The 71,894-nt window shown below is 42.8% G+C and overlaps 2 protein-coding genes and 1 long non-coding RNA gene across 11 annotated transcripts in view; all 3 read right to left on the minus strand.

Annotated features, from left to right (window-relative positions):
• Nucleotides 1-5,523: 5,523 nt before the first annotated feature.
• On the minus strand, nt 5,524-41,945 carry Bms1 (BMS1, ribosome biogenesis factor). 3 transcript variants are annotated; one of them, XR_377435.4, is made up of 23 exons: nt 41,431-41,945; nt 40,552-40,760; nt 39,531-39,721; nt 38,606-38,685; nt 35,874-36,062; nt 35,222-35,364; nt 34,098-34,219; nt 33,625-33,818; nt 30,154-30,293; nt 26,723-27,483; nt 26,399-26,500; nt 25,232-25,389; nt 20,217-20,298; nt 18,906-18,979; nt 18,270-18,449; nt 14,946-15,134; nt 14,687-14,797; nt 14,461-14,519; nt 13,301-13,423; nt 11,382-11,529; nt 10,899-11,074; nt 6,382-6,543; nt 5,524-6,018 (listed from the first exon to the last, which is right to left on the minus strand). XR_377435.4 is itself a non-coding variant. In NM_194339.1 (23 exons), exons 2-23 carry the CDS (start codon nt 40,725-40,727, stop codon nt 5,794-5,796), a joined length of 3,855 nt encoding a protein of 1,284 aa, NP_919320.1. In that variant the 5' UTR covers nt 40,728-40,760; nt 41,431-41,560; the 3' UTR covers nt 5,524-5,793. The 3 variants fall into 3 exon arrangements, 2 of the variants coding, with proteins under 2 accessions (NP_919320.1, XP_017176986.1); NM_194339.1 differs by having other exon boundaries at nt 14,687-14,867; nt 41,431-41,560; XM_017321497.2 differs by having other exon boundaries at nt 14,687-15,134.
• A 7,516-nt stretch (nt 41,946-49,461) lies between these two features.
• Zfp248 (zinc finger protein 248) overlaps nt 49,462-71,894 on the minus strand; it is a 28,381-nt gene continuing 5,948 nt past the window's right edge. For 2 of the 7 annotated variants that reach the window (NM_001361900.1, NM_028335.2), the window contains 3 exons: nt 55,448-55,574; nt 55,000-55,089; nt 49,462-52,537 (listed from right to left, as the gene is read on the minus strand). In NM_001361900.1, coding sequence (NP_001348829.1) covers nt 51,039-52,466 — 1,428 coding nt within the window. In that variant the 5' untranslated portion in view covers nt 52,467-52,537; nt 55,000-55,089; nt 55,448-55,574 and the 3' untranslated portion in view covers nt 49,462-51,038. Of the gene's footprint in view, nt 52,538-54,999; nt 55,090-55,447; nt 55,662-71,894 lie in introns of all 7 variants that reach the window. The other 5 variants (XM_006506676.3, XM_030255604.1, NM_001361901.1 and 2 more) reach the window with 4 other exon arrangements.
• Gm38885 lies at nt 63,228-68,389 on the minus strand. The gene is made up of 2 exons (XR_869400.3): nt 67,553-68,389; nt 63,228-67,440 (listed from the first exon to the last, which is right to left on the minus strand). It is a non-coding gene; the product is annotated as a predicted gene, 38885 (long non-coding RNA).

Here is a 71,894-nt window from a genome sequence, read left to right on the forward strand (position 1 = left end):
ACATCTCCCTTCCCCAAACCAATATGGTAAGTGACTCTGTGTCCAGGGCTGGGTTCCAGTTGCTGTCTCACCTGAGCATTCCCTTTCTTGGTTCAGGACCTCACCTCAGCCTCCTTGGGACAGGAATTAGGACGCCCTCCCCGAGCCCAGCATGTTTTCAGACCCTAAGTCAGCAGCAGGGTGACTTTCTGTGTCCATTTCTCGTCCCCAGCTTCCCTTGACTGACCCAAGTTAGCTACCTTAAAAAAAAATGCAGTCAGAATTGACTCCAGGGCCTGACATAGGCTGTACCACTGAGCTATGATCGTCATTTATTTATGTACTTATTTATCTTGCTTAAACTTTTAATCCCCCTGGAGTTTATTTTAAGACATAGCACAGAGAAGAAACTTTGTGTCTCTCCAGTGGTTGCTGAACACCAACATTTCCCATCTGAGGGATGCCTTGGGCCAGAACATGGTCAAGTGTCTGACCTACCCTGGTCGATCCTGCCTTCCTTCCAGGGCAAATTCCTGCAATGGCCTCTTCCCAAAAGAAGGACCTTCATCCAGCTACCCAGCTGCCCTCTCTGTGCCTAAGCCTTTTTCTGTGCCTCTGGTTCCTGTTTGGCCCTCTTCCTTCATCTTAGCTGTGCCTTCCTCTTTGTTCCCCAAAGCATGGGATGAAATTTAGTGACATGTCCATCCCCCGACAGAGAGCCCTCTCTTCTTAACTACAAATGGATTTCCCCACCTTACACCGGCAAAAATGATCCTTAAGATTTTTTTAAGTGGTGGCTTCTCTCCTTGGCAACAAATGTATGTTTTCTACCAACTTCAGCTTATTTCCTCTCAACTCTTCAACCTTCCCCCCCTCCCTCCCTCCCTCCTCCCTCACCCCCCTCTCTTCCTCCCTCCCTTATAGCATTTACCTATACTGCAACCACACAGAGAATTCTATTGCTGTGATAAAACACCGTGACCGAAAGCAACTTGAGGAGGAAAAACTTTATGTTGCTCACACTTCCACATCTGAGTTCACCACAGAAGCCAGGGAAGGACCTCAAGCAGGGCGGGGAGATGGAAACAGGAGCTGAAGCCGGAGCCATGGTGGAACACTGCTGACTGGCTTCCTCCTCATGGCTTTCTCAGCCTGCTTTCTTAAGCCACACAGGACCAAACTCAAGAGCAGAGCTGCCCCCAGCGAGCTTGGCCAGCCCACACCAACTGCTAATCAAGAACATGCCCTACAGTCTTGTCTACAGGCAGATCTTATGGGGGCATTTTCTCAATTGAGTGTCCCTTTTCCCAAATGACTCTAGCTTATGTAAGGTGGATATATAACTAATCAGGACAGTCATACTCAGATGCACACATGTGCCGAGATACAAACACACACGCATTTCCATAGGTGTAGTGCACATTATACCCATGCATACTCATCCACATGTATTCTAAAAATTGATTATATCACACACACACTTTTTTTTCCCCAAAGATATATCCAAAGCCACATAGCTACTGACTGGCAAAATTAAACTCTTTTGTACTTTGAGCTCAACCCTGGATGTTTTAAATGATACATTTTTTTCTTTCTTACACAAACAAACATGCAAAGCTCCAGATAAAATGAGTGAGCTCACGCTCTGCAGTCAGCCCTGGGAATATAAGCACAAAATAATCGTAAGAGTTCTGTCTAGCAGTTATTCTGTGCTCAGTGCTCACTGTATGCCTGGGTCAGCATCCGGGGCTGGCTGCAACCATCAGCGTTCAGTTGAAGGGGGCGTCTGGCTCTGAAGCCCCCGTTAGGCTGGCCTTCCTCTTGCAGCCCTTGCCCTATGGCGCCATCTCGTGGTTGCTGCTGTAACTCCCAATGAAGAGACCCTTATGGGGGTTCCTTAGACTGCTCCATAGAGCAGCATGCAGTCTTTCTGACCACTGCAGCTGCTAATAATCTCACACGGAGGTGCGGAGAACGGGGCTCACATCCCTAATCCCCTAGGATCTAGGGAAAGAAAGTCCTCTGAGTGCGCTAACCAGATGTGAGCTCATGTGTGTTTGTTTGCAGCCATACACGACAGTCTCCCTGAGTGCATTCAGATGCGCACACTTGCAGATGCTCACATGCAGCTGTACACACACTTGACTCCTTCCCTCCCACCCACACCTCTCACTGTGGAGGTACAGTGGCTCACAAGCGGAATCGATGCTGCTTCTGGTCCCAAAGGCAGACCTCAGAGCCACGGCATATCCCTGGTTCTGTTTATTATACAGGTAAGGAAACCGAGGCTCCTCTGTGTGCACGCCTAGCTTCCAATGCCCTGCACGTTCTGCATAAAGGGCCTCGGGCCAGCTCCGGGCCTGGAAAGACAACCCAAGGGAACAGCTACCAGCTTGGCTCTCAGTCATTTCAGCAGAGCTTCAGAAAGTACCCTACATAGGTCAGCCTTCCAGTCTTGTGATCTTTCAGCTAACAGATGCAAATAACATTAGAAGAGATGGAATGGAACCCCTGGGGACAGACTCAGGAGCCAGGGCCAAGGCACAGAATTCCCAAGTAGGGGTGAATCTAAAACAGTTTCTGGGCAAGTGGGGCACAGAACAAAGAGACAGGGCTAAGGCTGCAGAGGAAGGGAGGGGTAGCTGTCTAGATGCCTCTGGAAGATGGTAAGACCTTAGATTGAGTTCTGGGGACAAAGCTGACTTACTTCCTACAGGAAATCTCACTGTACTGACCAGTTTTATGTCAACTTAGCACAAGGTATCTAAGAAGAGAGAACTCCAATGGAGAAAATGCCTTATCAGCTTGATCTGAAGGCAAGTCTGTTTTTACTAAGGATGGGTGTGGGAAGACTGGCCTTGTGGAGGGTGGTACCACCCCTAGGCAGGTAGTCCTGAGCTGTCTGAGAAATGGGACTGGGCAAGCCATTGTGTAAACAGCACTCCTCCATGGCCTCTCTATCAGTTCCTGTCTCCAGGTTCCTGCCCTGCCGTGACTTCCCTTGATGGCAGACCACAAGCTGTAAGATAACAAACAACTCTCCTTTCCTACCCAAGTTGCCTTTGCTCTGAAACCCTAACCAAGAGTATCAATGCTGTTACAGTAAAAACGTGTAAAGGGAGTGATTAAATGCTAGGCATAAACTGCAAGGTGGGAAACACTGAAGAAGGTAACTAGTATGGCATCCGATGGGTATGACCAGACAAGGACAGGGCAGGGGCGGAAACAGCCAGTCTGGGTCTTTGCAGACCCTGGCTGGCATAAATGAAGCTCTGTCCCTTCCCCATCACATCAAGGCATGCAGCCTTTTTGTATGTTCTTATAATGTATTCAATCAACAGATTAAAGTGTTAGCAAGAACAGCTTCTAAAAAATTCTTCAGCCCGTCCTAGTAAGGCAATCACCCCAGATCCTCATAGACAAGGAGTTAGAGATGATTCGGGCGAGGGAGACTGAAACTGTTAGAAATTAAGTTCAGGGTTGTATAAATGACTGGCCACTATTCCAACATAGGTGTCTGGACAAGGCAAAGTTTACTCTTGGCCAGGAGGGTGTGCCCCAGAGAGCCAACCCAGAAACAGGAAGTACACTTAGTTTTATTCAAAGGAAGGTGCTGTGGTGATCTGAGTAAAAATGGTGTCCACGGGTCCATAGGGAGTGTAGATATTGGGAGGTGTGACCTGGTTGGAGTAAGTGTGGCCTTACTTGGGGTGGGCTTTGAGGTCTCAGATGCTCAAGCCACGCCCAGGGTGAGTTTTTTTCCTGCTGCCTGTGAACCCAGATGTAGAACTTTCTGGCTCCTTCTCCAGCACATATGACTGCACAGCGCCATGTTTCCTGCCATGATGATAATGGACTAAACCTCTGAAATCATAGGCGAGCCCAGATTAAATGTTTTTCTTTATAAGAGTTGCCATGGTCATGGTGTCTCTTCACAGCAACTCTAAGACAGGTGGTGACTGTTGCCCATTGGAATTTGAACTCATATTCAAGGGGCCAGTTGTCTAAAAACAGGCACACAGAAACAAAGAGCTCCAAAGAGCTCAGGAGGGGTCCACTATTTAACCAGATAATGTAGCAGCCGTTGTGTAAAGTCTTGTGTGAAGTGTGTTATACATTTGTATGGGAGTCTTAGAAGGTGGGGAAATAAAGTTTAATCCCTTGTCCTAAGCTCTGCCACCATCTTCCCTGTGGTGACGGACTGTACCCTCCAGGCATGAGTGGAATCCTTCAAGCTGCTTATTGTCAGAGCTGTTACAAGGAGAAAAACAACACAAGCCAATGTGGAACTCTCCAGGTTCCCAGCTGTTGTCTATTCTAATTTCACATCTGGATCTAGGACAATAACCAGCACACAGGCTTCCTTGCGGAGAGCCAAATCTAAACTCAAGTCCATCGATTGCTTAACCTTCGTGAACCCTGACTTTGACTGGTAGGCTACAGTAACATTGTGGGTCTTTTGAATGAGTGCTAGTTCAGTGTGCAGTAGTCCACAAAAAGTCTGATTGTTTCTTTTTCCAGGGCACACTGTTCCTGGTAAAAGGCCACAGGCCCCTCTGGGAACTTGCCTTCTGTGATCTGAATGTTGGTATCCCCTTAGAATCCATATATTAAACCCTAGCCTCATTGTAATTACATGGGCAGGACTCAGAGTAATGGAGTTATGATGGCCCCAGGAGGGCGCTTTCCTCCTTCAGGATGGGAGGGTGCAACGAGTGACGTCATCTGTTAAGCCAAGGGCAAGCTTTCTTCAGACCAAATGTGCGTAGAAACTGCAGACCCAAGAGAAGGACATTTCCAGTCCTTGTTACCCAGTCTCAAATCACTGACCATACCACATGAGGGACAGACTGAGATCCCTGTATTCTCCGTGTATAACGTTGCTCTGGCTCGACAACTTCTGGCTTTAATATCAGGTTGTATTTTCCCTTGTTCAACAGAATTTGCATTAAAAAAAAAATCTGCTTTGATGGAGTAATAATTTGGTAGGCTTCTTACCAACGTCACATGTTGGGACGAGATACCATGACCAACACTATACGTCTCCCTGGGTCTAAGCCTAACATTCCTACAGCATCAGGGTACTCTCCTGAACCAAGAACCACTCCCAAGAAGGCAGGCTCACCTTAAACCATGCTAATGAATAGACTGAGTAATTAATTCCTTGTACTAGGGGCCGAGTCAGGCTTAGAGAGTCAAAGATGACACAGAGTAGATTTTCCAGCTCCAAAATGGAAGACTGCATAGAAAGATTAGGTCACAGAAAGACCAAAGCTCTGCAAGGCTAACAACCTTGTAGCTCCATCTCTGTCATACTGGGGCTCTTGGTGCTATCATCTGGGTTCCAACAGGATTGGGTGGCCCCACTTACCCAACTCTGTAACTTTTGCCACCTGTGGCCTCTCTACTCAGTCAATACCAATACAATCCAAAAGCTTCATTTAATATTTATCCTCCTGGGAACCTCATAAAGATGGTAGAGTAAGCAGTCATTTATAAGCAAACTGTCATGTATTCATCCCCAAATAAATCACTAGGCCAAAATTAATGGGAAAATAGTTTAATATTTTTATAGCACAAAATAAACCAAGTCAGGAAGAACCAATGAGTGAATTCACAAAGCCCCAAGTTTCCCAGCCTTGAACTGTGACTTGCTGGATGCCGTGAATGAGCACGGATGCCACCAGCAGGCTTTCTACAGTTCCTCCAGGCACGGCGGGACCACACATCCCAGAGTCTCCACAAGCTCTCGTCATGACTTGTCACAAGCACTGAAGCCATCACGGCTGCAGCTCTGGAAGACCCCCCCTCCATTCAGGTATCCTCAGCTCCTCTCAGACTAGACTTCTGACTTCGTTTTTCCTTCTGACCCTGCATCCGGAAGAGCTTCTTCCTCAGGTCCTTCTGCCGCCTCAGCTTGTCCTCTTCCTCCTTCTGCTTCATCTTCACATGCTCCTTGTTGTGCAGGCGTCTCTGCTCTTTGGCCTTTTTCATTTTCTGACTGTGTATTGTGCTCAGAGCATCTAGCAGAGCCAGGACCTGACAAGACAAAAATGGTGAGCACAAGCCAGTCTAAGCCTGCCTGTCGCCTAGTCAGGACTTCACTACACTGGCTTGATGGTATCAAATAGATTCAATCTCAAGTGGAAATTAATTTAGTGAAAATTCATCACAATTTGCATGTAGGTATGTATGCATTTACCTTATGAAAAAACCACCTATATTTATCCTATATGGAACCATATACAACTAGCTAAGCGGTCCACCAGACAGGGGTCGTTACTCCTTATGCAAATATAGGTGAACTATGACTAAGTATGCCACACAGCCTCTGGTTGTTCCCCCAACTTCCACTATCTCTATAACTAAATGCAAAGACAAGTAAGTCACTGTGGACAGTACCTTCCTCTCATGAGGTTCACGTATGACGGCCGGTCTCTGCCTGTCCCTCGGCACTTTGCCTGCCTTTGCTTGAGTCTTGGGTTTGTTCTTAAATGGCAGAGCCTTCTGCAAGGCTTTGGGAATGTGCAGTGAATTAAAATGTTTCTTTTGTCTCAGGATTGGCTGAAAAGGAAAAAATTTAAACAGACATGACATATTTAAAGAATAACCTGTATGTACTTAAAACTATAAAAAAAAAAAAAAAACCCTTCTCACGGATTGACTTTTCTACAAACTCAGTCACACTAGCATCTACTGACGGCCAGAAATGGGGATTCAATCACCATCCAATGTGGACAGCCTCAGTGGGCATCTACACAGATAAGCAAAACAAAGAGCTCACACATTACATTTGCAGGGCTTCTGAAAACCAACTGAGCCTACTTGAAACAGGAAAGCTATGGGTCTCCAGTGAAACACAAGAACAGATTCAGAGTTCATCTCAGTGGAGAACTTGGGTTATCTCTGGGATCTGGGGTGGTTCACTTCTAGGGGAACAAGGACAGACTAGCTTTTCATTCTATCAATCGCTCTTCCTCAGCAGCCAAAGGCTGACTGATTCTGATGGAGGCAGAGTAAGTAAGGCAGGCAGAGTAAGAGTTAATCAGCACACAGAGCACAATCTACACACTGAATTCTACGCTCAAGTTAAATAGTATCACCTCGGTATTTACCCACTCCAGGAATGACTGATAAACAACAATTCAGCAGGAGACAAGCCAGGAGTCAGAACCAGTATGTAGAGAACAACTCTCTTGTGCTTCTATTTTCTCTCTCTAAAGACATCATCCACAGTGACTTTCAAAATCTTGGTTAAAAAGAACTCAGAGGGGGAAAAATAGTTCTGCAAAAAGGAGCTAGAGCCTTACTGAAGAAGGTAGGTCCCTGGAGAGAGGTCTCAAAGGCTGCTAGCCTGGGCCCACTTTCCATCCCTAGTGTTCCCAAGTATGTCTGCAATGTGGCCAGCCATCTTTTGGTCTTGCTACCATGATGGACTCTTACACTGTGAGCAAAACCCAAGCCTTCCTCCGCAAGCTGGTTCTTATCAAGCTCCTGGTGCCAGCAATGAGTTAAGTCAAGAATGGACCCTGCTGCTAACTTCAGAGCACACTGCTCAGTACACGACACTGAAACCAAGTACTGTGGAACCTGGAGCACACTCGCACCCTATACCTATATCTGTCTGACTCTAGAACATTCCAGGTGCCCAGAAAAGGAAAGAAACGTGAATTTTTTTAAGGTGGGGGGGGGGGGAGATTAAAAGGCAATTATCAAAATGGCAGAAATAAGTTTTTACCTAATGCACACAGAATAACTAAGTAAGTTTTTAAGATCAGATCCTATTACATGCTGCCTAGCAGAGATACAGTTTGGAGTTAAGTACACTAAATAATCCTAAGTAAGAGGTGAGGGAGAGAAGATCTCTAGCGCCACAGTAACACGGCATTATATTATAACTAATGAAACCCATAATCTCCACATGCTCTGGACCTACTATCCACAGCTACTCAACGAACAAGCCATCTGAACAATAGGAAACAATAAAAACTCTCCCACTTACATCATCCCCCCCCCCCCATCACTGGCAGCCAGCCTCACACTGCATACCATACTTCTTACAGAAGTCCACTCAAAGACCTGATTACTGAAGCCATTAGTACATCCTGGGCCAACACCTGAGCCATTCCAATTGCACTAATTGCTGCTTCCCTAACAGCTGTCCTCAGCTCCCATATTCTTTCATTTGCTTATTCCAGAGAAAGCAGAGAATCTAAACTGCTACAAAAGGGGCTGGGGAGATGGTTCATTCGATAACAGCTTTTGCTGCTCTTCCCAATACCACAACCATCTATAACTCCAACTCCAGGAGAACAATGCCCTCTTCTGGCCTCTGCAGGCACCAGGCACAGAGATGGTAAGGAAAACATCATCCTTATAAAAATAATAAAAGAACCCAGCAAAGCGCTCCTGAACTCTGGAGCAGCTGAGGGATGCAGGTGACCTTCAACACTGGCTCAGGCATCACTCAGCACACAAGACCAGTAACCGACAAATGGAACCTTATGGAATTTAAAGGAAAGTGAAAAGACAGACTTCCATGAAAGAAAATCTTTGCCAGCTATACACCTGGCAGATGACTAATAAGGAACTCAAAAAAAAGGGGCAGACAACCCCTCCCACATGAAAAGAACCTGAATACAGACTTCCTAAAAGAAGAAATACAATGGCTAATAAATTATTTTTTTAAAATGTTCAATATCCTTAACCATTGGGGAAATGCAAATTAAAACTCCCAGATTCCATGTCATCCCTCAGCATGCTATCATCAAGATGACAAATGACCACAAATGACAGAGCATGTGTACAAAGAAGACTAAACTGTTCACCCATTACGGAATCCAGTGTGGAATTTTCTCAGAAAGGCCTTCCATAAGACAGGACTTCAAATGAGGGGGAGGGGCATCCCACAGTCACAACTCTGACCCATAATTGTTCCTGTCTGAAAGAATTACAGGGATGGAAATGGAGAGAGGAGCCTGAGGAAAAGAAGGTCCAGTGACAGGCCCAAAGTGGGATCCAACTCAAGGGGAGGTCCCAAGGCCTGACACTGTTACTGAGGCTATGGTGCGCTCACAAAAAAGGGATCTATCAGGACCCAACTCCGAAAGACCCAACAAGCAGCTAAAAGAGTCAGATGCAGATATTTGTACCCAACCAATGGACAGAAGCAGCTGACCCATTGTTAAATTAGGGAAAGCTGAAAGAAGCTGAGGAGAAGGGTGATCCTGTAGGAGGGCCAGCAGTCTTAATTAATCTGGACCACTGAGATCTCTTCAAACACTGGACCACCAAACAGACAGCATACACCAGCTGATATGAGGCCTCCAACACACATACAGTGGAGGGCTTCTGGTTCTGTGTTCATTCAGAGTTGATGCACCTAACCCTCGAGAGACTGGAGACCCCAGGGAGTTTAGAGGTCAGGTGGGGTGGCGGGTGGGGACGTCCATGTGGAGACGGGGGGGGGGGGGTGGAGAGGAGATATGGGATATGGAACAATCAGAGGGTGAAGTGGGGGTGAATAAAATATGGAGTATAAATTAATTAATTATTTTTTTTAAAAAAGGCCTTCCATATATATGACCCAGTTATACCACTCATGGACATATACTCAGCTCTCCACCAAACTATAGAGGTGTTCATGTTTACTGCAGATCTCTTCACAACAGCAAGAAAAGAAATCCAAGGACAACGTGCATGAGGAAAGCCATAGGACAACATCTATGATGTACAATGATGTCACCTCTCAAAAATATCAGATGAAATGGAATGTTCTATGACTCCATGTAGGACTTATCCCTAGACTGCAGGGAAAAGCAAAGAGATGGCTTCGCTCACTGTCACTGGGATTAAGAAAAGGAAGCGCACACGGACAGAGGGCTCTTTGGCTCACCATTACTGTGGGGACGGATGACAAGGTGGGAGCAACTTAAAGAGCCACTACCTAGTCAAAAGCCGAGCAAAGGAATAAATACAGTGTTCAGCTGGCTTTTTCACAGTTCCGGAATGTGCCATGGGATGGTGACCTCAACCAACAGTGGGCAGGTCTTCCAACCTCAATCAGCAAAACCAAGACAAGCCCTCAGGCCAACCTGACCTGAAAAGCACCTCGATTTTTTGGCTATCAACCAAAAGAACCAAAACCAAGAGAACTCACAGTAAAGTAACAAGCTCCTGCACTACACACCAAACAATCGGCAACGGCAACGTTAAACATGAACAAGATTTGCGAGCTGCCTACCTGTAAAGGAGGTTAGAAACCAAACCTTAAAAAGAATTCTCAAATCACACATAAACCAGGTACTGGGGTGGGGAGCCAGTTCAACCTGACTCCACTGTGTCAGTGTGTGAAGCCCGGCCAGGCCCATGAGCCTCTCCACAACAGCCTGTCAGGACAATGGGCAAAGCCCTGAGCCAGCGCTTCTGCAAAGAAAATCAAGTGGGCGACGGGGGCCAGAGGACAAGGGATGGCAGAAATGCAGGCTGAGTGAGACTACCCAGAGAAGAGACCGGATATACACAAGAAGCATGGTTTATATCAATCTTTTGAGTTTAGGATTTCTGTAAAGTACATTACTGAGCACGAGGGGGTGACATGGCAGAATGCTCACCGGCTTCACTCAGTATGCAACCACCACATGTCATTAGAAATCCTCACACACAACAAGTTTTCATTTCACTTCTAATTCTGAAAAAAACACTGCCACCATTTTTTTTCCTTCCCCCAACCAGCAAAAACTATACAGTTGTTCAAATTAAATTTAGCACTAGACTTTATACTTGAAAATTCAAGTCATAAAAAGGAGTCATTCCAAACTGGTGGGCTGGCTCAGAGCAAAGCACCATAAAAACCAAAATTTCACACGTAAAGCACCTGTAGGACGCTGTCTAGAAACACAGACACTCGTGACCTTTACCTTATACAAGGAATCCTTGTTTGCCTTTAACTTGATTCCATGGGCAAGCCTCAGCTGATGTGTTGTCCGCATCCCTGACCAGGTATCCTTCTCACCCACTGGTTTCAACAAAGATGTTACTGGATTGTAGAAGGCCGGAATGGAGACAGGGTACCAAGTTCGCATGAAAACAATATCTAGAAGAAAAGGTTCACAAGCTTTGTATCTCAAGCAATGCACACATTCCAAATCACCCCGACACCTCTACCTGATTAAACAGTATCAACACTTAACAGACTGTGATACTGACTATGATTAAATATCACAAAGATCTGGGTGTGAGCCCAGCCAGCACAAACAATGTGAGCCAGCTAAGTACAGGACATTCCAACTGGACAGAGATGGAGCTGCCCGGCCTTCTGAAAACCCACTCTAATCAGCAGCAGCTAGACTCAATAATGAATGGTAAAACAGTATCCTGAACAAACCACAAAAGATCCTTACCACTCATTAGCAACTTGTCCTCAAAGCTAGCGCGGAAGGCTCCTTCGGGAGCCCGGAGTGCTTTCTTGATCTGTCCCCTTATTCCACTGACAGTTCGAATGACAGCACCTTCAAATTTGGCTACTTCCAATGCAGAATTAAACATTCCCTACAGGCAACAAAATAAAAACTCACAGACATGCTTTACTTATAGCTTTGCTTAAAAAACTAAAACCAACTCACTAACAGTGAAATTACATCAAAAAATATACTGCTCAACTTTATTTTCACTTAACTAACATTTAAAACCTTTCTCTGAGCTCATCAGTAGGCTAATTACTGGTAGCTCATTATAAGAGGAAGAGGGATTTACAGGTGTGAAGTGGCCTAGACAACCTTGATATCTTCTTTTGTGCAGAGCTGAAAACCAAACTCTAGGCTTTATAAGCACTCTATCACTAAGTACCTCCCCTCCTTATACAAGTTCTCTATCACTGAGTACCTCTCCCCACCTTATACAAGTACTCTATCACTGAGTACCTCCCCACCTTATACAAGTACTCTATCACTGAGTACCTCCCCTCCTTATACAAGTACTCTATCACTGAGTACCTCCCCTCCTTATACAAGTACTCTATCACTGAGTACCTCCCCACCTTATACAAGTACTCTATCACTGAGTACCTCCCCTCTTTATGCAAGTACTCTATCACTGAGTACCTCCCCTCCTTATAAAAGTACTCTATCACTGAGTACCTCCCCACCTTATACAAGGTCTCTATCACTAAGTACCTCCCCACCTTATACAAGTACTCTATCACTGAGTACCTCCCCTCCTTATACAAGTGCTCTATCACTGAGTACCTCCCCTCCTTATACAAGTACTCTATCACTGAGTACCTCCCCTCCTTATACAAGTACTCTATCACTGAGTACCTCCCCACCTTATACAAGTACTCTATCACTGAGTACCTCCCCTCTTTATACAAGTACTCTATCACTGAGTACCTCCCCTCCTTATAAAAGTACTCTATCACTGAGTACCTCCTCACCTTATACAAGGTCTCTATCACTAAGTACCTCCCCACCTTATACAAGTACTCTATCACTGAGTACCTCCCCTCCTTATACAAGTGCTCTATCACTGAGTACCTCCCCTCCTTATACAAGTACTCTATCACTGAGTACCTCCCCTCCTTATACAAGTACTCTATCACTGAGTACCTCCCCTCCTTATACAAGTACTTTATCACTGAGCACCATCTCTAGTCCTTATGGTCTATAAATGTATCTTTAATGGAGACCCCTTCCCAAAATAAACTTTTAAACTATCTTCTCTGAACACTGTGAAACTGAGTGTGAAGTCTACTGAAATCTTGCTGTTTGCTGCAAACTGGTTTATCTACTTTCTACTGAACACTTAGGACAAAATTTAGGATTTTTTTTTTCCTTACTAACACAGCTTTAAAGTAGTGAGAAAACCCAGTGGATTAATCTGTGTTGGCTCTAGGACAGGCTCATGGAGAAGTCACAGCTGCAGTTACTAAGAATCTCTGCCTTTAAGTACAGGACAAATCATTTAAAGAAAACAAAAGTATCAAATGCCAAGATTTCAAATACTCTTCTAAAAATTTTAAATCTATTATTTTAAAAGTACAGGAAAATCTGCTACCTAACCCCATTTGATGATTCATAGTCCAAACAAAGGCATGCTTGGAATCCTAACAGGGCCCTCATGCCTGTGGACAGTGTGTAATGGCCACACAGATGAACTTGTAGTTAGACTTTAGTCTCTAGCCTGAAAATAGCCATTACAGACAAAACCCAAAAAGAGGATCCACACAGGAAGTGCTGCTGGCTGCAAACACTTCAGATAAGTAAGAGTCTGCTACTCTTTAACAATGTATACATTTGTAACATGAATACATGGATATACAGACCTTAATAAATGAAGTATTCTTGAATATTTTAAAAGGAAAACCAGTTAGTTTTAATTTCTTCACAATTTTTATGGATTTATCCAGGTCAAGGACAACTCCAGTGGCAGCAATCCGAAACTCAGGCTAAAAGGAACCCAAGATTGAAAAATATGACTAACAGGGGAAGAAAAATTTTAATTCTCTGTGACAATTATAATAATAGCCCAAATCCTTTTCCTTACAGTTAGCTATAAAAGGCACAATTTCATTTATTTTCGTATTAGGTACTTACTAGTACTCGAGATTAGGTACTAGTACTCATATTAGGTACTTACTAGTACTCGAGAAAGGGTTTAATAGCCTAGGCTCACCACATGTGGCAGAGGATGTCCTAGAACTCTTGCCTCCCTGCCTCCACCACCCTGGCTATGAACCAGGATTTTAATTATGCTAAGCCACTGCTGCTAATTTGACTTTCTCCTGAGAGTGAATCCATGGTAATCGTCTCAGAACATCACCAGTTCAGAACCAAAGGCAAATTCAGGTGCAACTGAATTTAAAACTGAGACTTTGGACCCCAGGTGGATTGTCTGTTTAGCACCCTTTTTTCTCACATGTTAGGTACAGCCAATAAATGAAGCTTGTTCTGTTCAGGCATAGACAACTCTGAAGATACTTTGTCCACACAGTGCTACTAAGGGACAGCATCATGTCTATAGGGTTATGAGGGACCCACACAATGCAGTATAATATTGAGTATCCAGTGAACGCTGCTTAAATATTTTTTAAATAAGTCCAAACAAGGCACAAAAATATACAATGCCATTGTGCCATTACAATCCTATCTCTCTCCTGATTCCCACACTCCACTTAGGAAAGCCAGGCAAAGCAATGCACACCAGGAATGCTAACATTCAGATGGCCGAGGCAGGAAGATTGTGAGTCTCAGCTAGCCTGGGCTACATATCAAGACCTTATCAGAAAAAGAAAGAAAGAAAAAGAGAAGGAGTTGGGGAGGGTGGGCAGACGGTAGGCAAAGGATGCAGGAAGATACAAAGCAAGGAGAAACTTACTAAATATTACATATAAAAATAGCTGGTTTTCAACTTAACTTCATGAATACAGTTTATATTCTCTAGTTCATCTGTATAATCAATAAAGAATGCATCTCTGTTATTTACCATTACACCACTGACAGACTGTATCGCCAAAAATCCAGTTCCTTGTGGAGTGATAGGACCTTAAAGAAAACAGAAAAGGAAAAATTGTAAACCACGTATTTTACTCCAACCCTTTTTCTCAAAGAAACAAATCTTTTAAGTTGGGTTTCAAGACAGACAAAGAACAAAACTATAGGGATAGCCTGAATAGTATAAATTGATCTTATAATATTTATAATCAATTTACCCCAAAAAGTTGCTCCACAATGCATGTGTTGTGGGGTGTATTTTAGAAGCCTTTGTCTTCCATTGTGGTCTTCAATGTAATACAATGGGATGGTCTGAAATCTCCTCCATCCTACAGAAAAAATAATGGGGTCTCGAGACTTGAGGATTTTCTTATACCAACGATGTTTCTTGATGCGCATCTGGAGACATAAACATTCAATAAAACAGAGTGTACATCCAAATGACCCATCTCCAATCTTGCAGCAAAGGGCACCTACCTGCACATACCCCACAGTGCCCTCGCTATTGCCCAAACCACCCAGAATAATTGGGTAGTGTGGGTCAAAGTTCTGCACAAATTCACAAGGGATGTTTTCGATCTCAATTCGAACATACATTCCAGGTCGAAACCCCTCATACTGAACTCTGGTTTCATCTTCTTGATCTTCAAATTCAGCCTGGTTAAGCTACAGAGGAGACAAGGAGACAACACCAGGAGTCTCAATCAACATCAAGATTAACTTTTTAAAAATACAAAGGAACCATGGACATAACAATTTAGGTTTTATTGTAATAAGTTCTATCCACTTTGCTTCTATGCTTTAAGACATGTACCAACTGTGTTTTCTGCGGCTCCAAGTCACAGCCACTAACTCCAAAAAGATCCCTGAATGCTGCTCAGCAAATGGTGCCTTGGGTAATCCCCTAACTCTCCTGACTGTCAATCATTCAATCATTTTAGACACCTCTACTCATCAACAGTCTTAGAATAATAGTCAATATATCATCCTCCGTTATCCATGCTTTTAGCTGATGGCAGTTTCTGCTTACAGTCAGCTATGTTCTGGTGTTTATACACACACACACACACACACACACACACACACAGTCTTTTATTATAGTTCTATGTGGTGGGTTAAGGACAAGTAACTATTTGTTTTGTTTTGTTTTTTAAATGGACACAAGCTCCAATCTTCTTGTCTCAGCCTTCTGAGTGCATGAATCACAGTTGTACAGCACCATGCTAGGCCGTAGATGAAATGACATTTAACCTTACAGCCCGCAGTCACACTTGTGCCTGGAAGGCGGCTGGAGCAACACAGAAGCATCTACAGATTATCTGACCACACCGCTACTGAATGCCAAACTTCCAGCTCCCAAAAGATCTCACTTTCCTTACTTTTCTCATCTTTTCAAAACCTTCTTTTTGAATCCTCTTTCTATTACTCCCTCCATTTCTCTACCTCACTTTGACCAAGACTCCATGTTCCTATGAGTCAGTCTCCAGACCAGTAGCTGCTATTCGCTGAAGCTGCTTTCACATACCGTTGCATGAAAGCATTTGTAGTCACTGCAGACTTTTGCCAGCCTTATCCAATGGTCACTTCTTCCCCTAGTATAGCTATGATAGCAGTGATCTGAAGTAATATATCACTGGCTTGTAGCACACCTACTCTCTGTTGGCCACTCTCAGCCCTGTCCCCGCCTCCATTCACAGACACAGTCCATTTCTCCCTCTGTGTTAACTTCTCAAGTTACTTTATGGCTTGAAGGACCTGAGTCTCATGCATCGAGGCCCGATGGAACTAAACACTGTCTGAGCATCATCACTAACCTAATCAGCTCAAATAAGGCTTGGCTAACTAGAGGCTTCCTAGCCTGCTGTGAGAACTGACCCTTTCAGGGACTTGCAGGCGTAGCCTTCATTCGCTCTCTACATACAGTCCACCTGAAAACCTACTGATGCATCCTTCTAGACCTCACCTGAACTGCCATCTCCACCCCAACCTTAACCCCTGCATCTTTTCAAAAAGTGATCATGCATGTCTCCTCCTGCCCAAAACCTTCCATAGGCCCCAAATAACAGAGGAAAACAAAGTCCTGTACAATGGTCCACAAGATTGTAAACTGTAAATGGCTTAAAATACAGGCCACAGAGATTATCTCTCCTGTCTACAGTCAACAGAGACCAGTCATCTCTTACTTATGACTGCTCCGGAGATCCTTCTTCCCACCGGAGCCACGCGAATCTCTATCCTTCCACTCTTAGTACGTGCTGAAGCCAGCAGAGGAGGCGCTTCTCTGACTCCTCTACCACATCTTCAAGTTTAAACGAATTCTCAGTGCTTCCACCAAAAAAGTGCAACTCACTCTCCATGAAGTCTGGTACAGCTTTGTATCTGCCTCTGGGTGAACTCACGACCTCAAGCAGCCTTAGGCAGGAGTATCCCCACTACCTTCCTTCTGCACGCATCCCTCTCCAATCTGCATCTGACTTTATATGCACTGCCCTTCTGAACACCAACCAAGATGTGTCAAAAACTCTCCTGGAAAGAACTCGGTGCACATAAGCCACACAGGTCACCTCAGCTACTCACCGAACGCAGTAAGAAGCAATCAGAATCTGAACCTGTACTTGTACTGTTTCAGATCAATGTGTCAGAACAAGAGAGCGGTCCAGCACCACCACCACCAGCAGCCTTTCCTCTGAAGGGCCTTCCGCTTAGGTAAGCCAGAACCTTAACTAGGCCACAGGAAAGAACTTCAGAGCAATCAGAAAGAGGTTAAGTCCCTGAGTTTATTATCTATTTAGATTAAGAGAGATGGACAGTCTACAGCCACAAGTTGGAGGTTTGGATGTCTTGAGAGTGAGCCATATTTAGCTGTCTTTATAGTGGCAGATAACTCTCTGTATCTTTGTAAATTACATTTTTTTTCAAAGGATGTAATTTATAAGGTATCAAGCTTAAGGCCTGAAGTTTATTTAAGTGAAAATCTCTATGGGCTGGCTCACTTACTCATTTTGAAGCCCCTTCTCCTGCGGCTTGGGAAGTGACTCAGCGAGTGCTCGCTGTGCAGGCACGAGGAGAGCCTCCTCTAGTCTGGAGCCCAGAACACACATAAAAAGTCAGCATGGCCATGCATGCCTACGACCCAGCTCTGGGAGGTGACACGGGATTGCTGGGGCTTGGGGGATACCAGCAGAGCTTCAGAGGGGCTCAGCAAGAGTCTCTCTCTAAGGACTAAGGCAGAGATGATAGAGTGTGTGTAACACATGTGCTCTTTCAGCTGTGCACACAGATACACTCATTCAGGTACACACACACTTTTCCCTTTGTAAGCAAAATTCTAAAATGGTTTTTATGTAATGTACTGTTTAGATTTAGAAATGAGTTCAGAAAGGAGTGCCAACACATTTAAGCTCAAAGCCACAAACGTTTGGCCTGAAATAATCACAGTTGGAGGGTTTTGACATTCTTAAGATACTGTCTTTGTGGGCAGTTTCATTTTATTGGCTGTTTTGTTTCTTGATTCTCATTACAAAATGATCCCAGGATGGTAGCAGCCCTTCCACTGTCCCTTAGCTTCTCTGTCTCTCTAGCCTGTGTCAAGGGCACCTCTCCTCAGAAGCAGAGACCACGTCTCAGCCCCTACTGCTTCCTGAGCAGGCCGTGCTTGGTACAAAAGTATCGCTGATTCTTTCTGGTGAGACAAAAGAAGCAACTATGTTGCACAATTTCAACCTGGGCCTCAGAGGCAAACAGGGTCAGCAGGTCAGCAGGAGGCGCTGCCTTGGCAGGCAGGGAGGACTGCTTGCTTACCTGCGCTTGTCTCTGCATTTCCCCCTTAAGATCATCAAAGTAGGTGCTTTCTCCTTCATCATACTCTGCATCAAACAGCTCCTTCAGCTTTCTCTTCTTATCCAGATGCTTTTTCCTAGCACTTTCCTCCTCACTTGGGTCAGTTTCTTCCTTCACTTCTTCTTCCTCTATGTCTTCACTCTAGAATTTCAGATACAAGCACCGAGAAGCTTAGGAAGGCCTTTCTTTAGATAAACAAAGCAGATTTGTCAACAATGTTTGCGCTATAAGACTGTTATGATCATCAGACAGACTTGGGGCTGCTCCAGGAGACAGCCGACAGCACTGCTGTCATGCGTGAGACAGCAAGTATCTTCCAGCTAGATGCTCTAAGACCCAGTTCAAAGTACTGTCAGGAAGAATAAGGAACTTAATGATGCTTTTAAATTTCATTATTGATGATGGCAAAAGAAACACAATAAAAAGCATGAACTTTTAGGTAAGTGACCAGAGCATGGAGGGACACTCATCTGCTGCCACTCTTTAGGACTGTATCTAATCCATCTGACAGGGAAGTCAGGACCTTCATTGCCCAAAGCACATCTCTTCAGTACATCTGACTGAACCAAGCTAGCAGAGGCTACATCACAGCCATACCTGAGTATCCGGGCCTGGTTTTCCTTTGTGCACGTCCCCCGTTTCTAGGTCTTCAAAGTCACCATAGAGCTCCTCTGAAAAAGAACATTTAAAAGTCTATTCTGTGACACTGGCCCTGCCCAGCCCTGGCCGACCCAGTGCTCTGCATTCCAAACTTCATCTCTGTACATGCCAAGAGTCTTAAACTTACATTGCTTTAAAAAAAAAAAAAAAGTATTTCATTATTTGCTCAAGAAAAGTAAATGGACCCAGGACTTGAAACCTCACTTAGCTAAGGGCTCTCACTTCGCTCACTCAGCTTTCACGTCTAAGCAGTAGACACTGTGTGAGAATCAAGTGCAGCCTTAAAGGTTCAACTCCAAACCATCATTTCAAAGAATAAGTGAGAAGATGCAGCCCATGTGAGTATGAGAGAGAAGCCAACACATCGTGTACTGTGCCTTGGGGAGAGCTAAGACTATGTAAGTATAGAGCCTGGAACAAAATTAGGGCTCAAAACAATGCTGAGCTCATAGCAAGAGTCATTAATTCATCTATTTGTTTATTTTTAGAGCTTTATGTTCAGTTCAGGCTGTCCTCTTTAAGACAACAAGTTAAAAATGCTTTTGGAAGCCGGGTGTGGTGGCTCACGCCTTTGATCCCAGCACTCGGGAGGCAGAGGCGGGCGGATTTCTGAGTTTGAGGCCAGCCTGGTCTACAGAGTGAGTGAGCTCCAGGACAGCCAGGGCTATACAGAGAAACCCTGTCTCGAAAAACAAAAAAAAAAAAAACAAAAAAAAAAAAATGCTTTTGAGAGGGCAACATATACTGTTATTAAGACATTCACATAACAAACAGGAAGCTCTTATTTATATAATAAAAACTATAAAATATAAGCATAAAACTAGAACCATGTTGGAAATTTACACACTAAAAAAAAATAAAACATAGCTGCTGACACAGCTCAGAAAGCAGAGGTGCCCGCTGCCACGCCTGAGGACCTGAGCTCAATCCCAGAGCTGTCTGTCCTCTACACACATGCTAGCCATGTAGGAACTTCTCTGTGTATCCCTAGAATCCATGTTAACAAAAGCCTGGTGGCTGCAATCCACTTAGGGAGGCGGATCCCTGAGACTGCTGGGCAGCCAGCCCACCATACTTAGTCAATTCAGGGAAATAAAGAGATCAGGTCTAAAAATAAATAAAAACCAAAACAAATGGGAAGGCAATGTCTGAGGACCGCCTGAGAAATGACAATGAACTCTGTCCCTTGCCTCCAGAGGCACGTGCACCTCAAACATACAAGGAAATATGCAGCCCTTACGTCCTTACCTTCCTCTGCTAAGATCTTGGCTGCATCTTTATCATCTTCCCATTTCCCAGTCACAAAGCAGTCTCTGATACTGTTCATAACCTTACACAGAAAAATCAGAGTTAGTTAACTTACACTAAACAACCAGTTTTGAGAGATGATAGCAGACAACAATTTGCCTCTAACTATTCCTCAGGCCATTTCAAGCTGACCCTGGTGGCACATACCTATAATCCCAGCATCTGAGCCGTTCGGGCAGGAGAATACTCAAGCTACATGGTGAGCTAAGCCAGCTCAGGCTACACAGAGACTGTCTCAAAAAATTAATCAGAAAGTAAATATACACTTTTGTGGATACATTCATTCCATATAAGTGTGAGATAATTTCTAGAGAACAGAAAAAAAATATCTGCAAATCACATATAGAAGGACCCTGGACCAAGAATATGTAAACTGGTAGGGACATGCTCTCACAATATGTAAACTACTCTTACAACTAAATGTCCAAATTTTTAAAGTAGGCAAACAGTATGAACAGGTATACAGACAAAAAGATGGCAGTGGTCACCGGAAATGATGCCTGCCTGCATTGCTATTTGGGAAATGCAAACAATAACAATACGGCACATTTCACACTCTCTAGCATGGCTAAAAATAAAAGAGATAAGACTAATTTTTGGTGAAGACATAAATACACTAACCCCACAGATACTGCTGGTGGGGTGAAGAGCTGCACAATGCTTGCCCGGCTTTTGTTTTAAAGAACGGAGAGCACACGAGGGAAAACGTGTCTTCTCTAGTCTATCAACAGTCACCAACATACTGTTCTGACCCTGAGATAACGAGGTGAGCAGTTACACAATTCTTCTCATTCTATTCCTTCAACCAGGGGCTAATTCTCTAAGAGCACTGTCTTTATAGAGACATAAATAAAGAACATGAGAGGTAGCACAGGGGAGATATGATCAAATACATGGTATACATATAGGAAATTCTCCAAGAATAGGCATTAGGTTCCTAGACACCTTTCCTGGAAAAATTACTTCTTCCCCTTCCCCACCCTTCTGCCCACTGGCAGCCATAGGCAAAAGAACAAGACTAGTTCCAGAGCTGAACCCTCTTCATTTGGGAACCATCCCTGCCTGCTAACTCTATTCTTCCCTTTGCCATGTGTGCAGGCCAGTTCTGTGTCACCTTGACCCATGTATTGGGGAAGAGGGAGCTTCAATCGAGAGAATGCCACTACTGGATTAGCCTTCGGGCAAGCCAGCAATGCATTTTCTGGATTCATAGTTGATATGAGAAGGCCCAACTTGCTGTGGCAGTGCCACCTCTGGGCTGGTGGTCTGGGTACTATAAGAAAGAAGGCTGAGCAAACCATGAGGAACAAGCCAGTAAGCTGCACTCCTCCACAGTCTCTGTATCAGTTCCTGTCTCCGTGTTCCTACCCTGACCTCTCTGGTTGATAGACTGTGAACTATAAGTTGTGCTATTACAGCAGGAGAAACCCCAAGACAATAAGTAAACTTAGACACAGTTTTAAATGAGCAGGAGAAAAGATTTCAAAATGCTAACAGGTTGTTCGTATATAGTAATTTTAGTAACATATGTACTTTTTAAACTTTCTTGCTTTTGATATGTACCTTTTACTTTAAATTTTCCATGACTATTATTTTCACTAAAACAAAAATGTTGAGGACAACGCGCACACACCATACCCCTCCCCCCAACACACACACCCTGAGTTTCTATTTACAACAAAATCTATAGAAAGTTTCTCCCTCTCCTTTAAAGTCCCAAGTTGCTTTTGATCATGGTGTTTTATTTATAGAAACCCTTATTTATAGAACCTTTATTTATAGAAACCCTAACTAAGACACCACTACCCTTGCTCCCCTCCAGTCACTATCTGCAAACACAAAGGCTAGTTCTAGACCAAAGCCCACAAACCCTCTTTGTTCTTGAGACACCACTGCTGGGGAAGTGACTTCTTCCCTTTACCATCCCCCACATTCTCTCCCCAAACTTTACTATCTCCACACCCACAGGCCTAGCTCCGGTCCATGGCCTTGGAACCCACTTTGTTCAAGAGCCATCTTTGACTGGTGAGACATCTCTTGTCTCTTTGATATTTCCAACTGCCCGTTGCTGTCTCTGCACCTACAGGCCTAGCTCTAGACCATGGGTTGGGAGCTATTTTTCCCTGGTCCAATTATACAACTCATCTACTAATTTTGTCTGACCTAACTCAGGTCATACATCTGCACTGGCCCAATCTAAGGAAGATCAGATTATCACTTTCAGTCACTTAACCAAGGAACCAAATCCATATGCCCAGGCAAAACCACCCAAATAAAAAACAACATGAACGGCAGCAGTCTCCATCTGACCCAGTAGTCCTTCCTGTAGAAGTGCTCTCTAATGAGAACCACCTAGATGGACCCCAGGACACAGAATTTAAAGCACAATCACAAACTTTATCAAAGAATTCAAGAAATTTAAAGAAGGCATGAATAAAAACTTCATTAAACTCCACAAGGATAACAATAAACACCTGAGTGATATCCAAGAGAATACAAATACATGGATGAAATGATAAAGATAAATCACAATTTGAAAGCAGAATTCAATAAAGAGAAACACTGAAGTGAACAGAAGCTGAAATGAAGATGGAATTAAAAAAAACCTCAATATCCTGATTAGAAAGCTGAAGGGAAAGCCCATCAGGTCAAATGAATCCAAAGATGGAACGTCAGGACTCGGGAGATAAAACAGAAGGGCTGTGAAAGAAGCCAAGAATATGAAATAATATTAAAGCACAGGAAAGGAACACTCAGGAAATGTGGGACACTATCAAAGGACCACATCTTCTAATTACAGGCATAAACGAGGGGAAAGAATCCCATATCAATGACACAGACAAGATCTCCCAGAAGAACACAGAAGGAAATCTCCCACAAATTAAGGAAAGACACACCCAAGCAGATACAAAAAGCACACAGAACACCAAACAAGGCCAGAAAAGAAACACCCCACAGCATATCACAGTCAAAATACTACGGCTATATATAGAAAAAAGGAAAAAACAATACAAGTCTCCTATAAAGGAAAACCCAGAGTAATACCTGATTTCCCAAAAGATGCTCTGATCCTGGAGCAATGCACCCCTCAAGACCACAACTGCCAACCAAGAAGACTGTACTCAGCAAACTGTCTGCCAGAGCTGAGAAGAAAAACCGTCCCATGATCCAAACAGCCTAAAAAATTTCATTTCCAAAAAACAGGAAAAAGAAAGAAAGAAAGAAAGAAAGGAAGGAAGGCAGGCAGGCAAGCAGGCAGACAGACAGACAGACAGAAACAATACTGGAAGCAATACTTTAAACTGCAGAAGGAAATAAACAGCCAAGATGGAAGCAATACTTTAAACTGAAGAAGGAAATAAACAGCCAAGAGACTCTAGGAAAAAAACAAAGGTAAAATTTAATGAAATACAAAGTAGGGCTGAGATCAGAGTAGCAGAAAAAAAGCAATAAACTGACACAAGCTACATACACCTTTTCAATAATAGCTCTATTCACAGCCTGCAGGCTTGGGGACTGGGTTAAGAAACAAAATCCACTCCTCTATTAGCTACAAGAAACTCATCTTAGTTTTAAGGATAATTACCTCCCTGAAATGAAAGGAAGGAAAGAAATATCCAAAGAAAATGGGATCAAGAAGCAAGCAGGCATTGCCATATTATCTGAGAAAACAGACTTTAAAGTAAAACCAACCAGAAGAGACAAAGAAGGGCACTTCATTCTAATCAAGGGATCGACACCAGGAAAAGATCACACACAGCAAACTCTGCTATGAGACAACCCACAGCCCATACTACCCTAAACAGAGAAAAACTGAAGCAATTCCATTAAAGTCAGAAATGAGACAGAGTCACCCATTATCCCCACTCTTTTTCAGTACTAGCCAGAGCAGAAAGGGAAGAGCTGGAAATTAAAGATATACAAACAGAAAAGGAAGTCAAGCAATTCTTATTTGTAAATGATATATTATACATGAGATCCAAAATTTCCACCAGAAAACTTCTAAAACAACAACTTCAGCAAAATGGCAGAGTAAAAAAAATCAATGGAACGGGCTGGTGAGATGGCTCTGCGGTTAAGAGCACCCGACTGCTCTTCCGAAGGTCCAGAGTTCAAATCCCAGCAACCACATGGTGGCTCACAACCATCTGTAACGAGACCTGACGCCCTCTTCAGGAGTGTCTGAAGACAGCTACAGTGTACTTACATATAATAAATAATAAATAAATCTTAAAAAAAAAAATCAATGGAACAAAAAAATCAGTAGTTTTCCTATACATCAAAACCACACCCACTGACAAAGACATGGCTACTCTCCATTAACCACAGCATCGGAGTCAATAAAATATCTTGGAATAAACCTAACCAAGGTGGTAAAAGACCTCTGTAATGAAATCGTCAAATCACCGAAGAAACAGACTAGAAAGTAAAAAGACATCACGTGTTCATGAATTGGTAGAGTTAATACTATGAAAATGCCCATCCAACCCAAGTTATTTACAAATTCAATGCAATCCCAATGAAAATAACCACTACACTCTTCACAGAAATAGAACATCTTAAGATTCATAGGGAACCAAAACAGAGCCCAGAGAACCAGAGCAACCCTGAGCTTTAAAAGAAAGGCATTAGTGTCCACACCACTGGCTGAACATTTCCTGTCCACACAACACAAGTTCAGAGTCCAGTTAAATTCAGAACCAGTTACTCCTTGTGTGCAAGAAGCTCTCTGATACAGGGAAATCATCTCCTACAGAAACAAAAAGCCAGTGATGAACATGTAATACTCAAGTCAGGAAGCGTTCTAAGATAATTATCTGATTACTTCCCTGCATTTGACCCTGTGTGTGGGGAGGTGAGGGGATGCTGGGGACTGAGAGATGCTAGGGAAGCTCTCCGTCACGGATACACTTCCAGCTGCCTCTTTCCAAAGGCAACAGACTAGTCAGCGTTACCTCCTCTAAATCCCAGTCGTGAGGAGCCTCCACAGGGAATCTGGAGCAGTCCAGAGAGTCAGCCTTGTGCTTGCACCCTCTATCTGGCTGGCTGACATGAAACAGCCCTCCAAGCTCTTCTGCGGGGTCTCCATCTTCATCTTCATTATCCTCTGTCACTAAAGAAAAAGAGGAGAATAAAAACTTCAGTCCTAGAAGGCTCATTGCCCTGAACCAGTTAAACCACACTTCCTAGAATTCAAGGGACTGTGGGTCTCTGGTCCTTATAGACATGTAGTATCCCTGGGACACTCACTAAGAGCCAAAAGGTCCAAAAGCTAAAAATCTACCATTTTATATGTCTGGGAGACTTATCCTCTTGCAAAGCAGCAGCAGAGACCACGGAGGAGTGAAAATATTGGAGCTGGGAGGGGAAGCCATTTAAAGGGAAAGCTCTTCTATGCACAGCTCCCTTAGAACTGCCCATCACTAAATGTCTAGAAGCAAAATCTAAATGAAAATTAGTACAGATCACTTGCCAATTTTCTTATCAAGGGGCAACTTATACCTGTACTTTTTTTTCAAAAAGAGCTTATAAACAAGTTTAATAAATTAGAAAAATAAGTGAACATAGGCAAAGAGGGCTCTCATTCTCACAAGGGGGACATCTTTCATAGTTCCAACACTAAACTTAACAAACAAATCTCATGAAGAACTTTATAAAGTGACATAACGAATGTCAGTCTCATTAACACTGCCAAAGCATCTGAGCAATCTATGTTGTGAGACCAATTTACAGTCCTTGTGACGTGACTGTAAATACCTGCCAAGGCCAACAAAGGCTCAGCAGGTAAGGACGCTTAGCGCAGCAGCCTGGGGACCTGAGCTGGATCCTGAAAACCAATAAAAGGTGGACAGAGAACCAGCTCCACACATTGGTCCTCTGCCTCTACACATACACTTGGCATCAACGCTCTCCACACCATAAACGTGTACACACACACACACAGCAAGTAAATAAAAAGCTTAAAATATGTTGTAAAAATGTCTGGTAAATACATAAAAGCTGAGCCAAAAGTAACACAGGTCAAAGTCTACTCCCAATTTTTATGTCAACGCCCTCCTTCCCTTCTCAGAAAATACTCTATGAACCTAAAACATTTTGAGCTCTAAACCAGAGTTCTTTACCTGTCCCATAAATCAGCTTTCGAAGATTCGGAGCTGCTTGCTGCTGCCTGAGAAAGGCCTCTGCTGCTTTTCTGGAAAGGTCTTCCTTCCACTTCAGAGCACCTGAGAAACCAACACCCGGTTACATATGCTCACTGGCCCCTGCCTCAAACTCCAAAGTTCACTCATTCTAAAGCATGTTCATGACATACTTCAGTCGTTAACAAATCCAAAGAGCAGACTCAAAAGTGCAGACACCCTGTTAATAACAACTGTCTGAGTCCCAAATTGGTATGAGGCGCTAACTCAGTGTAAGGATGCCTGGCGTTTCTGTGGAGTCATTACCTGACGTTTCTACAGAGCTGCTATTGTCCTCCTTGTACTCTTCCTCCTCTTTGAGTAAACTTTCAATGTCGCTGGTCTCATCAACCAGGCTCTCCGAGGCAGGTTTCTGTCCGCTGTCGCGCAGAGGGTGTGCAAGCTTCCCCCTAACCTCTCTGTGGTCGGAGTCTTCTTCCTCTGCACTGAGCTCAGAGTCCTCAGACTCATCCTCAGATGGAAACGCCTCCTCGGCTGTACAGTGGCCAGAGTCAGAAGTGGTGAGGGCTGCTTTTCTCACCGGGGAGGGCTTCTGTGCATCCGCATGGGGCCTCCACTGGTGGGCTGCTGACGGGCTCTCCTCACTAGCTTCTCCAACAGAGCCGCATTCCCCAGCGTCCCTCTCCCCTGTGGAGGCACCGTCAGCACTGCTTTCATCCGCCTCCTCGGCCTCCTCCTCGCCCCCAGAGCTCCTCTCAAGGTCATCATCGCTATCAGCAAACGCTGGCGAGTCTGCCTCACTGTCTTCCTCCTGCTCCTCAAGCTTTGGTCGTTTGCGTCCCCTACCCATCATGTAGTTACCGCTGCTGCTCTCAGCACCTTCTTCCTCTGCCTCTTCCGCCTCATCATCACTAGAGCCAGGTTCCATCCCGTCAGCTTCAGACATGTCTTCTTCATCTTCACTCTCTTCATCTCCAGACTCATCTTCTGTATCTCCAAAAATGGCTTTCCGACGCACTCGGCCCGTTTCCACATCCACCTGCTTTTCCTCTTTCGGCATCCACAGCCTGTATTTCAAGTAAATAAAAACCAATTCAAACTGTGCAGTAAGAAGCTAATGCCAGTCCACTATGCAAAGAAATGGAAGGCTAAGGCAGGAGGTTTCAAGGTTCTAGTCCTGCCTGGGCTCAGAGTAAGTTAAGACTTCCTATGACACTCAGTAACTTAGTGAGACCCTGTCCCCGAACAGAAATTTAAAGAAAAAAAAGGACTGAAAAGGACTGGAATCAGAGTTTCCTGGTAGAACTCTGGCCAGCCTGCGCAGAATCCCTGTGTTCATTCCTTAGCATTTTTAAAAGAAAACAGTACAATCATAGTCCCACAGACAGCACGGAAAATTGATGACAAGCACGTAAATAATTAATAAGCAAACTCACAGCTCCCTAATGACACACTTGCAAAGCACTAATAGAGAGAACATGGAGACTCTTATTAGAAATAAACAAAACAGTACAGGGAGATGACTGCCCCATGGGGGGGGGGGCGCGGGGGGGGGGGGGGAGATCCATCCCATAATCAGCCACCAAACGCAGATGCTATTGCATATGCCAGCAAGATTTTGCTGACAGGACCCTGATATAGCTGTCTCTTGTGAGGCTATGCCAGTGCCTGGCAAATACAGAAGTGGATGCTCACAGTCATCTACTGGATGGAACACAGGGCCCCCAATGGATAAGCTAGAGAAAGTACCCAAGGAGCTGAAGGGGTCTGTAACCCTATAGGAGGAATAGTAATATGAACTAACCAGTACCCCCAGAGTTCATGTCTCTAGCTGCATATGTAGCAGAAAATGGCCTAGTCGGCCATCACTGGGAAGAGAGGCCCTTTGGTCTTGCAAACTTTTTATGCCTCAGTACAGGGGAATGCCAGGGCCAGGAAGTGGGAGTGGGTGGGTTGGGGAGCAGGGTTGGGGGAGGGTATAGGGGACTTTCGGGATAGGATTTGAATTGTAAGTGAAGAAAATATCTAATTAAAAAAAATTGTTTAAATAAAAAAAAAGAAATAAACAAAACAATTTAGATTTTAGGAAAAGTATTCAAAAGGGTTTAGTACAATCTTCAAAATTGATTCCAGGTCCAAAGGGCAGTGTAAGCCTAGGTCACTCTGGCCCTGTTGTGTCAGAAACTACTATGCTCATACTAAGATTAATGAGGATGTGCCAGGAAGACACAGGAGACTCAGCACTGAGGGTCAAATCTAGGACAATGTAGGCATGAGAGAAAAATGACAGCAAGGAGATGGTAACACATAAAACAAAACCAAATCCAGTCAACCGTGATCCAAAAATCAGGCAGGGAGGGAGGGAAAGCCCTTGTTAAAGAATGGCAGCTGGCCAGAGTTCAGAGCAGTGCTCTGTGGGTCGGCTGACTCAACTTCTTTGTGTTGCTGAGTTTGTGGAGTATGATGATACGGGCCGAGGAGATAGCTCAGCAGTTCAGAACACTCACTGATCTTACAGAAGACCTGGGTTCTGTTAATTGGCACAGAATCATTGAGATGGTAAAGCTATGGGATAAAATTAAAACAGTCCCTAAGTGAAAAACACTAATAACAAAACAATGACTATAAGAAAATGCAAAGACAAAGAAAATGCTCACAATATTTAAATTATAGATTATATATGATAGATTATAAATATAGATTATATATATGCATGTGTGTGCTTACTGAGTTTATGTATACCATGAACATGGAAGAGGCCAAGGTGGTCAGAGGGTGTCACAAGTCCTTGGACCTGGAGTTACAAGCATTTGTGAGGCAACAGATGGGTGGTGAGCGCTGAACCCAAGTCCTCAGCAGAAGTAGGAAGTGCTCTTAACCACGGAGCTGTCTCTCAAGCCCTGGGCATAGTAACCCTTAATGTACTCTGTAAAACCTTTCATTTTACCATGCTAGGCAATAATGCAGACTATAATAAACAGTTTATCATTTTCAGGTTGGTTTTGAGGATTAGTTAGAACAAAGTCAGTGTTCAGCAAGCACCCGCTCAGGAGCGTGGTACATAAGCACATGCCCAGGCTGACACCTACCATACGCACACATCCAGGCTGACACCTACCATACACACATGCCCAGGCTGACACCTACCATGGTAATACAAACAAAAAAATGTATGAAAGACTTTCAGAGATAAGGCACGTGCCTTTGGACAGAACCCGAATAAACATCTAGATACTACTCTAGAATTTCAGTCACTAAAAGATATCCAAGTGGTCTCCTAGAAAATTAAAAGCAATCAGCGGAAAAGTTTGTATAGTACTTGAACATTATTCTGAATACTTCTGTTGAAAACAAGTCTTGTCTTTTACTAAAAATACAATATTATGTAATGCTTTGTAAGTAAAAAAAGTCAAGAAACAGATGAATATTCACAGTAAACCAAAAATTCTAGAGTCAAATCCCATCAAAATAAAGACTGTGACGAATGGTAGGTAATATAATTTTTACTTTTAACTTTTTAAAATTAAAAATTAGAAAAAGAGCCAGTAATGTGGGTCATTGGGTAAAAAGCACTTGCTGCCAAGCCTGACTTTCTGAGTTTGATTCCTGGAACTGATATGGTAAACAGAAAACCAACTCTGACAATCTGTGTGCATGACAGACACACAAAATAAATGTTATACATACATACATACATACATACATATGTAAAAAAATTAGTAAAATGGTAGACCTACCCTTGATTATCTATGTCTTCTGACCCCAGAGGTTTGGAATCAGAGAAAAGTGTCACTCTACTTGAAGCCATCTTAGCATCGATACTGGCATGGGTGGAGATGAGGCTCTGGACCAGTTCATGCGTAGGGCCTGTTTCTTCCTGTCAAAGTCAGGAAAACTGTGCAGGTGAGGAAAGCAAGAGGATTCTGGAAACATACTGGCTTCATCATTTCTCATCACAGGTAAAGACAGCTCAGCAGTTACAACTGCATACTGCTCATGCATAAGACCTGAGAATTCAGTTTCTAGCACAGCACCCACACCAGAAGTTCACAGCCACCAGTAATCCCAGCACCATAGAGATCTGACATCTCTGCCTTTGTGGACACCTGACAACACATACATGCATTCATATATACATATAAACAGACACAGAGACACAAAAAGTAATTTAAAAAAATCTTATAGTTCTAAAAACCTTTCTCACTGTTTTAAGGAGAGAAGAAAATACTGGCGACAAAGCCTACAGCTGATTCCCAACAATGTGTCTCTCAAGTTCATGCGTCAATCATGCGTCAATGGAACCACAGCCCTTAGCTACGAAAACACCAGGTCAACTCAGTAAGATTATTTCAAAACCAAGAAAAATCTAAAGTCTCTACCACTCCCAAGACTCAGGGAACCCTGTGGAGTACAGGGTAGAAAGAATGCAAGAGCCGGAGGACAGAAACTGCTGTGCAACATTCCTCTGCACAGGGTAGGGCCACTGTTGTCATGAACTCTGACAGTAGCTGTGCTCTTCTGCACAAGGTGGAGTCTGTCAATGTTCTCATTAGGGACAGGGCAAGCTTCATGAGGCCCCATTCCTCCTGGAGGAGCAAATGGCTGCTGAGGGCGGAATCTGTGGTTTGGTTTGTTTGTTTTGTACGAGTAAGGGTGTTTTGCCTGCACATTCTCATCCCTGTACCACTTGCATACTTTTAGGCCTGCAGAAGTCTGAAGAGGGCGTCGATTTCCCTGGAACTGGAGTAACAGTCAGTTGTGAGCCACCATGTGGGTGCTGGAAAGGTCCCACAATCTCTGGTGGAGGAAGCAGTGCTCTTAACCTCTCTAATCTAGGTCTTGTAAAAAAACAACTCCAAATCTATTCTCAGGCAAATAACCCTAAATAAACTCAGTGGGTGATTATAAAAAATGGCCAGCTGGAAAGAGTTTCATCAGGAAAGGAGAGTGGCTATGAGGGAGGGAAGCACGTGTGAGAACTGCTAAAATCCATCACATACACATGCCAGAACAAGTCACAGTTAGGTAAAACATGTCAGCAAAAGAGGAGGACTTACTGAAAAGGCGTCCACTAGGGTGAGGGACGAGAAAGTAATTGGGGTGATATATAATATACACATATATAAAAATATCAAATAAGTATTTCAAAACAAGAAGAGTATCTCAAATGTCTTTTTTTTTTTTTTAAGATTTATTTATTTATATGTAAGTACACTGTAGCTGTCTTCAGACACTCCAGAAGAGGGAGTCAGATCTCATTATGGATGGTTGTGAGCCACCATGTGGTTGCTGGGATTTGAACTCCGGACCTTCGGAAGAGCAGTCGGGTGCTCTTACCCACTGAGCCATCTCACCAGCCCCTATCTCAAATGTCTTAAAAACACATGTGGCTCTAACCTAGGGACGTTCAACAGGAAAGGAGGATAATTAACAAAGGATGCTTAGTAAAGCCTCAAGAAGTCACTATTTTATATCTACCTAAATTGTTCATAACACATACAAGTACATGTACATGTATCTCTCTCTCACACACACACACACACACACACACACACACACGCACCCGATTAAAGATCTTAAGTGAAGTATGCCACTTAGTGTGACACTGTTCTCCACAAGAGCCACAGGCTATCTAACAAAACCCCAATACCCAGGATGAGACATTTCCACCTGAGTGGTTGGTCAGGGGAGTCCAAGTGACTCCTACAATATAGGCCATTGCTGTTGCCCTTGGTTGCTTCTCTGAGGTTGAAGGTCCCTATTGCCAAAGATACTGCATACTTAGGGCACAGAAGTCAGAGGATTCAAACTGGATCCAACCTGAAAGCTCCTTCCTAAGGCCTAGCTTTCATAGCACCAGAAAATACTAAGCAAGCCAAGAGAAGGAAGCAACGAATAGTCCTGCCCAGCTGTGATGCCAATGAAGCACAACAATGACGAATGTAGCAAGATGTTCCTAAAAGTGTAATTCCAAAACGTATATCTGGCCAATAACCTACAGCTGCCTAACTGGACTTAAGGCCTGATCAATTGGAGGGAAACCATGCCTGGCAGTGGCAAGCTAACCAACTAGGGGCTAATAAGTCATAGATTTTAGAGGACTTACTACTACCACTTCACTACACCAGCAAGACTATCAAGTGCATTCTAAAACATATCCTTATCCCCACAGACAAGGGTAGCTATCACACCCCATCAAAGGAACCTCTCTTTATACCAAATAGAGACCATTATAGAAAGCTATAAACTGCCCACAATGCCAGTTCAACAGATCAACAGATTGGTTGAGAGCCCAGTCCTAACAGACATATCTACACTACAACTCCTGACCTAAGGTTCACAGAACATCTAAGAGGGTGCAGAAAGATTTCTAAGAACCCAAGTCCCTGGAGTTCTGTGGATAAGACTGTTTCCTAGAAATGACAGGGAAGCTACAGCCCTGAAACCTCAACAATATGGCTGCCTAATCAAGACTGCACAAGGATACCACCAATAGACATGCTAATGTGGTGGGGGAACCTCACGTCCCATCAGCAGACAAAGAACTACAAGCAACTGATGCCTGCTGAGGGAGAAAGAGTTAGTCTTACCCAGAGATGAGTCCCCTAAGTAATTATCCCATACAATGTGGTTAGCCCGAAACTCAAATACACGCAAATACCATCAAATGGACTCAGTTATACTTATATATGTGTATTTACACACAAGAATATATTTATAAGCAACAATAATAATCAAAGAAAAAGAGGCCAGATATTTAGGGAAGAGGGAATTGAAGGAGTTGGAGGAAAAGGGAAGAGGGAATGTGATTTAATTTTGATTTTTAATAAAAACATCACCAATTACTTACACAGACAAACACACTCATTCGTACATACCACCCCACCCAGGGTTATAAAAGAGATAGACAGACTGACTGACTGACTAAAGGAGCACTGTAGACCTAGAAAGCACTGCAGTCTTCTAGGAAGACGAGCGCGGACAGGCATCGTGCTGGCAGTCGTGCCAACAACTGAGCACTTCAAATCTGAAGAGTATGAAGGATAGTATTTGTATTTTCTCTTGGTTCAATGGAAAGAAAACACTTTTATAATCAGTTGTTTTATTATAAACTTCAATTAAAAGAAAAAAGCTTCAGTAAGAATATGAACACGCTATTTGATAGGAAAAGATTCGTGGAGAATAATTCAGAAGAGAGCACTTCTTACCGCTGCCTGGAAGCCATGGCTGCCACCTAGGTCGACATAGACAGCATCTTTGTCGTACAGCACACCCCCAACCCCAGAGAGAGGCGCGTAAACCAGTTTCTCCTTCTCATTCAAACAGCGCTTCTTCTGCTGTTCCGGAAGAGCGCAGGGGTCTGGGAGAAAACTGACATCACTGGCGACAAAATCCCCCACGCCTGGAAGACAGAACCCAGGAAGCAACTTGGCAACAAGTCAAACATTCAGAAAACAAACCGGTATCGACTACTGGAAAAACATTCCCGTGTTTGAAGGCACGAGGCAGGACACAGAAAAGGCACTAAGCAGTGGGCCTTGCTAGCTAGATAACTGCACTCAATCAGCACTTGGCAGATGATGCATAGCTGGGTTATCTTTAAAAATTCCAGAATACGGCTCTGCCTTGCTCAGTGTGACAAGAGGGTGACAAACATCAAGTGCTTTAGAGCAGACGATACCTGGCATGTGGATCTGGCTGTTATTTTTCAGGTAGGCCCCTCGTAAATAACCATAAAGAGACACCTTTCGGTCACACTTGACGTTTGTGCGGATAGCCTCAGGATTTGTCAAGTCTTCCATCCTAGGAAATAAAATACAGTCACATGGCAGGAAAGAACATAAAAAGTACGTATACTTCTCTTCATGTGTTGACAACTCCTGTTCACAGACTGAGAGCCTGTGCTCTCAGTGGTTCAACACTGGGCAGCAAGATCAAACCCAGAGCTTGATCTCAAACACCACAAAACCAAGCCTCGCTCCTTAAACACATCATTCAGAAAACTACAAAACCCAGAAACAAGGAAGCAAGGGCTGCACCACAGGACAGGCAGCCAAGCATGACTGCTTCCACCGGGCTCCGCAGATACGCGATGCACTCCACAAGGCACTTCTAAGGGAGACGACAGACACCCTCACTGGGTCAGGGAAAAGCAGAGCACAGGCTCAGAAACATTCTTTACTGGAAAGTTAAGATTGGTCTGCTGGCTGAGGCCTTTGGTGAGCTTGGATTCCTCTAAAGAATGGTACTATGGGGTAAGAAAGCTTGAAGAAAAACACAAAACAGGTGCTGGGTGACTAGAGCCCTGGGCACAAGGACACCATCGCAGATGCCCCAAAATCTTTCCTTTTTCTATTATCTGCATTTTTTGTGTTGTTAAGGAAAAAAAAAAGTCAGATAGCAGTGACAATGCCTTTAATCCCGAGGCAGAGGCAGAGGCAGATGCAGGAGGCAGGAGGCAGAGGCAGGCGGGTCCCTGAGTTCAAGGTCAGCCTGGTCTATAGAGCAAGTTCAAGGACAGCCAGGGCCACACAGAGAAACCCGGTCTCAAAAAAAAAAAAAAAAAAAGCCAAACAAAACAATAAAGATGAGGAAAAAGAAAACAAAAGGACAATGTTGGAACTCAGCCCTCTATGCATTGATCTGTACTCCAAACACTGCAAACATTCCATAATTATCCACTCCAAAGCATCGCACCTTCCGGTGATGCAGGCAATAGGTACTATCACTGACCTTTCTTAAATCTTAAAATTTGAGTTAAAAAGAAACAGACCAGGAAGAAAGAAATTCACACTAGTATTTTACCTGTCTGCCAAGATGTAAGGATGAGAAGTCTGCCATGTGAGAGGCCTAAACTTCATAACTGTAATAAACCGGCCCAGGTTGTGAATCTCTTGGTTCTGATACTCTCCATGCACCATTCCAGAAAGGTAGAATAGCTTGGCGCCCTAAACAGAAAAAAAGAAAGAATGAATGTCAATTAAACCTATGTCAATAGCATAGAAAGCAAGGTCAATGGAAGTTACTGTTTGGTGTTTTCAAAGCTGGCTGCCTTCTTCAGCATGTGTCACGTGAAGGCCTCACAAAGCAAACTCCTCTCAATTAAGCACTGGCATATGTGGAGAAGGCACGGAGATTCCTGAGCAGAGAAAGGATTTTGTGACCAACAGGCCACAGCGGTACAAAAAGGAGAAGTGGTAGGTCCTGGTCCTTAGCTAGCAGAGACTTCTGAAGCACTGCATCAAACCATGACCAACAGAGTGCACTGTCTCATGTGTATGCACAGAAGCAAACTCGATACACCAAGAGGACCTGACAAAGACCATGTGGAGGGAACAGGCCAAGGGCTACAAACACATGCATACAGGAACACCCTAGAGCTGTTATGAATAGCTCTTCACTCTGGCTACTTTAAAGGACTAAAACTGATAGGATCCAATAATAATTTTCCTCCTACCGGGTAGACTTCTGTCCAGAATCTGTGCTTTAAACGCTTCTTTGTCTTCTTAAGTTGCTTGTTATGCTTGAAGGAGTCCAAATGGGTGAGAACTCCCATAATTTTAGGAAAGCCATGTACTTGACAGATGTTTAGAAACTCAAATGTCTCCATCTCAAACCCAAAGCTGGCATCTATAAGCATTAGCACCTAAAAACAGAACACAATTTCTCAATGAAGCCATGAAAATACTTCCCCCCAGACCAAGAGTCAGCAAATTATGGCCCATGGTCACATCAAGCCACTCACTTGTTTTCTTAAATATTCAAAAGAATGTCACAAAAGATATCTCCATTAACATTCATATCCTCAAATTTACAAAATTATTAGTATTTCAGTCATTTTAAAAACACAAGGCTTATTCTACATTGTACTAAGAGTAACACTTGAGTAACTCCCAAATTTAAATATATATATATTTAAAAATCAGTATAGGTTGATGTGGTCAGAGAGAGATGGCTGAACAGTTAGAGCATTTGTTTTTACAGAAGACCCAGGTTCAATTCCCAGCACCCACATGGCAGTTCACAAACATCTGTAACTCCAGTTCTAGGGGATGCAACACCCTCTTGTCACCTCTGCAGGCACCAGATGTGCAAAGGGTGCACAGAGTCACATGCAAGCAAACCATTCATATACATAAAATAAAATAAAATAAAATAATCTTAAACACACACACAAACACACAGTTCTGTTATCCTTAAGGGTCAGCTTTAAAAAAAAAAAAAGTAGTGAAAACCACCAGTTCAAAAGCCCCTCAGGCTCTGTGTGTTTCCTGTAATTAGTACTGTATAGGTTTTCTATTGCTAAACCCTGACCATAGCATAACCAGTAAGACTGGGAATCCTATGGAATGTACAGTTGCCAGAGAGACGTGGGGAAATCACCAACCATCTTCCCAGCTGTGACCCCAGCTACCATGTTGGCCTGCCAGGCAAGTCATGTTCACACTCAGATGGCCACTGTGCGGGTAATCAACTGCTGTTTGACTGGATCTGAGGCCAGTTCTATAGAACTCAGGCCTAGCACTGTAAACCTGGTTGAGAGCCTGTGGCTGGAGAGGTCACAGGCTCTCGAGGAGAATCTACTGCTGGTGTTTTGTTAAAAGGACACAGTGTCAGACTGCCCTCTAAGTAGTTATATTTATGGGAGACAGAGACATGGAGTATTCTGAGTTTGGGGTTAGCCTGGTATATATAACAGGTTATAGGCCAGCACTCAGGGCTCACAGTTAGACCCTGTGTCAGGAATCAAAAATGAAACAAAACAAAATACAAACAAACAAACAAACAAGAAAATTGATTAGTCTGACTCTTATCCTTTTTCAGAGATCCTTTTTGCAAGTGGTGGCAGTTAATAATTCATGGCTGGTCAAACAACTGTAGAATGCATGCCCTAAACAGGACATCAGTGTTACTGTACCTCCTTCTCCACAGCTCAGGAGTACTGCAGAAGACAGGGTGAAAGGATAAAAAGCCACAAGTTGGGGAAGAGTGTACTCAAAAACTCACTGTGACCTGGACAAGACTGAGACCATCAGCATTCCTTCATGTACTATGGGAAGTTACTGGATGCTGGGAAGAGGAGCCAGGGTTCCAGTAAAGAACCTGACTCACATAAGCAGTCATAATTAAGCACAGTGAGTCAAATAAATCCTTAACTAAGTAGCTATAAAGTCATCAGCTAAGGTGGGTGGCAGACACCTTTGCTCCGGCACTCAGGAGGCAGAGGCAGGTGGATCCCTGAGTTTGAGACCAGTTTAGTCTACATAATGAGCTTCAGGACAGTCAGGGCCATACAGAGATGCCCTGTCTTAAAAAACAAAACAAAATAAAACAAAACAAAAACTCAAAAAGGCATCAAAGGGGTCTCGTTGGGAGGATTTCAGTAGGAGAGGGGGAGTTACGGGATAATGGAGGATAAAAACCACCCAATTCTGTATACAAACGTGGGAAGCATTCAAACAGTGAGACAACGAAGATCCTACAAAACGAAAACTTATGCTCAAAAAGAAAAGGGAATGGCGATTCCCGCTCAATCCTAGCACCTGTCTTAATCCCAGCACTCAGGAGGCAGAGGCAGGTGGATCTCTGCGTTTGAGAACAGCCTGGTCTACAGAGTAGTTCCAGGACAGCTAGGACTACAGCGAAATCATGTCTCAAAACAAAACAAGAAAGAAATAGGAAGGGTTCATCCCAAAACAATGACCTTAACTGTTAGGAGCCTCAATTTCATTATACGTAAAGTGCACATAATACCTGAAGGAGCACATTAGTGGTTATGTGAACTAAATTGACAGAAAGCCGTTAGCATAGTATCTAGGAAGCATTCAAGAAATGGCAGGCATTGTGCAAGCAAGTATATGTGTGCGTGCATGTGTGCACTGACAATCTTGTCTTATACATGTATATGTGTATGTATGTATCGATATAATCCTGTCTTGTACATATGTGTGCATGTGTGTATCATATACTAATATTGTCCAATATTTTCTCACCCTATGCATTTCTTTAGGTTTGAGAATGTGTTCATGCACATTCCATTTTTTTGACAGTATCAATGGTTGCCATAATTTCAACCACTTCTATCCTATCTTTCCTGAATAATCACAAGTATTTCCTTGCAAATGAGATAAATAACCCATCACATTGTCACACTCTCCATTGGGAACCCAGGTCACCCTATTGACTTACCAGATCTGCTACTTTAGCTAGATCAATCATTACATTGATGTCACACCCACACTCAATAATTGTAAGTCTGCGCTTTTTACCTGTAAGTACAAGGATGAAACTTTTACATTTTAAAAAAACTTGAGAATACCCTATCCATTAACTTTATAATGTTCTTGTTTTTAACTGTAAAATACCACATACCTTTACAGTACAACTCTAGACAGTTTATAACTAATGCCCATGATCCTGCTGAGCTACAGGCCACTCTCTTTATCTCCATCAAAATCTCTACACTCTCAATACAGCTAAAACCATCAAACCTAACCTAGCAGCATGTCCACGGGACAGGCATATGCTCCTGTACTATTACTATAAACACAGTGATCAAGGATGTCCCAAAGATAAAGAAATGTCCTACTCCATCACTTCTTTAACAAGGCACTTCAGTTCCTAACATTACCATTTGGAGAATTTACTTCATCTTCTCTCACTGAAGCACCCAAAATCTAATCCCAGCACTCTGGAGCCAGACTGGAGGTCAGCCTGGTCTATATACCAAGTTCCAGGAGAACCAGAGCTACATAGAGAGACCCTGCTTCAAATACAAAAACAAACAAAAGTGCACAAATTATCGCAGAGTAGCTTTGAGAAGGAAAGTGATGTGTGGGGTATATGGGAGCTCACTTATTGTTAAATGAATGGGCTCACAGTAACAAGACCCAGTCCTAGGCCTTTCCACGAAGCACACTTGGCAAAGCAGACCAAGCAGTCAGACTGAGGAGGTGCACATCAGCATTGTATGTCTGAGAAGTTACCTTCTGAGTTACAGGCAAGTCAGTAAAAGCAACCATGTGGTAATCGGATGTAACAACATCGGTGTTATATATTCTGTTTGACCAAACAGCAATCCCTTGGCACAGCAGTCTATGGAGGCACTCCCTACCTGACACAATTGTCACAGGGCCTCTGATCTCACTCAATTTCTGTCTGGTAAAATTCCGAATCAGGCATCGTATCAAAGTGCTCTTTCCAACTTTTGGAGGTCCCATCACCACTACCACTATTGGTGGGGGCTCCAGTGGAGTTCTGTCAACCACTGGAATGTGATGCTTTTTCGTCTTTAAGTCCTGAGTCCTATGTGTTTACAAAAATAAAACAAAACAAAGTTTACTTCCAAAACACAAAAGATCTTTTAAAAGTCCAGATGGTATAGAGACCAGATAATACATGGATCCAATTAACTTTATTTTAACCGGTTAACTTCTAACCCCCTCCTCACCCAAAAGTTATTCTTCAGTAAAGATAAAACAGATGACTAAAAAATAAAGTTAATAATCAAACACATCATGACACTGACTTGGCTTTAATGTTTAAGAGAATTAAGGGGAACCATAGTGACGAGATGTTATAAAACAAGTCAGGTGTAGGAGACAGGGTAAATGTTCTATCAACTGGCTATTGAACTTGTGCTCTGAATCTGTTTTCTTATCCACAGATGAGAATAATTCCTAACTTCTTAATGCTGTTGAAAGAATTCAATTAGGTAACATTTAAAGAAAACTGCTGGCTATATATTATTATCTCCCTAAATACAGTTATTTTAGTATTTTACATTAAAAGTATTGGGGGGGAACCACCAACACTTTAACTGCCATGGAGATATGCAAAGTTTAGGAGATTTTTTTGTGTGTGATCTAAATTGTGTAAATTCTTCTTCTTGGACAAGAAAGAAAGAAGGACAGAAAGAAAGAAAACAAAGAAAAAAGTGGGGAAAGGCAAAGGGCAGGTGTTAGAGGGAAAATGTTTCTTTGACAGAGCTCTGACATTTTAGGAAAAGCCATACGGCATGCCTACTATGGCATGCCTACGTCCTTCAGACCTGAGTTAAGACTCACAAGGCAAATGCCATCTGGGAGAGGCTCCCAGTACTTAAGGGAAGACCCACTAACCCCAGGTAAACACACCTGTGAAAGGACCTCGCCATCCGCACAGCTGACTGCACTGCGAAAGCTTTGGGGTTTCTCTTCCGGGCATCCTCTTCATCTCCAAGCTGTAGGTCTTGCAGGTGCCGTTTCTTTTTCTTCTCAGCTTTAGGCCCACTGTGCTTCTTCCTATGTTTCTTGTGGTCCTTGGTCTCCATGGTGGCTATTTATCTACTACAAATAAGTCTTACCTACACGGAACAGGGAGGACGGTGGTGGTAATCAATTATAATCAGGGTAACACAGGAGGGCAGTAATTTAATTTACTTAAGTGCTGATGTATTTGTTCATTGAATGGAGGTAGAAAATGTTTAGCCAGTATCTTCAAATTCACGTCCCTTTCTTACGCCATAAAGTATAAGAGTTAGCAGCACCAACACTATCCTTCTTATGTTTTATGTTGAAGCCATTTCGACAGTGCTCATTTTTTGTAATGACAGAAATACATCCTACCTGCTGTTCTCAGTACAGAAGCCTTGTGAACTACACGTGGTTACAGAGAATTTCAAGCGTACCTTCGGAAACTGAAAACTATCTTAAGTTTAAATTAATTTTAAACTTAGTCGCACGTGACTAGTGCCTACTATTCTAGGTAGCTTAGGCTGAAGTGTCCTTTTAACTTAAAACGAAAACAAACATACAAGTTTAAGACATCCGAACAGTGCTGAGCAGACTCGCCTCTCAGCTCCTGGAGGAAGCACATTTTCCCCTCCCGGTGATCTATTTTTGCTGGGAGAAGAACACGCAGCCGAGCTGGGCAGGAGCCCTCCCTGCTCGAGTGACCCGCTCCCCATCCAGCACTGCACGAACCCACGCCCTCCACACTCCCGGGAGCACCTCTCCGGCGGCCGAGAAACTTGCCTTCCAGCCCAGACGCAGCCTGGGAGCAGCCTGTCGGGAGGTCGAGGACCGACCGAACCGGGAAGCCGACGGGGCTCGCGAAAGCACTCGGACTCACGGCAGCAACCGCTCCAGCCCGCAAGCACGACGCCGGAAGCGGAAACTGTCCTTCTGCTTGTACCCGTCGGAGGGAAACGAGCAAAGAAGAGGGGAAAAAAAGGAACCCGTGGACGGACGACTTTCAGGGGAAAGCCGGAAGTAAGCTCTGGGTTGGCTGAGGGTTGCGCAAGCGCACTTTCAGATTTCGCACGGACTGCCCTCTCCTTCGGGTCCCAGCCACTCTGAGAGTCGGGCTCTCAGCCAGCGCGACCTGGCTTCAGAGGATCCGCGCGGCGCTGGGCCCTGGCCCGCTTATTTGAGTAGCAGAGGAACGCTGGAAGGACGCCCGAGTCATCGCCAGTCCCAACTTGAAAGCTGTGAATTCCGCCGCCCCATCCGCTAGGCTACCGCTCCCTGTCACCGCTGCCAGAGCTGTCCTCACGGGTTTTCAGCGCTCTGCTGCCCTCTTGTGCCAGGACCGACGGGCTGAGGGCAGGGTGCTCCTCTGTGCTCCTGGAGAGGGCGTTTTCTTCAGAAAACGTCTTAGCTTGCCATTTTGTGTGCATGTGTGGCTATGTGTGTCGTGTGTCTTGTGTCTCTGTGCTCAGCCTTGCATCCCCAGGACTCAGTCCAGTCCTGGGGAATAGCCCTCAAACCCCCAGTCCCGGTTATTTGCTACAGTTATGCTGGACTCAAAACTGAGCTCATCTCAAGGAGAATAAGAAGTAGGGTTTTTTCCTTGCGCCAAATAAGAGTGACTGCGGCCTGGGAATACGGATTCAGGTTCCCACAAAATAGCATGTTCATGCAAAACACAGCTCTCACCTCAATGAGCCAAGAACATGGGTTCAGTTGCCTCAAAGTCTCCCATTTTGTACCTTTTAATAGCACACCAACACAAAACAGCTCTAAAGGTTCATATGGAAATTATGAAACAAAATCAAAGGTTTAGCAAATGATAGTTTGTGAGGTTGGCCCTCCTATTTCTCTCTCCCCATCCTTTGACTATCATTCCAGTGACCATCATTCTAGCCTTTCTGCACATTCCAGAGCAACGCCCCAATTTCTGCAGGAAGTAGTTATAGAAAAGACTACATTGCCCTTTATCATCAACAAAAGGATTGGAATGTAAGATCGCAAACTGAGGACAAATGGCTGACAGAGGTGTCTATTGAACAAGTCAAACAGCCCTCAGTCCCAACCTGTGACAGGGTCATCCTGCCTGGCAACTATCCCCCTAGCTGAACCACCAAATGAGGCCTATGAGAAATTTCTCATACAGTCCAACGCTGGAAGAACTCAGGGCAGACACCATAGTGCTTGCTAACTCACTCATTAGGCTTATGCTTGCCTTATTTTCTTACATAGCACAGTATCACTTGCCCAGGGAATGGTGGTACCCATAGTGGGCCTGGCTATCCTAAATCAATTAATAATCAAGTCCAGCCCTCCAGTCATACCTATAAGCCAATCAGATTTATGCAATTCCTTAACTGAGACTTTCTTATTGGACCATCATATGACTCTGGACTGTGTCAAGTTGACATTGAGAGGTAACTAGACAACTAGTCAGTTAGTTTTCTTAAGGCACTAAACACTAAGGACATTTTTCATAGGCATACTAAAGAGATTTTAGCATGTTTGTTTCATTATCCCCAAATGGTTGCTTAGAACGCAATGGCTAAGATATGGAGCTGCAGAACATTCTGTTACAAAGTAGATGCCCAAAGATGCTGGGAGTTAGTGGACGGGGGTTGGGTGAGAGACATGGCCTTTGACATAGGGAATGGGATCCACTTTAATTCTGAGACACTGGAGTTAAGGTGCCTGAAGGCGTGTGGTGTGAATGTTGACATTTGAGTATGCTGGGGCTTGGTGTGCATGACAAATGTGGTATCTCTCTGGGGGTAAGCTCTCGTGAGTCCTGAAATATTAGAAAATGTGTTCTATGTAATCCTCAATAAATAAAAAAACTTTTGAGTGAACAGTTTGTATCTCTAGTTAAATAGACAAGTCACATTTATGACACTAGATAAGGCCATTTTGTTCACTGATACTATTTTGTGGTGGGGGAGAGGTTCAAGCCAGAGTTTCTCTGTATAGCCCTGGCTGCTTGAAATTTGCTCTGTAGAAATTTGCTCTTTGAACTCAGAGATTTGTCTGCCCCTGCCTCCTGATGTCACCAGGAAGTGAAAGGAAGCTGAATCCTGTGTTGGAGGAGATTAAGTTGAATTAAGGGAGTAGCAACCTTGGGGCAAGATCCCACTCAGCTAAATTTAGGTCCAGACATGATAGTACAACCCTTTAATCCCAGGAGGCAAAGACAAGCAGATCTCTAAGTTCAAGGCCAGCCTAGAACACAGCAAGTTCTAGGTGAAGAAAAGCTTAAGTCCAGGCATGGTGATACATACCTTTAATCCCAGTGCTTAGGAGACAGGCATGCAGATCTCTGAGTTCAAAGTCAGTCTACAGAGCAAGTTCCAGGACAGACAAGATTAGGCAGTAAAGGAGTTGGAAAACAGAAAGCTGGTGATAATGTAGTAGAACAAGGGACTATGGTCCAGCCCCAGAAAGCAGCAGAACTTGGGAGCTTTGCCCACATAGCTCTGGCATTAGAGTCCAGAATAGAAGGGACGATTGGGACAATTGATGCCGAGTAGCTGGAGCTAAGAAATTAGTGGTAACTAAGAAGAAACCAACATCACTGAGGTGAAATCTTCTGGGAAATTTTTTTCTGACAGCACAAAGAAGCTGTGTTCCAGATATAACCAAGTTTATACCTTGTGCTGCAGCTGGACATGGTAATGTGTAAGAGTCTCCCAGTTGGTACTGGTTTTGAAGGTATGAAGGGGTCATAAAGAGCAGCTGAGGCCTGGCACTGTAAGAGACCATGGAATATAGTTGATGGCCTAGGACTGAAGAGATCATGTAAAGGATTTGAGGCTTGGCACCGTGAAGAGAGCTTTTAAGAGACTATTGGTGAAGCCTAGTTGCAGCAGAAGACACCAGTGTACTAGAGATGCCAAGACCATGGATGATTACCAAGAACAGCAGCAGCAATGGAGTGGTGTCAACCAGAGCCTACAATGCTACAGAGGGGAGAGCTGGAGATTTGACCCAAGCCCTTTGGAAGAGACCACAAGATCGTGTGTAGATCCCAGATATTGGAACAAGAAGCTGTGAATTTGAAGTTGCCTTTGAGATCCGAAGATGTTTGAGATGCCAGAGCCATGGGATACCTGCCAAGGAAAGCTGCAAAGAGGGAGTGGAACCACCCCAGCCCTGGAGAAAGAAGTGTGTTGAGTTCTACATAGATGAAAAAGAAGTGGAAATCTGAAGACCACTTTGACATCAGACATGGAGATATTTGGAGTTTGCCCAGCTGGTTTCCTGTCTTGCTTTGGGGATTACAGTTAAGTAACTGGATGAATGTCAGAAGAGACTTTGAACTTTGGACTTTTAACATTATTGAGGCTGTGATAGACTATGGGGGCTGAGTTCTACATAGATGAAAAAGAAGTGGAAATCTGAAGACCACTTTGACATCAGACATGGAGATATTTGGAGTTTGCCCAGCTGGTTTCCTGTCTTGCTTTGGGGATTACAGTTAAGTAACTGGATGAATGTCAGAAGAGACTTTGAACTTTGGACTTTTAACATTATTGAGGCTGTGATGGACTATGGGGGCTTTGGAAGTTGGTCTAAATGTACTTTGCATTATGCTATGTTTAGGTATGGCCCCCATAGACTCATGCATTTGAACAAGCCTATTGGGGCCAGGGAGTGGAATGTAATGGCTTGTATATTTGTGGCTCAGAGAGTGGCATTATTAGGAGGTGTGGCCTTGTTGGAGTAGGTGTGTCACTGTAGGTGTGGGCTTTAATATCCTAGTTCTAGCTGCCTGGAAGCCAGTATTCTGCTAGCAGCCTTCAGATGAAGATATAGAACTCTTAGCTCTTCCCATACCATGCCTGCCCAGATGCTGCCATGCTTCTGCCTTGGTGATAATGGACTGAACCTCTGAACCTGTAAGCCAGCCTCAATTAAATGTTGCTCTTTTTAAGAGTTGCCTTGGTCATGGTGTCAGTTCACAGCAGTAAAACCCAAAGACAGGGTTATAATTTCAAATCTTCTACTATATGTATTTAATTTGGGGTACATGTGGAAACCAGGAATCTACTAATGGGCCATTGTAGGGACTACATGCTCAGTGTAGAGGGATAATCAATGTATTAATTAATTTTCTATTAGTGTGCTAAAATAAACAGGACTAGAGGCAACTTAAAAAGAGTGTAGAGGCATGGTGGCACACGCCTTTAATCCCAGCACTTGGGAGGCAGAGGCAGGCGGATTTCTGAGTTCGAGGCCAGCCTGGTCTACAGAGTGAGTTCCAGGACAGCCAGGCTATACAGAGAAACCCTGTCTCGAAAAACCAAAAAAAAAAAAAAAAAAACAAAACAAAAAAAAACCAACAACAACAACAAAACAAAACAAACAAAAAAAGAGTGTAAATTGGTTTACACTTTAGGACTAGTATCCCTAATAACAGGGAAATTATTCAGGTAGAAATGGTAAACTGAAAGGTCACATCTTTTGCACACAGGAAATATAGACCCAGAAGTGGTATTTGACTATAAATTATCAAATGTGACTATAAATTATTAGTGAGATGCTTCCTCTGGCAAGGCTCCACATCATAAAGGTTCCAGAATTCCTAGGCAAATGGAGTTCTATTCAGAAAGTCCCTCCCTACACCAACATCATCTACCTAAGTTAACTTCTAGTGGTTTCACATGTCAGGTTTCATACCAAGATCTCTGACTCATTTGTAGTGAAATTTTGTGGAAAGTAATATATATGGGTTTAACTTCATTCTTCAGTCTGTGGATATCAAGTTTTTTGAAGATTCTGTTTTTTCTCCAGTGTATGTTTTTGTTATCCTTGACAAGTGCCAGATGTCTGTAGTTATGTGAACTTATGTCTGTGTTTTGTTCCGTTGGCTTATTATGTTTATTTTGTGACATTACTATAACTTTTATTACTATAGTTTTGTACTGTCTCTTGAAATCTGGGGTGGTAATCCTTCTGACATTGTTCTTTTGCTCAGGATTTCTTTGGCTGTTTAGGGTCTTTTGTGCTTCTATAGGAATTTCAGGATTTCATTTCCTCGAATTTTTGAAGAATGCTGTGGGAAATCTGATTGGGATTCTACTGAATCTGTAAATGGCTTTTAGTAGAGTGGTCTTTTTCACAATATTCATTCTACCAACGCATAGACATGGGGAGCTTTTTCTTTTCTGGTGGTGTTCTCAGTCTCTTTCGTTGGCTTCTCATTACAAAGGTCCTTTGCCTCCTTGGTTAGGTTTGTGTAATGGTGAATAGTTAATCCACTTTGAGTTCCTGATGAGTCGTATGTGCTCTGCTCCCACCAAAGAGCTTGGATTCATGAAACAACACACACACACACACACACACACATACACACACACACACACATTTATATTTTGAGATGCCTTGACTACCTTAAGGGCAGGGCACTTCCAAATTCTTCCCGCGGCTAACATACACTGCCCTCGGATGTTCTTGGATTAATACTTGCTAAATCTGTATTTTTATCTCTGCTGCCCAAGACCCAATCGGGGGAGTAGCCCCTGGGGCCACTTTCTCGGATTCTTACATGTTGCAGGCTCCTTCATGGCACACGGTCCCACCTACGTCCCTTACAGGGTGGAATCCTTCTTCTCCCTCTGTCTGTCTTGCCTGGGAATCCTAAAAGTCTCATCTCTATCATCCTGCCCAGCTTTTGGCTGTTGGCTCTTCATTGATCAATCAAATACCAATTGGAGACAGGGACCCTCAGTATCTGGATACGTGTGATTTGGGAACCAAATTAAGACAAAGCGTTAGAACCAATCTCCATCACCAATCTCCAAGGTTTGTTAGGTACTTTATTTTCTTTGAAGATGTGAATAGGAGTGTGCCCATGCATGCTCTCTCTTTCTCTCTCTCTCTCTCTCTCTCTCTCTCTCTCTCTCTCTCTCACTCTCTCTCTTTCTCTGTTGTTGGTATATAGTAAGGCTATTGATTTTTGTTGATTGCAATCCAACAATTTGGTAAAATTTTTAAAAGGTTTCTAGAGGAATTTTTGGGAACTCTTCCATACATCATATCATCTGTGCACAGGGAGTACACTTTGATTTCACTTTTCATACCTGGATGTCTTTAGTTTCCTTCTCTTATGCTGCTGATATTTAAGGAAATTGCTTTCCATTTCCCCACACTTAGGATGATTTTGTACACATAGCTTGTTGAGGTATGTTCATTCTAGTACTACTCTCTAGGATGTTTATCATGAAGACATGTTGGGTTTTATCAAAGGCTTTTTTCTGTATCTACTGAGATGACCATGTAATTTTGTAAGTTCATTTATTTATTACATTTATTGACATGTATGTAGACCACCCCTGTATTCTGGGATCAATCTAAGTTGATCTTCTTGTCCTATACCTGTATTGTTTGAAAATATTTCATTGAAGGTTTTTGAATTCATGTTCTTCCAGGTTTTCCTTTGGGTTGTGTCTCTTCCTAGTTTGAGTATTAGAGTAATATAGCTTCACAGAAGGAATTTGGGTGTGGGCGTGGCATCCTTCTATTTCTGCTCTTTTGTATAATGTAGTTAAGTAACAGCTATAGATCTTCCAAGAAATCCAGTAGAATTCTACCGTGAAACCATCTAGGCCTGCAATTCTTTCAGCAGAGGCCTTTCATCACTGTTTCAGTCTCGTGTGTTATGGGTCAGCTGGGGTTCTTCATCATTTCTTGGTTTAACTTTGGGGTTTTGGATGAACCTAGAAATGTATCCATTTCTTTCAGATGTTCCAAATTAATGGAGTACACGTTTTCATAGTATTTTCTTATAATACAATAAATTTTCTTTGGAGTCTGGTGTAATGTTTTAACATCCTTGTTTCTGGACCACATTACTAAAGAAAGTAATCATTAAAATCTTTTTATTTGAGGGATTCTGTTTTCCACCAGAAAGGACTATGGTTTTAAAAAGCATCCTCCTAGTCGTGCATTGGTGGCGCACACCTTTAATCCCAGCACTCAGGAGGCAGAGGCAGGTGGATTTCTGAGTTCGAGGCCAGCCTGGTCTACAGAGTGAGTGCCAGGAGACAGCCAGGGCTACACAGAGAAACCCTGTCTCGAAAAAAACCAAACCAAACAAACAAACAAACAAAAACCAAAACCAAAACCAAAAAAAAAAAAATCCTCCCCTGCATGCAACAGTTAAACGAAATTTTTCCCACAAACCACAGAATATCAGCACTTGGAAAAGTTATCTCTGGTATTAGCTGGAATGCCTTTAGCTCCAAGTACCAAACAGTCCTGGTAATAAACAAGAAACAGGTATTGTTGAAAATAATATGAAGTCCCAGAAGTCTACAAAAAGTATTTGCAAAGGACTAAACAGGTCTGTGACATCATCTCTGGCTCAGCTGTCATTTCAGCTGGCACTGTCGTCTTCAAGCCACTGCCCATCCAGACCACAAACTATGTCAGCATAGTGTCTATAAATGCATACAAAAAGGCCTCATCTCTTTTTGTGTCCCTTTTGACTTCTCATCTTTTCATGTTATGACAACTTCATCATTGAGAACAATTCCAGTATTGCATAGCATTCTCCAACCTAAGCAAAACCGCTGGAATGGAGTGTCCATGACTGGCTTTGACTAATCTGGATTTATTCCCCAAACCATCCTGTAAGGAGGAAAACTCAGCCCAGCAAAGGTGATTAGCATCTCTTAAGCTACTGATCAGTTGTTTCCAGGAGGTACTGGAAATAGAACAAAGGAAGGAGAGAGATCTCTAATTGTAAATACAATATATAATTACTGAGGTACACATGACCACACTTACATGTAACCATGCCTAAATAGAAACACAATGAAATTCCAAGGGTATAATATGAACATTTTATTATATACTACCATCTTTAAATTTGTAGAGTGTAGCATTACCATTGACAACTCGAGTTAAGTCATGTAAATATCACTTTTATTAACAGCATCTATATGATTGACATAGAGGTAGCTAAGAAAAACTCTCAGAAATATACTGTTTCATTTCCTCACCAAATGGGTAGTTTGGTAATAATGGCCATACTTATTCATGGTCCAAAATAGTGAAAAGTCTGTGATAATATATGTGTGTGTGAGAGAGAGGGGAAGGGGGGGGGGGGAGAGAGAGAGAGAGAGAGAGAGAGAGAGAGAGAGAGAGAGAGAGAGAGAGAGAGAGAGAGAATATAATAATGTTACTTGAAGCATATACTGACCAAGCTATCGAGACTGGTAGTATTTAGAACTGGATAGTTCTGAGGTAATTAAAAGGCTCAGTAAACCATCTTTGGCTTCTTTACTATAGAGGCAATTTGACAATGATGGCCAGAGCCATTTATTTATTTTAGGAAATACAAAGAGGGGCAGTTTATATTTTAAATCTACCACATAGTTTATATACACACGGCTTCTCTGAGAAAATCAAGCTCTGACACATGCTTTATCAGTTCCTACAGTATAAACGTCCTAAGGGCAAGCTACCAACATGAGCGGAGCAATGGCGTGTGTGTGTGTGTGTGTGTGTGTGTGTGTGTGTGTGTGTGTGTGTGTGTGCACGCACACATGGGAGGTAACTGAAGGAGATATACAATAGTGAACCACTCTACAGCACTCTCAGCATGGAGACCGATGGTACACAGCCAAGACAGCAGTGAGATACAGCAGAGTGTTAGGAATGACAAGTGTTGTTTATTTCCTTTGCTCTCAGTATAATTGAGCTGCAATTTCATGTAATATTAGACAATTGAGCCACAAAAATCCTGACATTTTAACAATCATCAGCACTTTTAAATGGTGTGAGCTGCCTTTGTGACAACACCATTTGTGTACAGGTACATGCATACAGGTATATTTACATATTCACACATCTAGATCACATTCACAAATATGTTCAGAAGCGTACATAATCCTATCAACCTATAAAAACGCTGGTGGTATTTAGTGTGAAAGTATTCCATAACAGTTGCTAAACTAAGGGCTCATCTTCCTCACATCCTTTCTGGGTTCCAATAAATCATAAATCCAGGGTTTCCTAGACTTCTGTTACATTAACATACTCACACAAGGTCTATAAACACCGGCTGTCTTTACATGTATGGTCAATGCTGTAGACGCTCATTTTTAAGTTTCATACTTTCCTATGAATACAAGTAAAATTAATATTAACCATTATATTTAAAAGACAGATTTGGAAGACATTATACAATTTAATTTCTAAGTTTATTACCATATTATTTATATGAATAATTTCCCTTCAATACAATCTTTCAAATGAAAGTTTCTTCTTTTCTTGAAAGCTTCCATGCATTCCAACACGATGGTATTTTCTAGTACTCTGTGGTATTCTTTGGCAGGCTCTAAGCTCATTTTTAAAACTACAATGGACTTGACAGGCATGCGAAAGCTAAACACTCAGGATGCTAAAAGAGCTTTCACCCTCGTGTGGATTCTCAGATGCTTGGTAAGTACCGACCTCTGACTGAAGGTCTTCCCACACACGTGACATTCATAGGGTTTCTCCCCTGTGTGAGTTCTCTGGTGTTTGGTGAGCGCCGATTTCTCACAGAACGTTTTCCCACACTCGTTGCACTTGTAGGGTTTCTCCCCTGTATGAGTTCGCTGATGGACAATCAGGTTTGACTTCACACAAAACGACTTCCCGCACTCACTGCATATGAATGGTTTCTCTCCTGTATGTGTTCTCTGATGGACAGTTAGGGCTGACCGGTGGCAGAAGGACTTCCTACATGCGTTGCATTCATAGGGTTTCTCCCCAGTGTGTGTCCTTTGATGCTCAGTAAGGTTTGACTTGACACAGAACGTCTTTCCGCATTGCTTGCACTCATAGGGTTTCTCTCCCGTGTGTGTCCGCTGATGGTTGGTAAGGTGTGGCTTCTGGCAGAAGGCTTTCCCACATTCGGTACACTCATACGGTTTCTCTCCGGTGTGTGTTCTCTGATGCTGGGTAAGGTTCGATTTCTCCCAAAACATTTTACCACATTCACCACATTCAAACGTCTTTTCTCCCACGTGAGGTCTTCGAGGCTGGGTGGGATGTGATTTTTTGCTGAAATTTTTCCTGTTTTCATAGTATTCATAGGGTTTCCCTCCCATCTGTATTATCTGATGTTTGAAGAGAGCTGGCTTTCCCCAAGTTCTGTTACTCACTTTATACTCTTGGGCGATCTTTCTCGTGTAAGCTTCCTGATGGACGATGAAAGCTGTACCGTCACAGAAGAGTTTCTCATATTCGTTACGCTCGTAAGGACTGCTTCCTGAGAGAGCTGTGTGATGTCCAAACTGCAAATCCACATAGAAGGACTTTCTACAAATACTGCACTCATGAAGTTCTGTATGCAAACGTGTTTTCTGAGATACACTAAGCTTCAAACTGTCAACGAAAGTTCTTCCACATTCAGTGTGCTTATAGAGAGTCTCCCCTAGCTGAGAGTTCTGACTTGTACAAAGGGCCACTTCCTCGCAGAAGCCTTGTCCTGTTTCGTTATACTCAAAAGGCTGATGAGAAACTGGCCGAGCGAGATCCCGGCACAGACGGACGCCATCCCTTTCCCCATCATAGTCACATGACTTTATTCCTACAGGAATCTTCTCACGCCTACTGTCAGGGAGTGGTTTCTTATGTATATTAAACTCGTTAAGCTTCTTTCTGGAATAGTTCTTTTTGCTAATAATTACAGCTGAAACATTCTTTAAATTCATTTCACATGAGTCACATACTTTGAGCAGAAAACTTCTTGAAGATACAGAGTCAATGTCTGGACTGGGAGTTTCTCTTGTGTTACCTCCACCCTCTAGGTTTGTGATCTTGTTGGTGAACATGAGTGGCCAAAAATGTCCATCTTGATTTTCCTGGTTGCTCTCTAATAGGTCGTCCACTTTCCATTTCCTTTCTATAAATGAGAAAAAGAATTATCACACCTTATGAATCTTAATACTTGTCCTTTTTAAAAAGAAAGGCTTTTATTACGGGTAAGGAAGCACACACCAGGCACACAGAGAAAAAGGCCCTCCGCAAAGCAGGGGAAGGACTCGGGAAGCTAACATGCCTTAGCACATGTCTAGTGGGTGTGAATTTTTACAGAAATTCTTTATAGTTCTTTTGTTTTAGATTCCTTTTCCTGATACAAACTGAATCCGGAATGTTCCCTTTACCACCCTGGTTGGAAGAGAAACCACAAACGTGGATATATAGTGGAAGCAGCTGTGCATAGGGAACTAGTTATGTTTAAAACATAAACTTCAGAATGCAACACAAAAATACAAAATGAAATTCACTTCATAGGGAATTCATTTACTGATCCAGAAGTCACAATATTCAAATGATGAGCCCAGCAAACAATGAAAACCAGCAAAGTGGCAGTGAAGATCAGTAAGCGAGGGGTGCATTGGGTGGAGAACAAGACATGGTGGAAGAGCCTGACACCGCGCACGGAGCACTGAAAGAGGTCCCCATCATACACCTGGCTTTTCTTTTCTTCTTCTTTTTCTTCTTCTTCTTTTTTTTTTTTTTTTATACTGTAGCTGTCTTCAGACTCTCCAGAAGAGGGTGTCAGATATCATTACAGATGGTTGTGAGCCACCATGTGGTTGCTGGGATTTTGAACTCAGGACCTTTAGAAGAGCAGTCGGGTGCTCTTACCCCCTGGGCCATCTCACCAACCCACACCTGGCTTTTCTACACTACACATTTTGAACTACTTAAGAGTTCTAGACACTCTGGCTTTTCTACACTACACATTTTGAACTACTTAAGAGTTCTAGACACTCCCACTTCTTCAGGTTTAAAAGAACAGTCCAGGAGCCTGGGATCTAGAGGGCTTCTGCCTCTTCTTTTTTTTTTTTTTTAAGATTTGTTTATTTGTATTTATTTTATGTGCATTGGTGTTAAGTCTGCATGGATGTCTGTGTGAGGGTGTCAGAATCCCTGGAATTGGAGGTACAGACAAGTTTTGAGCATGGCTGGATGCTGGGCATTGAACCTGGGTCCTCTGGAAGAGCAGCCAGTGCTCTTAACTGCTGAGCCATCTCTTTAGCAGAGCTGTTATCCAAGGGATAAAAAAAATCACAAAGGAGCAGTTGAATCGTTTTGAAAACCCAGGATGTCTGAGAAACGTAACAAAGGAAGAAGTACATCTGGCCACGTCCAAGCAGGGCTTACCCCCAGCTGTCTTACCCAGCTGTCGTACCCAGCTGTCTTACCCAGCTGTCTTACCCAGCTGTCTTACCCAGCTGTCTTACCCTCAGCTGTCTTACCCTCAGCTGTCTTATAGTCTGCTTTCTATGCACCTTTGCTATCCTGGTCACTCCTAAGCCCTCAGGGTACATATTTTCCTATACTAGGTATTTAAGTCTGTCTTTATTTCTAGGTTTTTTCCTTTACACATAGGTTTTCTGCTTTAACATGTAACTGTATCTTCTATTCAAGTATGGGCCCCCTAAGTGTCATATTCTGTATCTGTTACTGAGCCTTTCAATATACTTTATCATAAAACATTGGCTATTCTTAACTACTGGTGCTCAATGCAAGAATGTTAATAATCATATGCTTAATTAAAAATTCTATAGCACTCCACTATTCCAGAGAACAACAATTAAAGTGTATCAGAGTAGATGTTCACCATTATACACCTGGTAAGTGGAATTACAGAAGTACATGAGGATATGCTAGCTAATGAAAGTTGCTCAAAGAAGACAGAGAGAAGGTGCATAATTCTTAAAGATAAAGGAAGACAAGCCAAGAAAAAGTCTCTAAAACAAAGCCAACTGACTTCAGATTTATAGGTAAAAATAAATTACTCCAAATGTCAAGACAAAAGGAAAGGTGCCTCTGGATTAGAGACAGATGGAGAAGCCACTGAGATAAGCTGTGGGATGCTGCTCTTGGGTATTTCCAAAAGTCTGATGTAAAAACAGGAATTTCTGAAAGATATTCCAAAGGCAACTGTTGTGGTTTGAATAGGAATGGCCCCTAAAGCCTTATAGAGTTGAGCGCTTGATCACCAAGGAGTGGCAGTACTTGAGAGGGATGAAGAGATGTGGCCTGGTTGGAGTAAGTGTGTCACTGGAGGTGGGCTCTAAGGTTTTAGAAGCTCAAGCCAGTAGCTCCTCTACTCCTGCTGTCTGCTGATCCAGGTGTAGAACTCTCAGCTACCTCTCCAGCACCATGTCTGCCTGTGTGCCAGCATGCTACCAACCATGATGATAATGGACTAAACCTCGGAACTGTAAGCCAGACCCAATTAAGAGTAGCTGTGGTCATGGTGTCTCTTTATAGTAATAGAACGCTAAGACAGTGACCTATCTTACCCAGTGACACAGATTACTTCCCTTGCTAGTGAATTCACTACTGTACCTGGGTGGCACTGGAATCCATTTTCTGGTATCCAGGGATCTTCTCCTTGCTCTATCTTGAAGATTACATCTGGCTTAGTAACACAATGCCCTGTTAAGACAAAATAACACAGGAGAGGTGCTTAATAGCTTAGCTCTGTGAAGTGAAAAAAAAAAAAAAAAAAAACGAATAGAAAGATACCAAAATGAAAAAGGGCACACCTCCCCCACAAAAAAAAAAAAAAAAAAAAAAGGAAGGGAGGGAGGGAGGGAGGGAGGAAAGAAGGAAGGTCAGTCAGTCTGTTCTCAACCTTCTACATAGAGGTGAAAATACACCATTGCCAGATCAAAAAGCCATCGGTCCTCTCAGACCCTTGAATCTTAAGCCTCAAACTGGAAATGGTAAGCATTCCCTCCCAGCCTTGGAAACGCATGTGGCTGGCAGCCGACTGTGAAAACAAACCCCTTACCTACGGAGACGAAGTTGCTATAATTCTCCAGGATCACATCTCTGTAAAGCACCTTCTGGGCAGGGTCCAGCAAATACCACTCTTCCTTGGTGAAATCCACGCATACATCCTTGAACGACACTTGCTCCTGGAACAAAACATCCTTTTTCTGTATGAAGTCGTTAGGACTGAGCAATATCGAGAAGACTTCGCAGAACGCGTTTCTTTGGAGTTACTGAAAAATAAGGAGAGGACAACACCCCCCCCCCTTTTGCTACACTGTATAGAATAAAATAAAATATCTTGTACAAACTGAGGTTCTGCTAAAGGTCTGGGAGTGTTTTAGTTGCGAATAGTGCTGAGGCTGGCAAAACCACAGTTCCTATTCTCAAAAGTGCTATCACCTGCTCAGGACAGTTATATATGCATTTAATAAATGAATGTTTCAAGCCTGGCAGTAGACTTTACTTTTTATTAGGAAGTACACTTGAAATGGTTAAATAAATGATGATACTGATAAACAAGAGACAGGCTCCCACTGGAAAAGCCTGTGACCGATTAAAGTGCCTGCCCTGTGGTCTAACATCTGCAGAATAGGATGAGCCCTCTCTGCTCAAGAATATTTCCTGGAGTGTTGTAATTTTTTTTAAGCACAGTAGTTTTATTAAACAGAGCAAATGGTTTCATAGTATGTGAACCAATAATGAACAAAAAAATAAAGTAAGCAATGTAAGCAGACCCATGTATGACCTGATATTGAAATGATTAGGTATGAACTTCAAAATAAATTGTAGCCAATAACAGCCAAAATAAATTGTAGTTCAATAAAACAGGAAATTCAGAAAAAAATAATGAAAGGATGAGAAAATTGAACAGAGGGGTGTGATGTGTGTTACAGGAAAGGGTTAAGAGAGCAGACCAAAGGCTATTCTCCTCTGTCTCCTACTTCCTTTTCTGGGTCTCTTTTCCCACTCACACAAATGATTACACAATAGTACACAAACCACTATTATTGTACCCCCAAATTCTCTAAAGCTGGTACTTAAGACATGATGATCTTAAAAATGGCAGGTGACTATTTTCCACAGTGTGTGTGTGTGTGTGTGTGTGTGTGTGTGTAATCCTAAGAAGACTTTCCTATGTTGTTTTCATTTTCATTCAATTCTGGGATTTTCTTTCTTTCTTTTCTTAACTTCTTCCTTGACTATGTTATCATAAAATAGTGTGTTCAGTCTCTGAGCTTGTGTGTTTTCTTTACTTTCTGTCCTCATTAGTTACGATTGCTATGATAAAACATCACGATCAAAAGCAAGTTGGCTTACACTTTCAAACCACAGTCCACCACTGAGGGCAGATAAAAGACAGAAACTCTAGCAGGGCTGAAACCTAGAGGCAGGAGCCGATGCGGAGGCCATGGAGGAGTGCTGCTTACTGGCTTTCCTCTCCATAGAGTGCTGTCCCAGCTTTCTTACAGAACCCGGGACCACCAGGGACGGCACAATCCATGATAGGCTGGGCCCACACCATCAATTATTAATTAAGAAAATTGCATACAGCCATAACTTGTGGAATCGTTTTCTCAACGGAGGGTCCCTCCTTTCAGGTGACTCTAGATTGTTTCAAATTGACATAAAACTGGACAGCAGCTTCTATTACTGTTGATATCTAGCCCACTTTACTGTATTCAGACACTATGCAGGTTTTTATTTTCAATTTTCCTATATTTGCTAAAGCTTGCTTTGTGTTTTAATATGTGGTTGGCTTTGGAAAGAATTATATGTTCTGCTGAGAAGGAAATATATTTAGTGTCTTGGGAGAACTGTTTTATAGATCCCTGATAGGTGCATTTGACACATTATTTAACTCTAAGTTTGTTTAGTTTTTGTCCAGTTCATCCATCTACTGGCTAAGAGGAGAGCTTTGAAGTCACCCGTTATTTCTGTATTTGGGCTTATCTGTGGTGCTAGATATAATATTTCTTTTATGAAATCGGGTTTTCTTGTGTTGATTTGTATGTGTTTAGAATTACAGAGTGGATTGTTTCTCTGGTGGGGATGAACCCTCAGTAACACTTCTAACTAGATCTGAAGTTTAATTTGTTGGATATTAGAACACCTGTGCTGCCTATTTCTTGATTCTGTTTGCTAGGAACACTATGATCGTCCTTTTACTCTAAGGTAAAATCTATTGTTGATGGTGAGGTATGTTTCTTGGAGGTAGCAAAAATATCAGTACTGTTTTTAAACCAAACTGCAAGTCTGTGTCTCTTGTTTGAAGAATTGAGACCATCAAGAGTTGTCTCAGTCAGGGTTTCTATTCCTGCACAAACATCATGACCAAGAAGCAGATGGGGAGGAAAGGGTTTATTCAGCTTACACTTCCATACTGCTGTTCATCACCAAGGAAGTCAGGACTGGAACTCAAGCAGGTCAGGAAGCAGGAGCTGATGCAGAGGCCATGGAGGGATGTTCCTTACTGGCTTGCTTCCCCTGGCTTGCTCAGCCTGCTCTCTTATAGAACCAAGACTATCAGCCCAGAGATGGTCCCACCCACAGGGGACCTTTCCCCCTTGATCACTAATTGAGAAAATGCCCCACAGCTGGATCTCATGAAGGCATTTCCTCAACTGAAGCTCCTTTCTCTGTGATAACTCCAGCTGTGTCAAGTTGACACAAAACTAGCCAGTACAAGAGTTATTTCTGAACAATGTGTATTCATGTCTGCCATGTTGTTGGAGGATTTTTAAGACCTCTTTTCTTTTATTTTTTCTTGTTTTCCTTTTGTTTTTTATTAAACTAACAAAATTTATTTTAAAATATAGAATTCAGTATTGACATTTTAAAGTCATCAAAATAATTTATAATAGTTAAATGCCTCTTAGATATGCATGGTATCTTCTGAAGCTAAAAGTAATTTCCACTCAATCAGTTTTTTAAATCTATTTGTAACATTAAACATGATAGAAGTAGAAAAAAATGTCTTATGAAATACTCTATGAAAGGAAATTCTAACAAGTTCCTGATTAGTCAGAAACCATTTCATCTGCAAGGGAGAATACACAGTGTAATGTGGCTTCATAGAATGAATAGGGTAGTGTTCTTTCTGTTTCTATTTTGTGGAATAGTTTGAGGAGTATTGGTATTGGGTCTTCTTTGAAGGTCTGATAGAATTCTTCACTAAAACCGTCTGGTCCTGGGCTTTTTCTTTTTTTCTTTTTTTTTTTTGGTTGGGAGAAATTTAATGGCTGCTCCTATTTCTTTCAGGGTTATGGGACTGTTTAGATGGTTTACCTTATCCTGACTTAACGTCAGTATTTGGTATCTGTCTAGAAAATTGTCCATTTCATCCAGATTTTCCAGTTTTGTTGAATATAGGATTTTGTAGTAGGATCTGATAAATTTTTTTTAATTTCCTCAGTTTCTGTTGCCATATGTCCCAAGTAGGAAAAAAAAAAGAATTATACAAAGAATTAAAAAAAAAAAAGGAGTTAGCTCTTTGAGAAAATCAGCAAGATAGATAAACCCTTAACCAGACACCAAACTAACCAGAGGGCACAGAGACAGTATTCAAATTAACAAAATCAGAAATGAAAAGGTTTTCTTCTTTTTGATCACCTGTTCTGAAGCTGTTCCAGGTGAACTCTTAGGTGTATTTACCCTTGCCTTCAGACTGAAGTAGTCTTCTGGGAGTCTATGTAAAGTTGGCATAGCAGACACATAACGTTTTAATCTGTTATTGTGAGGAGTTATTTTTTCTTCAATTTTGATAGTTTTTCTGGCTGACTGTTGTTGGCCTTTCAGAACTCCAAACACACCTTTCTAGGCCCTTCTCACTTTAAGTCTTTCTTCTGAATAGTCAAGTGTTATATTGTGGGCCTGCTTTATAAGTGACTTTTCTCTCCTATAGCCTTTAATATCCTGTTTAATATCCATATTTAATATGAAATTTAATATCCATATTAAAACCATTAGTCTCTGGTTTTAATATGTTACAGGGAGTTTCTTTTCTAGTTCTATTTGGAGTTCTGTCTCCTGTGTCTAGATGGCATATTTTTCTGTAATTTTATTGGAAATATTTTATGTCCTATCTGTGGTATTATCTTTTTTTATGCTCATAATCTGAATGTTAGGTCTTCTCACGAAGTCCCAATGCTCTCCCACTTTCTGATCACATTTATTTTTAAATGTATCACTGTCCATGACTGAACGGTCCATGTCCTTTCCCTGTTGTCTGCCCTTGATCCTGTTTCCTACAGGATTCACTCTGCTGGCGAGCTTCCCACTTACGTTTTATTTGGTTTATTGAGCTTGTCATTTCCAGGATCATTTTAGATTGGGTTTTCTTCAGCAATTCTATTGTTATAACTCAGACTGGCTTCCTTATCAGCCCTCTTTTTAGTTTTGTGCTCCTAACATGGAACCCATGTCCTTACTGACTCGTGTGAACTTAATCAATGTTTGAACAGACTTATCATTCTTCTGAACTGTTTGAAAAGACTCCCGAATCATCTTTACGGTCTCCCAATGCTTTGCCCGTGCTTCAGATTTTTTACATCAACTTGACACAAGCTGGAGTCACGTGAGAGGAAGAAACTTGCTGAGAAAATGCCTGCATAAGATCAGGTCATAGGCAAGCTGGTACTGCACATTATGGATGGTGCCAGCCCTGGGCTGGTGGTGCTATAAGAAAGCAGACTGAGCAAGCCATAAGGAGCAGGCCAGTAAGCAGCACCACGCCATGGCCTCTGCCTCAATTCCCCCCTCCAGGTTCCCACTGTGAGTTCCAGCCCTGGATTCCTTTGATGATAACGGACTGTGGTGCAGAAGTGTGAGAGAAATAAATCCTTTCCCACTCAAGTTGCTTCTGGCCATGGTGTTTTCATCACAGCTATAGAAACCCTAAGACAGCGCCTGCCTTTATGTTGTTTTGGATTCTCTGCTGGCATCTGTGTATCTGGTTTGTGGGTTGGTTGAATTTTCCTTTCTTTCTTTTTTTTTAAACTTAAGTCAGTTACTCTCTTTCAGCAGTGGTGTTTCCAGTGTTCAGCAGAGATAAGTCCTAGCAGGGTAGAAATGCCATCATCCTTTGTATGGTTGGTCTTTAGGGTGAAGGCCTAGCTCAAATCTTCCTCTGAGGGTTGGGAATTGCCCTGTGCCTGCTAGGGCCCCAGCATGGATCTGTGGCTTTGGAAGGGAGCTGTGGAGCTCTCCATGTCTGTGGTTCTTACCCAATCAACTCTGGCCCCTCCCTGAGTCTGAAGCTTCTTCCCCCGAAGTCTCGGCGGAGAAACGAGGAACTTGGAACACCCCTGTAGGCAAAGGTAATCCACCCTAGTTCCCAAGTTTCCCCTGAAGGCACTGAGAGATATGGAAGTGGGCAAGCAGCAAGGCAGTGCAGGACCCGCCCACTCTGCACCGATAACTTCCGTTGGAGCTTCTGGGAGGCGTGGGACTTCCTGACCACTTGTGAGTGGGACCTGGCGTCAAATCTGATCACTACCCCAGATCTGCACCTTCTCTTGAACCTCTGGACCACCCTGAGCACCAAGAGTCCTTAACCGTGGTTCCGGACTGATCCACACCCTGCAGCTACTAGGAGAAAATCTTTTCTTATCCATCTGACAGAGAATTAGCATCTGGAATATACAAGGAACTGAAAAACCAAACATCGAGAAAAGAAATCACCCAATTAAAAGATGGGCGTGGAACTGGACAGAGCTCACAAAAGAATGTGAATGGCTAATTCTCAGTCACAGGGAAATGAAGATGCCACTGTACCCCAGTCAGAATGGCGATTATCAAGAATATAAAGATAATGCCGGGCGTGGTGGCGCACGCCTTTAATCCCAGCACTTGGGAGGCAGAGGCAGGCGGATTTCTGAGTTCGAGGCCAGCCTGGTCTACAAAGTGAGTTCCAGGTCAGGCAGGGCTACACAGAGAAACCCTGTCTCAAAAAAACAAAAACAAAAAAAAAAACAACAAAAAAAAAGAATACAAAGATAAATGCCGGCTTGGGTTTAGGGAAAGGGGTGCTCTTATACACCCTGTGAGCAGAGTGTACACTAAGCCAGCCACTTTGGATATGTCTGGTGATTTGGGGTTGAGGGGGGAGCTTAAAAGTAGAACTCCATTGACCCAGCTATACCACTTGTAAACACACCAATGGGATCCTAAATCCTTCTGCAGAGATATCTACACATCCTGGGTTACTGTTGTTCTTTCTACTCACAACAGGGAACAGGCGGAACCCATTGAAATGACCACCAGCTGATGAACAGACAAATGAAAATATGGCAATACTCACAATGGAGTTTTATTCAGCTATGAATAAAAATAAAATCATGTCATTTGTAGAAAAGTTGGTAAAATCGAAAAATATTACACTGTGTGAGGTAAGCCAGGTCCACAGTGTCAAAACCCAAATGCTCTCTTTCTTGTGTGGATCAAAGCTTCAGATTCGTGTATGTGTATCCTTAACTTGATATGTTGTTCATAGACTCAGAAGTAAGGAAGGGGCTTTGTTAAAAGGGGAGAACATCCAGGAGGGGAGATTTAAACAGGAACAGGGCACTGGAGAGAAGAAGAGGTGACAGAGGAGCACTGACCAAAACTGAAGACGTATGGAAAAGCCACACTGAAAACCCTACTTTATAAGCGAATTTTTATCTCTGTCGTCTATCTTTCTGCATTATTAGCACAGGTGTCCTATGCCTCCCGAATGGAGCTTGGAAGACAATACTGTGGACTTTAGTTCTCTTTTCACCTTTGCATGGGTCCTAGTGATCAAATCCAGGTCATCAGACTGTCACTGCAGGCAGCCCTGTTACCCACGAGTCACCTGCCAGCCCCATGATAAGTCAATCTAAACAACGTAATTTTTAAAAGTGTCTGAACCATGCATGGGAGGGCAATGCCCAAAAGCCATGGGGTTTTTTTTTGGGGGGGGGGTTTAAGACAGGGTTTCTCTGTATAGCCCTGGCTGTCCTGGAACTCACTTTGTAGACCAGGCTGGCCTCGAACTCAGAAATCCGCCTGCCTCTGCCTCTCGAGTGCTGGGATTAAAAAAGTCATGGGTTTTAACATTGAAATCCCAATGCCACGTGTTAGATGCAACTTCTTAGGAGTTGTTGCCCTGAAGAGCCCGAGCAGTTACCCCAAGCTATACAGATCAAGTCATTGGTTGTCCCACAAAACTGGATGGTAAGTCCTGATTGATGAATACATCATATGCCTTGCTTTCAGAACACAGAATCCACACTGCAATGACAGACTCCCTTCCCTCTGGCTAGCATTTATAGGAATAGAACTTTCGATGCAGGTAACTGGGGGGGGGGGGGTCAGCTGTCATCCTCCCCAGCTTCGGACACTGCATGCTACAACACTAGCTTGCTAGGTAAGCTCTGCCTCGCCAGAGGCTCGCCAGCTTTAGGGGAACGAGCTGAGGTGGAGCACAGAGCTGGACAAAGGCCACAAGACTGATCTTTCCTCGTAACTCTAGCTGTGCTGGGGGCTAGAAGTTGATGGCTGCTGCAAACTTTACACTTTCTCGTTTATTCTGTGGCTGAAAACTGCTGGGTTTTGGCAATTAACACATGGTTTTTTGTTTTTGTTTTTGTTTTTGTTTTTTGTTTTGTTTTGTTTTTAGCAACAGGGAAGTAGGTAAAAGCTTTCTTGCTAGAGCTCCTTTCTCTGCAAGCCAGCCAGGAGCCTTCTAGCTGGGCAGGCAGCCTGCTCAGGGCTCATTAACTCTTTGTGAACCAGGGAGGAAAGAAGTTACTCACACAGACACGACACACAAGTGATGGAGCAGAACGTGGCTACACACCATTTTTTATCACTCAGTTCTCTATATAAGAATTACCTCATAAATAAAATGTTGCAAAGAAAGGAAAAGAATGAAAGTCCTTTGTGCAGGCAAATACGCACAAGCACACACACACACACACACACACACACACACACACACACACATTCTCATCAGGCCTGAACACCTGTCTCATCTACTCCACAAGTGTTCATGCATGCCTACCCACAGACAGACAGATGTATACATATATACATTCAGTGGATGGGGCTGAGGCCCAAATGCCATACACATACATTTGGATGGCTGCATGGGGCAGAGCCAGCCAAGTCACAGCCTTATTTCTATTCTCTGGCCTTTTTATAGACAAATGTTCTTGGAAGGTTACCTCATAGATAAAATGTCACACAAAGGGAGTTACAGGAGGATATTGATATTAAATTGAAAGTGATTTTTCATTCTGTATGCTCATTATAAGTTCAAAGCAACAGTTTCATGCGGCCTTGCTTCATCACAGTGCACACCTGCAGCTTCATCCCTGGATCTGACATAGAATGACTGTTTTCCCTTGAACACAAATCTGTCCCAAGCCCGTTTCTCTTCTTAGTGGAATTGTGAAAGCTCACCGAATTCCTTATTATGCAGCCTTTTCTTACTATTTTATGAGGAGGGGGCACATTCTATTCTTGATTCTAACTATTATTTCTTCCTCACAAAACAACTAAAATCATTTCTTAAAACTTTCTTCCTAAAATTATTTGAATCAAATCAGGAATTCTATAAAGTTCATTAATTCATCTAAATGGTATTAACTCATGAAAGTTCATCTTTATGTTGTTCTGCAGGAAATTTTCTCAATAGAGTGGGCTAATGCCAAGGACTCCTTAGGCTATGTAACAGAGACAGGAAAGGCACATCAGCAGTAAGAAGCAATCCTGAGATGAAGTCTCTTGCGACCTTGCCTCTCAGTGCTCACCCATCTTAGACCCTGCAAAAGGGTGGGCCACCTCCAGAAAGTCACCTGCTAGCCTTAGCTTCTCCTAGATGGCTCCTGGCACTGCCAACTGGTACCATACTGGTACAATGTTACAGGGTTGCCAAACCCAGAGCAGGCAGTTGATCAGCACTGTGGACCTGGCCAAAGTGTCATGACCAGGAAAGTCACACACACTTAGGAGGCAACCCTACTGTCTTTATTTTGGTCAAAGAACATGTTGTCAATGTATTGACTTAAATATTTGGTTTTTAAAAAAAAAATATTTATGTTTGAACCCACAGGCTAGTTTGGTCCTCAATCTTGGTCAAGCTTCTCTCGAAGTTTCTCTTTGCAGTGAACAGCACTTAGTGCAGAGAGCTGCCAAGGAACTGAGGACAAGAGACCATTGAGTATTTCGTCTGAAACAGGACATCTATCATATCACTTCCTCTAAGGCAGTGGCTCTCAACCTTCCTTATGCTGCGACCCTTCATTACAGCTCCTCACACTGGTGAACTCGAGCCATTAAGTTATTTCAATGATACTTCATAACCGTAATTTTGCTACTGTTATCAATAGAAAAGGAAATAGCTGATATGCGGGCTATCTGATATGTGACCCCCCCCCCAAAAGGGGTCATGACCAATGGGCTAAGAACTGCTGTTCTAAGGCTCAGTGAACAGCATAAAAGAGGAAGCTGAAAGGATGCAAGAGCTGAGGAGTGGGCAGGAGCTATGAGATGCTGTGTTATAAGCAGGCCATAGTCATGGCACTCACGACTTCACAGCAGCTGTGGCTGCCTGCTAGGGCCTGCACAAGACTGAACTCATGAATGGACATTCACAGGCAGTGCAGGAGAGGCTCGTGGGCAGGGGAGCTCCTGGCAGTTGAGGGGTTCTTAGAGAGAGGAAATCATCTGCCATGATGTACCCACTTCTTCATTCTCCACATAGCTCCACACCCATGCCAAAATGGTAGCTCTGGCTAAACCCAACACTACACAAGATCACAACACAAAAATGAAACAACACCAAAGACATAAAGTTAAACAGGGACTTGGTAGGAGGAGGAAGGGACAGTAGGATGAGGACACGAGAGCACAGGGGTAGAAGTGTCCATTAAGTTATTTAAGATAGTTATTTAATGCACTGCAACGTCAAAGGAAAAAAAGGACATTCCAAACTCACAATCAGTAGATGGAGCAAAATGATAGGATGAGGGCAGAAATGAAGAAATAATAGAAATTGAAGTAAGACTGCAAAAAAAAAAAATCAATGAAACCAAAGAGGCTCAAACGATTAAAGTTAGAGATGAAAAGGACAACAGTCAGGAGTGAAATGCAGATGGTCATTACAGCATAATCTAAAAATCTATATTCCAATAACCTGGATCATGTACAAGAAATGAGAACCAGAGACTTTTGGTCTATAAAAATTAAGCAAATAGAACAGGCTCAACTTAAATGGACACACAATAAGCAGTACGATTGAAGCAGTAATAGTCTCCCACAAAGAAAAACTCAGACCCAAACTGATTTTTTTTGGGGGGGGGGTTCTGAAACAGAGTTTCTCTGTGTAGCCCTGGATGTCCTGAAACTCACTCTTTAGAGCAGGCTGGCCTCGAACTCAGAAATCCACCTGCCTCTGCCTCCCAAGTACTGGGATTAAAGGCATGTGCCACCACCACCTGGCCTCCAAACTGATTTTTTACTGCAGAATTCTACCAGATCGTTAAGGAAAACTAACACCAGTGTTCCTTAAACCATTCCATACATAGAAAGAGAAGAAGAAACTCCAAACTCCCGAAGGCAACATTATTCTAATAGCAAAAAAACAGGTAAAGACATGACAGAAAAGAAAATGATAGGCTACCCTACACAGCAGAACAAGAACTGTCCCACTAGGCCTAGCGTGAGCATATGAGAACGCAAAGCCTGACTCCACAGTGACAAACTTCCTCTGATAAGGCCACACCCCCTAGTAGTGCTACCTACTGAGTAAGCGTTCAAACACTTGAGTTTTGGGGGCCATACTTATTCAAACCACCACAGGGACTCACACCAGGGAGTGAGAGATCTATACACAAGAGAACCTTGAAAACACAAGAGAATATAAGACAGCAGAAGACCTCCCATGCCTCTGGATAAACACAGTCACCATAGCAAAAGTGACTCTACGACCAAAACTTATCTAGAAAGTGAGTGAAATGCCCATGGAAATTCAAATGGAATTCTTTGGAGAAACAGAAAAAAAGAATCTAAATTCGTATGGAAGCTTCAAAGAGCCATGACAGTCAAAGAAATCCCGCACAAAGGGGCACTGCTGGAGCTATCACAAGTTCTGATTTCCAGTCCTCTCCAGAGCCATAGTAACAAAACCCCACGGTACTGATATAATGGAACAGAACAGCAGACCAAGAATCAAAAGGAAAAAAAGCAGATAAAAAATTTCTGCTTTCATAAAATGAGGGGAAAAATAAAACCACACGGCGTTCTATAGTCATGAGATTTCTGACAGTGATGCCAAAACCACACCCTTAGCAAAAGCCAACCTCTTTAACAAATGCCACTCGGAAAACTGAGCATTCACAGGTAGAAGTACATCGCTTCCTACATCTTACTCTACAAAAACTAATTCAAAATAGACCAAAGATCTTAATACCAAGAACTAAAACATAGCATTTCACAGAATTAGAATCCTCATCCATAGCAGAGGAAAAAACGAGCAAAGATAGCATACAGAATGAGAAAAAAATCTTTACTAGATAATATATGACAAAGGATTTATACACAGAAAATAAAAGAACTCAAAAACACAAAACCCCAAACAACCCAATCAACAAACACATGAAAATAAATTAATTTTAAATATGCAACTAAAAAGAGACCTAACACTGACCCAGCTATACCACTTCTGAGTATATACTGAAAGAGCTATGTTGTTAGGTTTTTTTCCAACTTGACACAAGACAGGGTCACTTAGAAAAAGGGAATCTCAGCTGAGAAAACGAGCCCAGCAGACTGGCCCGATTAGAGCTTCATATAGGAGGGTGCAGTCTGCTGTGGGCTGGGACACCCTTGGGCAGGTAGTTCTGGATGTAACAGAAAGCAGGCTGCGCAAGCCATGGAGATGAAGAGAGTGGACAGCGTTCTCCACAGTCTCGGCTTTAGTTCTGCATGCACGCTCCTGTGGGAGTTTGAGTTCCTGCCTTGATTTCCTTCAACGATGGCCTACAACTGGAACATGCAAACAAATCAACCCTCTTCTCCCCAGACTGCTTTTGGCCATGGTCTTTATGACAACAACTCATACATGCTCTAGGTCAGGAGACCACAGAAATATTCTCACCTTTATGTTTACCACAGCTCTACCCAAAACAGCCAAGTCACAGTGTACCATCTAGGTGTTCATCGACAGATGAATACATGAAGAAAAGGCACATGCACAGTGAGATTTTCTTCATCCTTAAAGAGGATGAGGTTATGTTGTTTGCTGAAAATGGACGAAGCATCTTATCACCATAATAATCCAGGCTCAGAAAATACCACGTTTAGATAATTTATGCCTTTCGTTCCTTTGAGAGTAACTTTAATTAGATGTACTCAGCTCAGTGCACACAGTCCACTGGATACTGCCACTTTTACATGTGGGCCTTGAAATCAGAGGAGCGACTGGGAATGGGAAGTGATTAGGAGAGAGGCTGGGAGAATGGAGAGGAAGCTACGAGATGAACGTGTTCAGAGTTCGCCGTCAATGTCAATGGCCTTTATGAAATTCAGCACAACATACAGACAGTATCCAGCAACAAACATGTTAAACAATAAAAGATGATATTTGAAAGGGCTGTCGATGCTGTAATGACACTGTTGACTAGAATGTATGAGTAAGGCCTTGGCTTCTCTTCCCAGAACCAAGATGGAAAAGACCTAAGGGATCAAGTAACACTAAGTGGTTGAGATGCTGAAAGCTGTTAATAGACTCCTGTGACCGAAGACACAAGAACTGATGTGTTAAAGCCTAGTGGGTGTGGTTTGAGACTCGTGAGAGTGGAAGGGTGAGTGACTTATGCTCCTGCCCCTAGGGATTGTGCAGAAATCACTAAGGATGCCTTGTGCCTTTAGTAGATGACAAGAATATATATATATATATATATATACATATATATATGTGTGTGTGTGTATGTGCATATATATGTGTGTGTGTGTGTGTGTGTGTGTGTGTGTGTGTGTGTGTGTGTATATTGTAAATACACCTAAGGAATAGATGGCAGGAAATAATCAAACTCAGGGCTGAAATCAACCAAGTAGAAACAAAGAGAACTATACAGAGAATCAACAAAACCAGGAGCTGGTTCTTTGAGAAAATCAACAAGATAGATAAACTCTTAGCCAGACTACCCAGAGGGCACAGAGACAGTATCCAAAGTAACAAAATCATGAAAATGGAGCTATAACAACAGAAAGTGAAGAAATTCAAAAGATTATCAGATCCTACTACAAAAGATTATACTAAACAAAACTGGGAAATCTAGATGAAATGAGTGATTTTCTAGACAGATACCAAGTACCAAAGCTAAGTCAAGATCAGATAAACCATCTAAACAGTCCATAACCCCTAAGGAAACAGAAGCAGTCATTAAAAGTCTCCCAACCAAAAAATCCCCAGGACCAGATGGCTTCAGTGCAGAATGTTATCAGACCTTCAAAGAAGACCTAAGACCAATACTTCTCAAAGTATTTCATAAAATAGAAACAGAATTAACACTACCTAATAAATTCTATGAAGTCACAGTTACACTAATACCTAAACCACACAAAGACCCAACAAAGAAAGAGAACTTCAGGCCAAATTCCCTCATGAATAATGATGCAAAAATACTCAATGAAATTCTTATAAACCGAATCCAAGAACACATCAGAATGATCATTCACCGTGAACAAATAGGCTTCATCTCAGGGATGCAGGGATGGTTCAACATATGGAAATCCAACAATGTAATTCACTATTGTCTTAGTCAGGGTTTCTATTCCTGCACAAACATCAGGATCAAGAAGCAAGTTGGGGAGGAAAGGGTTTATTCAGCTTATACTTCCATGCTGCTGTTCATCACCAAAGGAAGTCAGGACTGGAACTCAAGCAGGTCAGGGAGCATGAGCTGATGCAGAGGCCATGGAGGGATGTTCTTTACTGGCTTGCCTCCCCTGGCTTGCTCAGCCTGCTCTCTTATAGAATCCAAGACTACCAGCCCAGAGATGGTCCCACCCACAAGGGGCCTTTCCCCCTTGATCACTAATTGAGAAAATGCCTTAGAGTTGGATCTCATGGAGGCATTTCCTCAACTGAAGCTCCTTTCTCTGTGATAACCCCAGCTGTGTCAAGTTGACACAAAACTAGCCAGTACAATTGACCCCTTGTCAACTTGACACACACATCACTAGTAAGCTTCAACCCTTACATTCTTATTCATCCTCAAGATCTAAATAACTTTTAACATCCCACAGTATTTACATATTCTTAAAATTTCAATTTCTTTAAAATATCCATCTCTTTTAAAATCCAAAGTCTTTTTACAATTAAAAGTCTCTTAACTGTGGGCTCCACTAAAACAGTTTCTTCCTTCAAGAGGGAAAATATCAGGGCACAGCCACAATCAAAAGCAAAAGTCAATCTCCAACCGTCCAATGTCTGGGATCCAACTTATGATCTTCTGGGCTCCTCCAAGGGCTTGGGTCACTTCTCCAGCCATGCCCTTTGTAGCACACGCGTCATCCTCTAGGCTCCAGATGCCTGTACTCCACTGCTGCTGCTGCTCTTGGTGGTCATCTCATGGTACTGGCATCTCCAAAACACTGCATGACCCCTTCAGTCCTGGGCCTTCAATTGCAACTGCGGCTGCACCTTCACCAATGGCCTTCCATGGCCTCTCACAGTGCCAAGCCTCAGCTGCTTTGCATGACCCCTTCATGCCTTCAAAACCAGTACCACCTGGGTGACCCTTACATATTACCAAGTCCCACTGCAGCAGGAGTACAACCTTGGCCATATCTGGAACACAGCCTCTTTGTGCTTTCAGAAAACACTTCCCAGAAGATGTCACCTCAATAATGCTGGTCTCTTCTTAATCACCGCTAATTTCTTAGCTCCAGCTAACCAGCATCAATAGTCCCAGTAATGCAAAGTTTTTGCTTTGGTAGTTCTGGTATCTTGTTAATCACAGCTGATTCTTCAGCCCCAGCTAACCAGAACTACACAGAATCTTCACAATCAAAACAGCAATGGCCCTGAAAAGAGTCTTAAATTTTCCCTCTGAAATTTCACAAACCAGACCTTCATCTTCTGCAGTGTTCTCAACGTTATCTTCCAAGCTCCTACACAACATCTGACAGAGCTCTTAACACCGAATGGATCTTCAAGTCCAAAGTTCCAAAGTCCTTCCACAGTCCTCCCCAAAACATGGTCAAGTTGTCACAGGAATACCCCACTCCGCTGGTACCAATTTGTCTTAGTCAGGGTTTCTATTCCTGCACAAACATCAGGATCAAGAAGCAAGTTGGGGAGGAAAGGGTTTATTCAGCTTATACTTCCATGCTGCTGTTCATCACCAAAGGAAGTCAGGACTGGAACTCAAGCAGGTCAGGGAGCAGGAGCTGATGCAGAGGCCATGGAGGGATGTTCTTTACTGGCTTGCCTCCCCTGGCTTGCTCAGCCTGCTCTCTTATAGAATCCAAGACTACCAGCCCAGAGATGGTCCCACCCACAAGGGGCCTTTCCCCCTTGATCACTAATTGAGAAAATGCCTTAGAGTTGGATCTCATGGAGGCATTTCCTCAACTGAAGCTCCTTTCTCTGTGATAACCCCAGCTGTGTCAAGTTGACACAAAACTAGCCAGTACAACTATATAAACAAACTCACAGAAAAAAATACATGATCATCTCATTAGATGCTGAAAAAGCCTTTTGACAAAATACAACACCCCTTCATGCTAAAAGTATTGGAGAGAATAGGAATTCAAGGTCCATACCTAAATATAATAAAAGCAACATACAGCAAGCCAATAGCCAACATCAAACTAAATGGAGAGAAACTTGAAGCAACCCCACTAAAATTAGAGACAAGACAAGGCTGGCCACTCTCCCCTATCTATTCAATATAGTACTTGAAGCTCTAGCCAGAGTGATTAGGCAACAAAAAGGAGATCAAAGGGATCCAAATTGGAAAGGAGGAAGTCAAGATATCACTATTTGCAGATGATATAAGAGTATATATAAGTGACCCCCAAAAATCAACGAGAGAACTCCTACAGCTGATAAACAACCTCAGCAAAGTGGCTGAATACAAAATTAACTCAAACAAATCAGTGGCCTTCCTCTACTCAAAGGATAAACAGACTGAGAAAGAAATTAGGAGAAGGACACCCTTCACAATTGTCACAAATAATATAAAATACTTTGGTATGACTCTAACCAAACAAGTGAAAGATCTGTATGACAAGATCTTCAAGTATCTGAAGAAAGAAATTGAAGAAGACCTCAGAAGATGGGAAGATCTCCCATGCTCATGGATCAGCAGGATTAACATAATAAAAATGGCCATCTTACCTAAAGCAATCTACAGATTTAATGCAATCCCCATCAAAATTCCAACTCAATTCTTCACAGAGATAGAAAGAGCAATTCTCAAATTTATCTG

This window comes from Mus musculus, chromosome 6, assembly GCF_000001635.26.
Source record: "Mus musculus strain C57BL/6J chromosome 6, GRCm38.p6 C57BL/6J".
Taxonomy (NCBI): domain Eukaryota; kingdom Metazoa; phylum Chordata; class Mammalia; order Rodentia; family Muridae; genus Mus; species Mus musculus.

Excerpts from the sequence above, each read along its gene's own strand:
- Bms1 (XM_017321497.2), bottom strand. The coding sequence starts at position 40,727 with ATGGAGACCAAGGACCACAAGAAACATAGGAAGAAGCACAGTGGGCCT. Across the intron at positions 30,294-33,624 it reads GCCATGGCTTCCAGGCAGCG|GAAGAAACAGGCCCTACGCA; the intron begins GTAAGAAGTGCT and ends TGACTTTGACAG. Across the intron at positions 25,390-26,398 it reads AAAGCTGATTTATGGGACAG|TGACAGAGGATAATGAAGAT; the intron begins GTAAAGAACTCT and ends CTTTTTCTTTAG.